At 41.8% G+C, this 72089-nt stretch overlaps 1 protein-coding gene across 1 annotated transcript; it reads left to right on the top strand.

The window, feature by feature from the left end:
• The first annotated feature begins 16160 nt into the window (after positions 1–16160).
• On the top strand, positions 16161–71216 carry IFT27 (intraflagellar transport 27). The gene is given in 8 exon segments (XM_053689038.1): positions 16161–17432; positions 41558–41637; positions 41718–41777; positions 44333–44392; positions 44988–45105; positions 53665–53738; positions 53740–53775; positions 70878–71216. Coding segments are annotated over 8 exon segments (561 nt in total). The 5' UTR covers positions 16161–17398; the 3' UTR covers positions 70977–71216.
• Positions 71217–72089: the final 873 nt, after the last annotated feature.

Genomic DNA, 72089 nt, shown 5'->3' with positions numbered 1-72089 from the left:
ACAGCCATTGGCTGCACACTCTAGTGACCTATTTATAACTGTCCCTAATTGGTCACAGCAGAGAAGGTAACCTAAGTTACAACATGGCAGTTCCCATTGTTTTATAGACACTAGCAGGCCCATTTATCAAAGGGCTTGCGGACCTGATCCGACACTGCGGATCAGGTCCGCAAGACCTCGCTAAATGCGGAGAGCAATACGCTCTCCGCATTTAACATTGCACCAGCAGCTCACAAGAGCTGCTGGTGCAACGCCGCCCCCTGCTGACTCGCGGCCAATCGTCCGCCAGCAGGGAGCTGTCAATCAACCCGATCGTATTCGATCGGGTTGATGTCCGGCGATTCCTGTCCGCCTGTTCAGAGCAGGCGGACAGGGTTATGGAGCAGCGGTCTTTAGACCGCTGCTTCATAACTTGTGTTTCTGGCGAGTCTGAAGACTCGCCAGAAACACGGCCCTTCAAGCTCCGTACGGAGCTTGATAAATGGGCCTGTAAAACTTTACACTTATTTTGTCACTATTTAAACAACTAATGAAACTTTAAAAAAATGCATCTACATGCTATTCTCAGACTAATCTTTTCTTTGAATGCATCATTCTATCTATCATTTATTTAGTGGTTAATGTCCCTTTAAAAACTCCACTGTTCATGGATGCATGTGATCTACCCTATGAGGCCTATTTATCAAGCCGTCAACCGCAAATACGCTGAAATTCTGCAGCATAATTGTGGAGAGCTTGATTCTTCTTAGTTATCAAAGCCTACAGACCGGCAAAAGTAGAAATTTGTGACGTAACATACGATCCGCCGGTCTCAGTCCGACACAGATCGATGCTTACGTCACTACAGATGTTTCGAATGCAAATTTGGCACTATCTGAATACTTTTGCTACTTAACAAATATCTAACAGGTACGCTCGCCACTATTACGGCCCAGCGTACCTGGTTTTCAATCCGCCGCCCTGGAGGTGGCGGATGCCATAGGAATCAATGGGAGTCTCAAAGCAGCGAAAGCTTATGTTCGATGCTGCCAGATATCCCATTGATTTCTATGGGAGAATAAAAGTTATGTTTACACCTAACACCCTAACATGTACCCCGAGTCTAAACACCCCTAATCTGCCTCCCCCTACACCGCCGCCACCTACATTATACTTATTAACCCCTAATCTGCAGCCAGACACCGCCGCCACCTACATAAAGTTATTAACCCCTATCCCGCCGCTCCTGGAGTCCACTGCAACTAAATAAATGTATTAACCCCTAAACCGCCAGCCCCCCACATCGCCATAAACTAAATTAAACTATTAACCTCTAAACCTAACAACCCGCTAACTTTATATTAAATATGAACTCATCCCTATCTTATAATAAATTTAAACTTACCTTTAGAATTAAATTAAACTATATTAAACTACTAATTAACCTACCCTAACTGTTATACTAAAATTGCATTAAGATACATTAAACTAATAATTAAATCTACCCTAACTGTTATACTAAAATTACAATAAGCTACAAATTAAATTAAATATATTATATATTTCAAAACCTAACCCTACTCAAATAATTTAATTCTACAATTAAAAATTACAAAGTTACAAAAAACTAACAACTAAGTTACAAAAAATAACAAACACTAAGTTACAAAAAAAAACTAAATTACACAAAATAAAAAAGAAATTATCAAATATTATAAACTAATACACCTAATCAAAGAGCCCTATGAAAATAAAAAAGCCCCCCAAAATAAAAAAAAAACCCTAACCTACAATAAACTACAACTAGCCCTTAAAAGGGCCTTTTGCGGGGCATTGCCCCAAAGAAATCAGCTCTTTTACCTGTAAATAAAAAATACAAACACTCCCCCAACAGTAAAACCCACCACCCACACAACCAACCCCCCAAATAAAAACCTAACTAAAAATACCTAAGCTCCCCATTGCCCTGAAAAGGACATTTGGATGGCATTGCCCTTAAAAGAGCATTTAGCTCCTTTGCATCCCAAACCCTAATCTAAAACTAAAACCCACCCAATAAACCCTTAAAAAATCCTAACACTAACCCCTGAAGATCGACTTACAGTTTTGAATATGCAATATCCATCCTCCAAGAAGCCGGCAGAAGTCTTCATCCAAGCGGCCAAAGTCTTCATCCAAGCCCTCAGAAGTATTCACCCAGACGGCATCTTCTATCTTCATCCATCCGGCGCGGAGCGGCTCCATCTTCCAGACAACCGACACGGAGCATCCTCTTCTTACGACATCTTCTTCCCGAATGAAGGTTCCTTTAAATGACATCATCCAAGATGGCGTTCCTTAGATTCCGATTGGCTGATAGAATTCTATCAGCCAATCGGAATTAAGGTTGAAAAAATCCTATTGGCTGTTGCAATCAGCCAATAGGATTGAGCTTTCATCCTATTGGCTGATCCAATCAGCCAATAGGATTGAGCTCGCATTCTATTGGCTGATTGGAATAGCCAATAGAATGTGAGCTCAATCCTATTGGCTGATTGCAACAGCCAATAGGATTTTTTCAACCTTAATTCCGATTGGCTGATAGAATTCTATCAGCCAATCGGAATCTAAGGGACGCCATCTTGGATGACGTCATTTAAAGCAACCTTCATTCAGGAAGAAGACGTCGTAAGAAGAGGATGCTCCGCGTCGGATGTCTGGAAGATGGAGCCGCACCGCGCCGGATGGATGAAGATAGAAGATGCCGTCTGGGTGAAAACTTCTGCGCGCTTGGATGAAGACTTCGGCCGCTTGGATGAAGACTTCTGCCGGCTTCTTGGAGGATGGATGTCGCATCTTCAAAACTGTAAGTCGATCTTCAGGGGTTAGTGTTAGGACTTTTTAAGGGTTTATTGGGTGGGTTTTAGTTTTAGATTAGGGGTTTGGGCAGTTGAAAAAGAGCTAAATGCCCTTTTAAGGGTAATGCCCATCCAAATGCCCTTTTCAGGGCAATGGGGAGCTTAGGTTTTTTTAGTTAGGTTTTTATTTGGGGAAGTTGGTTGTGTGGGTGGTGGGTTTTACTGTTGGGGGAGTGTTTGTATTTTTTATTTACAGGTAAAAGAGCTGATTTCTTTGGGGCAATGCCCCGCAAAAGGCCCTTTTAAGGGCTAGTTGTAGTTTATTGTAGGTTGCAATCAGCCAATAGGATTGAGCTTTCATCCTATTGGCTGATCCAATCAGCCAATAGGATTGAGCTCGCATTCTATTGGCTGATTGGAATAGCCAATAGAATGTGAGCTCAATCCTATTGGCTGATTGCAACAGCCAATAGGATTTTTTCAACCTTAATTCCGATTGGCTGATAGAATTCTATCAGCCAATCGGAATCTAAGGGACGCCATCTTGGATGACGTCATTTAAAGCAACCTTCATTCAGGAAGAAGACGTCGTAAGAAGAGGATGCTCCGCGTCGGATGTCTGGAAGATGGAGCCGCACGGCGCCAGATGGATGAAGATAGAAGATGCCGTCTGGGTGAAAACTTCTGCGCGCTTGGATGAAGACTTCGGCCGCTTGGATGAAGACTTCTGCCGGCTTCTTGGAGGATGGATGTCGCATCTTCAAAACTGTAAGTCGATCTTCAGGGGTTAGTGTTAGGACTTTTTAAAGGTTTATTGGGTGGGTTTTAGTTTTAGATTAGGGGTTTGGGCAGTTGAAAAAGAGCTAAATGCCCTTTTAAGGGCAATGCCCATCCAAATGCCCTTTTCAGGGCAATGGGGAGCTTAGGTTTTTTTAGTTAGGTTTTTATTTGGGGAAGTTGGTTGTGTGGGTGGTGGGTTTTACTGTTGGGGGAGTGTTTGTATTTTTTATTTACAGGTAAAAGAGCTGATTTCTTTGGGGCAATGCCCCGCAAAAGGCCCTTTTAAGGGCTAGTTGTAGTTTATTGTAGGTTGCAATCAGCCAATAGGATTGAGCTTTCATCCTATTGGCTGATCCAATCAGCCAATAGGATTGAGCTCGCATTCTATTGGCTGATTGGAATAGCCAATAGAATGTGAGCTCAATCCTATTGGCTGATTGCAACAGCCAATAGGATTTTTTCAACCTTAATTCTGATTGGCTGATAGAATTCTATCAGCCAATCGGAATCTAAGGGATGCCATCTTGGATGACGTCATTTAAAGGAACCTTCATTCAGGAAGAAGACGTCGTAAGAAGAGGATGCTCCACATCGGATGTCTGGAAGATGGAGCCGCTCCGCGCCGGATGGATGAAGATAGAAGATGCCGTCTGGGGGAAGGCTTCTTGGAGGATGGATGTTGCATCTTCAAAACTGTAAGTTGATCTTCAGGGGTTAGTGTTAGGATTTTTTAAGGGTTTATTGGGTGGGTTTTAGTTTTAGATTAGGGGTTTGGGCAGTTGAAAAAGAGCTAAATGCCCTTTTAAGGGCAATGCCCGTCCAAATGCCCTTTTCAGGGTAATGGGGAGCTTAGGTTTTTTTTAGTTAGGTTTTTATTTGGGGAGGTTGGTTGTGTGGGTGGTGGGTTTTACTGTTGGGGGGTATTTGTATTTTTTATTTTCAGGTAAAAGAGCTGATTTCTTTGGGGCAATGCCCCGCAAAAGGCCCTTTTAAGGGCTATTTGTAGTTTATTGTAGGTTAGGGTTTTTTTTATTTTGGGGGGGCTTTTTTATTTTCATAGGGCTCTTAGATTAGGTGTAATTAGTTTAAATCTTTGATAATTTCTTTTTTATTTTGTGTAACTTAGTGTTTGTTATTTTTTGTAACTTAGTTGTTAGTTTTTTGTAACTTTGTAATTTTTAATTGTAGAAATAAATTATTTGAGTAGGGTTAGGTTTTGAAATATATAATATAGTTAATTTAATTGTTAGTTTAATGTAATTTTAGTATAATAGAGTAGATAAATTATTAGTTTATTATAGTTTAATTTAATTTTAAAGGTAAGTTTACATTTATTATAAGATAGGGATGAGTTAATATTTAATATAAAGTTAGTGGGTTGTTAGGTTTAGGGGTTGATAGGTTAATTTAGTTTATGGCAATGTGGGGGGCTGGCGGTTTAGGGGTTAATAACTTTATTTAGTTGCGGTGGGCTCCGGGAGCGGCGGGATAGGGGTTAATAACTTTATTAGAGTGACGGTGGGCTCCGGGAGCAGCGGAATAGGGGTTAATAACTTTATTTAGTTGCGGCAGGGTCGGGGAGCGGCGGGATAGGGGTTAAACAGTTTAGTATAGTGGCGGTGTTTAGTGACAGTATACAAATAAAGCTGGGAAAAAGCCGAATAGCAGCAAGATCGATGACTGTTAGTTAACAACAGTCCGCTGCTCATCGCCCTGTACTTGGTACGCAGCTTTTTGACAGCTTTTTTGTTAAATATGGAAAGTGTATTCAGGTCTGCGGCCATGATGTTAGGCGATGTCAGGCAAGCGTATTGGTGCCGTGCAATGCAGCACAGTTGACGGCTTGATAAATAGGCCTCTATGTCTTATCGTGTCAACAGCTATCCTGTAGCTCACCTTCATTGCAGGTGATTTACAACAGCTAGCAACTCACAGGCAAATATTGCACATATGTTTATAGTGTTTTCGATTCAACAGAACAGTAAAAGTAATGTAACCTATGTCAAGCATTACAGTACATAAATGCAATACAAGAAAATGAGTCAAAAATAAAAAATATTTACACCTCAGTGATAATTATCTAAAATACACATACTGAGTAAAAAACTTGCTAAATATTTCACTTAACAAATAAAACCAATTTATGTGAGTTTGTAGAAACATCCAGAGATGATATTCTAAATCTTCTTTAAAAGTGGGACAACCTCAAATATGAAAGAGAGAAGAAATCCCATAGCATGCTACTGTATATAAATGTGTTGTAATAGTTGTTAAAAGGACATGAAACCCAAACAAATTTCTTTCATGATTTAGGTAGAACATACAATTTTTAACAATATTCCAGTTTACTTCTATTATCAAATTTGTTTAATTCTCTTGGTATCATTTGTTGAAGAAACAGCAATGCGCTACTGGTTTCTAATTGAACACATGGGTGAGCCAATAACAATCGGTATATATATGCAGCCACCAATCAGCAGCTAGAACCTAGGTTCTTTGCTGCTCCTGAGCTTACCTAGATAAACCTTTCAGCAAAGGATAACAAGAGAAGGAAGCAAATTAAATAATAGAAGTAAATTGGAAAGTTGTTTAAAATTGTATTCTCTATCTGAATCATGAATGTATAATTATGACTTTACTGTCTATTTAAAAGCTGCTTGTCCCCTGTACATTAGCTCAGTTTGACCTCTCCTCCTTTTTTATATAATAGCGAGATCTCTTTGACGTACATTTTACCTTCCGGCTTTGTCAAGGAGTGCAATCCATTACTATCCTCTTCTTTTTATAAACCATGCAATTAAATGCACAAATACAATATATACATTTACAAAATTTACATCACGAAACACGGAGAAGATAGGACTATAAAAAGATCGTAATGGATTACATTCCTTGACAAAGGTAGAAGGTGAAATGTATGTCACCACATACATACACACTGTGCAGAATCTGTAGAATAAAAGATGGGGGTGCGTGCACCCGAGGGCTACCTGTAAAGACCTCCATGTTTGGCTTTGTATAATAAGCCACACAAAGGGAGTGTAAAGAATAGAATCTATCATTCAAAATATCTACATATTAATGGTAAGATTGAAAATAAATCCATATGAGGCATACTAATGTTTTCATTAATTCTTTCCATACTTGCAATATTTTTTATGGGTTTTATGTCCCTTCATTTTCAGTTGTTCTCCATAAGTATTGTGCTTTGGTATATAGACAGATATAATATAAAGAAGCGTGTGTGTACAGAAAGCTTTAAAATACATAAAAATATCTGGCTTCCCTGCAAGCTCAACCCATTTTAGTGGGTTGTGGTTTCAAAGAACAAACAATCTTTTAAATAATCAAAAATAAACCTAAATAAATAATCTCATACATTTTATATTCTGCAGCTGCTAAAATAAGTAATTGAAAACACATTAAGGGAAAAACTATTTTACAGTACAGGTAAACCTCGCTCATACAGCGGGTTAGGGACCGGAGCCCTGCTGTAAAGTGAAAACTGCTTTAAAGGGAAACAAGGCGGTTTTATCTTCCTTTTCACTTGCCAGTGTGTTTAAAAACTTGAAAACTTGTTTGAACGAACATATATCAGGTGTGCAATAGCCCTAAGTTTAGCTTAATACTAGCACAGCACAGTATTCAATACAAACTGAACAGTACCTGTAAAATAGTGACAATTACTGTAGTAAAATTTGCCAGGCTACAACAATGAGACACAGGGGCATATTTATTAAGCTCGGTATGGAGCTTGATGCCCCTGTTTCTGCACAAGCCTTCAGGCTCGCCGGAAACAGAAGTTATGAAGCAGCGGTCTAAATATATCTACGTGCACCAACACTTTTCTCACCTGCACAGAGTTGTGGTGGCTTAAGCTGGTGCGGTGTTTGAATGTTGCTCTGCAGGGTATACAGAACATATATGCATATGCTGCTGACACAGTGATAGTTTTCACCAAAAGCATTTATTGAAAACATACTTCTATTCAAAAATGTAAATATACTCAAGCAAATTTCAATTTTGCCCATTATGTCCCTTTAAAGGGACATGAAAGCTCTTTTTTTTTTTTTCATTTTCATTATTCATGAAATTCTACTGAAGTTCTATTGGCTGATTTGAATAGCCAATAGAATTTCAGTAGCTCTCATCCTATTAGCTGATTTGAACAGTCAATAGGATTTCAGTAGCTCTCATCCTATTGGCTGATTTGAATTTCAAAAATCAAATCAGTCAATAGGAATGCAAGGGACGCCATTTTGAAAAGGCTCCCTTGCATTAAAGATTCAGTGTACAGCGGCGACCGTATGAAGAGGATGCTCCGCGCCAGATCTCTTGAAGGATGGACCCGCTCTGCGCTACCGGGATAAAGATAGAAGACGCCGCCGGATCATCGGGGGTTAATGTTAGCTTTTTTTTTTAGTTTTTTTGGGTGGGTTTTTTTTTTTGATTAGGGCACTGCAAAAGAACTAAATGCAATTTTAAGGGCAATGCCCATAAAAATGACCTTTTCATGGCAATGGGTAGCTTAGGTTTTTGTTAGAGTTAGGTTTTTTATTTTGGGGAGTTGGTTGGGTGGTGGGTTTTACTGTTGGGGGGTCTTTGTATTTTTTTACAGTGAAAATAGCAGATTTCTTTAGGGCAATGCCCTACAAAAGTCCCTTTTGTTATTTTTCGTAATTTAGTGTTTATTTTTTTGTAATTTAGTTTGTTTTTTTTTGTAATTTTAGAATTAATTTTTTTAGTAGTGTTAAGTTTTTTTTTACTGTGTAATTTAGTTTATTTAATTGATAGCTATTTTAATTTTAGTATAATAGTTGTTAGGTTGTTAGTTTAAACTTAAAGGGACAGTAAACCTTAAAAATAATGTTATATAATTCTGCACATAGTGCAGAATTATATAACATTATTTAGGTGCTATAGCCATAAACGCATTTTTTACCTTTTAATTTGCTAAAAATATGGCGCTTTTACAGACCCGCTCTCTGCTCTCTGCTGAGCGGGTCTGTTATTTTTAGTCAGCGCATCGGGCCAGCTGTATAGCCACAGCCCGGCCCGACCGCGCCATAAGACTAAGTGCAGCTCGCTCCTGTGACAGGAGCGAGCTGCACTTAGTGCTATGGCACGGTCGGGCCGGGCTGTGACTATATATCTGGCCCGATGCGCTGACTAAAAATAACAGACCCGCTCAGCAGAGAGCAGAGAGCGGGTCTGTAAAAGCGCCATATTTTTAGCAAATTAAAAGGTAAAAAATGCGTTTATGGCTATAGCACCTAAATAATGTTATATAATTCTGCACTATGTGCAGAATTATATAACATTATTTTTAAGGTTTACTGTCCCTTTAATTTTTTTTTAATTTCACTGGTAAGTTGTTATTTATTTTAAGACAGGGATATTGTAATTTTAATTTAAAGTTAAGGGGTTGTTAGGTTTAGGGGTTAATAGTTTAATTTAGTTTTTTGCGATGTGGGAGGCTTGCGGTTTAGGGGTTAATAACTTTATTTAGAGGCGGCAATGTCGGGGAGTGGCGGAATAGGGGTTAATAGCTTTATTATAGTGTGGGCGATGTTGGGGTGCGGGGGAATAGGGGTTAATAACTTTAGTATAGTGACGACGATGTCGGGGAGCGGCAGATTAGGGGTTAATAAGTTTAATTTAGTGTTTGCAATGCGAGAGTGCCTCGGTTTAAGAATTAATAGGAAGTTTATAAGTGTTAGTGTACTTTGTAACATTTTAGTTATGAGTTTTGTGTAACAGTTTTTGTGCAAAACTCATAACTACTGGTCTCAGATTGCGGAACGGATTGTGACGGTATAGGCTGGAACGCAAGCATTTTAGCCTCACCGCACAACCCGTAATACCGACGCTATGGAAATCCCACGCAAAAACACGATTTTTTTGAGTGCGGGATTAATGTTGCGTTACAGGCTAAAATGCTTGTGGTATAGCTATACCGACATAGACTCGTAATGGCTGCATTCCGTTTTTTACTCTGAAACTGCCATATTTTCAGAGTTGAAACCGGAACGCAAAACTTGTAATCTAGGTGATTGAGAATACAATTTTTAAAAAGTTTCCAATTTACTTCTATTATCAAATCATTGTTTTGTTATTCTATGTTGAAGGGATATCTAGAAAGGAAGCGTGCACATGTTTTGGGCCCTACATGACAGGAAATAGTGCTGCCATCTAGTGCTCTTGCTAATGTATAACATTCTTGCAAACCTGCTTCTATATAGTACTGCAGACGTGTGCACAGACACCTTTCTGCTTTTCAAAAAAGGATAACAAGAAAACAAAGAAAATTTGATAATAAAAGTACATTGAATCATGAAAGAAATATTCTGGGCTTTATGTCCCTTTAACTATCTCATGTTCTTCAAATCTTATTGCCAGTTTAAAGGGACATACAACAACTTGTAAATGACATTTGCGTAGTATTGCAATAAATTAACATATCTGACCAATGTGAAAACTTTCTGCATGCATTAACACCTACTTTGCTGCAGTAATCTCTACACTGCTGTGGTGTATTTGTTTTTAAAGGGACACTAGATACCTTATAATTACAGGCATTTCTCTCGCATTTATATAGAGCAGAGGTTTTCAAACTGTGGGGTGCGTGAGCAGACCAGGGCAGGCGTGGGTGCTAAAGCAGCAATTCGTTTTTAAACAGACAGAAGTAGCGCAGGGCTGTGTTAGGCGAGTGCGCTGAACCCAGGCGCAGTAAGTGACCAGGGGAGCAGCAGGTTCTAAGTACAATCTTTACTCATCTTGCAAGTTTCGCCAAAGGGGGGGCCCACTGTCTGAAACTTAAAACCGCTGGTATAGAGTAACAAATTGGCCAAATCTAAACATTTTTAAAATAAACATTATTTGCTGCAATCATTTATCAGTAGCCCAAATCCACCGAACACTTGGCTTATTTGGGGAGTCGAACTGGGACTTGAGTCTATTAACAAAGCTAGCCACGGTTATTATGTTAGAATAATGTGCATTGTTAAAAACGAAAGAAGTGGCTGCACTCCGATGGCACAAACGTAAAAAATACAAGTTTATTTGAAAAATACATTAAAAAAAAAAACATCTGGAGGAAAGGAGATTAACCCTTATACGTTTCGTGTCCTGCGGCAGTTAATCATAGAATGTTACGTATGTTGTCTTCTGACTAATTTAAACGCAGATCAACCAATCAGCAAACACACAGTTGCCGAGGGAACCTTGGTTAAAATATTCTTACATAGTAAAAATAGGTTGTAACAAAAGTAAAAACATTCCATGTAAAACCAAGGGGTCGATTTAACAAAGCGTTAATCTCGGTGCATTCGCTGGAGTCAACACGCTCGCCAGACATCGCTGCTGCAAATCCACATACAATGCCCTTATTGATTAAAAAGTCTATCAAAAACACGCGCATCAAGTACAGAGCGATGAGCAATGGACTGTTGATAAATAAGAGTCATAGATGTCGCGGAGATCCTTTTTTTTTCAACTTTATTTATACCATATCATTACTGTCCATGAACAAGCACATTTCTCTAAAGCTAATCTTTTATTTTTCATCTGTTAATGTCCAAGAAATAGCTAGATTTATACCTGAACAAACAATAATATCTCATTGTTTTATTTGTTATACAAAAAATATGATACCTGATATTTTCACATAAATGAATGTGTATTTGTATTTCTAGAAATCATGATATGACTATCTCATGTTTTTTTCTTTTTTTAAAATGATTATTAATGCTAGAATTTGTACATATATCTTTGCACATACTTGTATATATATGTGTGTTATGTTAGAAATCTTTTCCAAACATATTTACATGTCCCTAAATTTTATTTTGTTCTAAACAATGTTGTCTTTCATATCTATATGTTTATTTATACCACTATATGTATATAGTGTAAATATATTATTATTCTGAGCAAGAATAATTGTGAATATAACATATAATCAGGGTATTATATGTATTTATTTGCAATCAATTGATATTTTAAGAGCTGGGACAGTTTTCTCTCTGCACCTGTGTAACCCCTTCTGATTGCAGTGTAGTTTGAAACACCACCCCTACACAGGTGTTAAAAAATGGGCTGGAATATAAGATGACATTTCTTAATGAAAATGAAATTCAAGAGAAGGAAGAAAAACACTGAAAATAGCATGACAGTAAAGAGGTGATTTTAATTTCTGATATCTGATTCATTACAGTTTATTGTTAGGTGGCCTATCCCTTTGAGCTATCATCTTAAGACCATATTGAATCAAACATCAATCGATTTTTAAAATCATTGTCAAAAATATTACACTGTGTGTCCTAATGTCATGATCAATGTTTAAAGTGATGGTAAAGTTACATTGTTATCAATCACATATTATATTCATCTATGAAAATCAATATAACTTTAATTCATCGTTTTTTAAATTTCATTCTCTAAAAAATGTTACATGCTTTTAAATGGGGTTTTTTACCCGTAATTTATTCAACAAGTTTTTTGTTTTTATTCTACACGCCGGTCACGTTTTGTCGTCATCCAGTTGAAAATTAGGCCGTTAGGCGGCCGTGACTTCCCACTGAGTCAATAGTGCATGCGCAATTTTATTTTTCAGCACCTTCAACACCATGCGCGCTCCCGTTTAACGCATGCGTGTTACTCTGAATAGGGAAATCCCTTAATATGTAATATAGAGTTATTTATTCTGTTCTTTATTTATATATCTATACCAATATAGAGTGATGCGCTTGTCCGTAGCAGATGCATATTGAATACAGCAATGGTGAAGTAAGTACCAATGTGATATGTATGTTTTATAAATCTGTTTGCCAATCCGATTTTTTGCGCATGCGCAAAAGTGAACTCACGGGAGAGAGATTTTATTTGTGACGTAGGGAGCGGGTGGGACCGCTCTAGTCTAAAGCGATATCGGACCAGGAAGTGGGAGATGGGAAGAGCGAGGGATGGGAAGAGATTTTTAAAAACATTGATATCTTTTACTAATACGAATGTTGGGGATAAAAAACGTAGCGAGTAAGCTGTAATACAGATAGGCTTGCTATAAAGTGTAAGTAAAGTACTTAACTTTACCTTCAATTTAACTTAAATACTAATTTCACATATACAGTACATACTTTCAAAGTATAATACACAATGTAACAAATGGCACTTACAAGTTCTGATGAGAGATCAATGACAAAGTATCGAGCAATTTGATTCGTTAGTGATAGTATATAATGTATATTTAAATCAGATTGGCTGTCATAAATAATGTGATTATGCATTTCCAAATCAAAAGTGGTAGAAAATTTCACTAGTTTGTGGGTTGTTTAGGAGTTCGAGTATTGGGTCCAATTTGGTGCGAAGTATTGCATCAAATTTGGTGCGAAATGCAGTGGGACTTGTATTACATGCGTTAAACATGGTGAAATTAGATTGATCAAAAAAAGGAAGTTAGCTATATTATGTAATGTATTTATTTCATTTTTATCCCTATATCTACTAGTCCTGCTGCCAGACAGACATTACCTGTCATTAAAACTACTTTTGAAATTAATCTGTCCATTGAAATTACATGTGATTATAATATTATTATTTAACATATTATTTAGATACTGAACATGTGTCTTTGTTGTCTGTGTGATTTAGAAAGAGTATACAATTGTTATCAACTTTCTAATTTACATAAATATGTACTAAGCTTCATTCTCTTGCAGCATCAAACATAACCATTCTGGGTTTTCAGACTCCCATTGATATCTATGGCATTAGCAGCCTCAAGGGTGTCGGTTTGAACGATAGGTACGCTGCGGCGGAAAAGACGCAAGCGTACCTGTTGAATGTTTGATAAATTGGGAAGAGGGTCAAATAGAGTTGAATGTGAATTCAAAACATCTGGAATGACGCAAGCATCGACCTGTGTTGGATTGAGATTGCAGGAGCGTACATTACGTCACACATTTCAACATTTACGATGTTGATGCTTTGTTAATTACGGCGGATTCAATTTGCGTTGAATATGATGCAAGATTCAAGCGGATTCCATTGTATTATTAGTTAAAGCTTTGATAAATCAGTCCCCAAGTATCATATTTTAGCCCAAACGAATCACTAGGAAATTACCATTCTCATATTACAATGAGTTCACTACAAATATTATATATTTATAAGGGATGGTAAATGTAACTCTAATTCCAATTCAAATTTCAGGAGTTATTAGTCAGACATATATATGTGTGGCTAGCTATTTGCTTGACTCAAATATTGCCAACAATTATTATTTGAAAATTGAAATCTGAAACTCATAGATGCATAGATGCTCCAAATGGTGTGTCATAGTTTCAAACTATATATTTTTGCTTTTAAAACACACACATATACACACATATATATATATATATATATATATATATATATATATATATATATATATATATATATATATAATTAATTGCTGGCAATATTTGAGTCAATCCTAAGCGATGAGCTAGCCACACATATATTTCTGACTAATAACTCCTGAAGTTTGTGAGTGTTTCTTGGTGGTCTGTGGGTGTGTCAGATCAGTTTGTGGGTGTTTCTGGGTGGTATGTGGGTGTGTCAGATCAGTTTGTGGGTGTTTCTCTGTGGTCTGTGGGTGTGTCAGGTCAGTTTGTGGGTGTTTCTGGGTGGTCTGTGGGTGTGTCAGGACAGTTTGTGTGGGTGTGCCAGGACAGTTTGTGGGTGTTTCTGGGTGGTTTGTGGGTGCACCAGGACAGTTTTTGGGTGTGTCAGGACAGTTTGTGGGTGTTTCTGGGTGGTCTGTGGGTGTGTCAGGACAGTTTTTGGGTGTGTCAGGACAGTTTGTAGGTGTTTCTGGGTGGTCTGTGGGTGTGTCAGGACAGTTTTTGGGTGGGTCAGGACAGTTTGTGGGTGTTTCTGGGTGGTCTGTGGGTGTGTCAGGACAGTTTGTGGGTGTGTCAGGACAGTTTTTGGGTTTGCCAGGACAGTTTGTTGGTGTTTCTGGGTGGTCTGTGGGTGTGTCAGGACAGTTTTTCGGTGTGTCAGGACAGTTTGAGTGTGTTTCTGAGTGGTCTGGGTGTGTCAGGACAGTTTCTGGGTGTTCTGTGGGTGTATAAGGAGGTTTGTGGGTGTTCTGTGGGTGTGTCAGGACAGTTTGTGTGTTTGTGAATGGTCTGTGGGTGTGTCAGAACAGTTTGTGGGTGATCTGTAGGTGTGTCAGGACAGTTTATGGGTGTTCTGTGGGTTTGTCAGGACAGTTTGTGGTTGTTTGTGGGTGGTAGGTGGGTGTGTCAGGACAGTTTGTGGGTTTTTGTGTGTATTCTGTGGGTGTGTCAGGACAGTTTGTGGGTGTTTGAGGACAGTTTGTGGGTGGTCTGTGGGTGTGTCAGGACAGTTTTTGGGTGTGTCAGGACAGTTTGTGGGTGTTTCTGGGTAGTCTGTGGGTGTGTCAGGACAGTTTTTGGGTGTGTCAGGACAGTTTTTGGGTGGGTCAGGACAGTTTTTGGGTGTTTCTGGGTGGTCTGTGGGTGTGTCAGGACAGTTTGTGGGTGTGTCAGGACAGTTTTTGGGTGTGCCAGGACAGTTTGTTGGTGTTTCTGGGTGGTCTGTGGGTGTGTCAGGACAGTTTTTCGGTGTGTCAGGACAGTTTGAGTGTGTTTCTGAGTGGTCTGGGTGTGTCAGGACAGTTTCTGGGTGTTCTGTGGGTGTATAAGGAGGTTTTGTGGGTGTTCTGTGGGTGTGTCAGAACAGTTTGTGGGTGGTCTGTGGGTGTGTCAGGACTGTTTGTGGGTGGTCTGTGGGTGTGTCAGGACAGTTTGTGTGTTTGTGAATGGTCTGTGGGTGTGTCAGAACAGTTTGTGGGTGATCTGTAGGTGTGTCAGGACAGTTTATGGGTGTTCTGTGGGTTTGTCAGGACAGTTTGTGGGTGGTATGTGGGTGTGTCAGGACAGTTTGTGGGTGTTTGTGCGTGTTCTGTGGGTGTGTCAGGACAGTTTGTGGGTGTTTGAGGACAGTTTGTGGGTGTGTCAGGACAGTTTGTGGGTGTTTGTGGGTGGTCTGTGGGTGTGTCAGGACAGTTTGTGGGTGTTTGTGGGTGGTCTGTGGGTGTGTCAGGACAGTTTGTGGGTGTTTATGGGTGGGGCTAAGGGAAATTCTGCAAAGATAAATACCTCAGTCATTAGTTATGAGTTTTGAAATGTTCTTGTTTCCTCCTACACAAATGCTGCCTATAGAAAGTTAAGTAATACGTTTCATTAATCGTATCTTTGTCTTTTCTTCCTATTACTAATTTTCAGTACCTACCTACAGCATTTACTTCTATAAAAAAAATAAATGCTGCTTTTCTACGCTGCTACCACACTCAGATATTCCTGTTTCTACTACACATTCTAGAGAGATTTTACAGCTTTTTTTTTCTATAAATTACAAAAGAAACATTCCTGAATCCTGAGCTTCTGACACACACTTCACCGCACCTATTGGTTTGAGTTTCCCGCTATTCTCCTTCAGTAGTGCTCTGAAGGTGATCATCCCCTGTCACGTGACTGCGGTGATGTCACAGGCCTATAAGCAGGAAGTAGAACCGTTATCTTGGAGTTTTTGATATAACAGTCTGAGCAAACGGAAGTGCAAGTCACGTGATCCGGAAAAGCTAGTTACCATGGTGCTATGAAGCGCTGTGGTTGTGACAGAGACACATACAGGGGTGTGCAGGGCACGCTGCGCCTCCGGGATAGAGAAGTGCAAACTGCAGCATCACTCCGGCCAGACATCTAGTATCACCTATGTAATCATCTGTGGTGAGCGCCCAGCACCTTAAAAACAGCATCACTTGAAGATCCAACACCTATACCAACATCACTTCAAGACCCAGTATTCCAAACTAGCTTATCTTTAGGACCCAGAAGCCAAACCAGCGTTACTTGAGAACACAACACCCCAAAACTAGTACCCCAAACTCAGCTTCATCAAATCAGTATTGCGACAGGACCCAACATCAACGCATGAACTTCCAGAAACAGCATCATTGAGCGACCCATAAACTATAAATCAGCATAAACCGGTGGGACCGTGGAAGCAAAGAACCCTGCAAATCTGCAACAAGCAGTGGATAGCACCTAGAAACTACTATTGCCTATAGATTCAGTACCCCCAAAATAGGATTGTCTGGGGATTACCTGGGAATCTGGCTTTCCAGAATACAGTATTGTTTAGGGGACATAGCAACCCTGTAGACATTTCCTGGGAAACCCAGAAGCTAGCATCACCTAGCGACCCATCACCCCAGAAGCTAGCATCACATAGCGACCCATCACCCCAGAAGCTAGCATCACCTAGCGACCCATCACCCCAGAAGCTAGCATTACTTAGGTACCCATCACCCCAGAAGCTAGCATTACCTAGGAACCCAGCACCCTAAAAGCTAGCATTACCTAGGAACCCAGCACCCCAAAACCTAGCATCACTTGGGAATCCAGCACCCCAGAAGCTAGAATCATTTGGAAATCCAGCACCCCAGAAGCTAGTATTACTTGGTAACCCAGAAGTTTGAATCATCTAGGAGCTCAGCACCCCAGAAGCTAGAATTACTTGGGAACCCAGCTCCCCAGAAGCTAGAATCATCTGGGAACCCAGCACTCCAGAAGCTAGCATCACCTGGGAAACCAGCATTCCCAAAGCCATCAAGACATTTTTCTTTAGGATCCTGGTGTTTTCAGTTCTGACATAGACTTTCCATCTTTTGACTGTGTGAAGTTCCAGAGAATTTGGTACAAATATACCCACTTGTCAGTGACCTCATCATGGTGAAACTGTCAGCAAAGTGCATAGTAGCTGGTAAGTGATAGACATGTGAAGGACAAAATAGAAACCCTTAACCCCTTGGCTACCACACACTGCAGTGTAGATCTGACATTCAAGCAGTTTCATGTGTAGGACATAGATCTCTAGAGCAGTATTAAAACATCATTATTATTATCAGGTATTTGTAGAGCGCCAACAGGTTCCGCAGCGCTATGAACATGGGTGGTATATAAAAAACGATTACTGGGATCAAACAGGGAGAGAGGGTCCTGCCGAGAGTTGCACTGTTGTAGTCGGCTCTTATGAAGGTGAACTACAAACAGCTGGGCTCATAGGCTTACATGCTATTGGGTTTTAGGGGATAGCAGTGGAGATAGGAAGGTTAGTGTAGGTTGTAAGCATCCCTGAATAGTAGAGTCTTCAAGGAGCACTTGAAGCTTTTAAAATTAGGGGAGATTCTTGTGGAGCAAGGCAGATAGTTCCATAAGATGGGAGCCAGTCTTGAGAAATCTTGTAGACGGGAATGTGAGGAGGTAACAAGAGAGGAGGAGAGTAGGAGATCATGAGCGGAGTGAAGGGGACGGGATTGAAAGTATCTGGAGACAAGGTCTGAGATGTAGTGGGGAGCAGTGCAATTGAGGGCTCTGTGTGTCAGAGTGAGAATTTTGTGTTTAATCCTGGAGGCAAGAGGAAGCCAGTGAAGGATTGGCAGAGAGGTGCGGCAGATGAAGTGCGACGTGCAAGGAAGATGAGCCTAGCAAAGGCATTCATTATGGATTGTAAAGGAGCTAGGAGGCAGCTAGGGAGACCAGAGAGGATAGAGTTGCAGTAGTTGAGGCGGCAAAGGATGAGAGAGTGAATTAAAATCTTTGTTGTGTCTTGTGTAAGGAAATGTCTAATTTTAGAGATGGTTTTTTTAAGATGGAAGCGGCAGGCTTTAGCCAAGGACTGAATGTGAGGAGTGAAAGAAAGATCTGAGTCAAGTGTGACCCCAAGACATCGGGCATGTGAGGTTGGAGTAATGATGGAGTTGTCAACAGTTATAGAGACATGGGGGGTGGAGATTTTGGAAGAAGGGGGGAAAATAAGGAGCTCAGTTTTGGAGAGATTTAGCTTGAGGTAGTGAGAGGACATCCAAGATGAGATATGAGAGAGACAGTTAGTGACACCGGTTAGCAAGGAAGGAGATAGTTCTGGTGCAGAGAGGTAGATTTGGGTATCGTCGGCATACAAATGATAATGAAACCCGTGGGACTTTATTAAGGAACCTAGTGAGAAAGTGTAGATTGAGAAGAGAAGGGTACCGAGGACAGAGCCTTGCGGTACCCCAACAGAAAGAGGTAATGGGGCAGAGGATACCCCAGAGAAGGCTACACTAAAGGTACGGTTAGACAGATAGGGGTAATGGTAGAAGAGAGGGAGGGGAGTAGTTGTTAGGGGATGAGGTCAAGGGGACAGGTAGTGAGGTGAGAGGATAGTATAAGGGCAGAAACGTCATCCTCTGTAACAGGGGCAAAAGATCTAAATTTATGGCTTTGTGGGTTTTGGATGATTGTGAGCTTTTGAGGGGGTGGGAGACCAGTAGTATGTTGAGAGCTGATTTCATTTCTGATGGAGTCGATTTTGTTGTTGAAGTGGCTGGCAAATCTTGGGCTGACAGAAAAGTTGAGGTGGGGGTGGGCGGAGAAGAGTATTGAATGTGGAGAGCAGATGTTTTGGGTTTCAAGAAAGAGTAGAGATAAGAGTAGAGAAGTAATGATGCTTATATAGATTAAGGGCAGAATAGTAGGAGTTCAAGATTAACTTATAGTGAAGAAAGTCAGCAGAACATTAATGCAATCTCCACTCCAAAAACTATTTCCATATGTAAATAAATTCCTTTTTAAATGTAATTGTTGCCCACCTTACATCCCTTCACATTTGGGTCTTTTTCCCTGACTACAGCCTCAGAATAAAGACAAAAACTGAACTCCAGATTTAATTCCGCATAAAATGTTGACTTACTTTAATTATTTTTATTACCGCTGTTAATCCTGCATGATTTGTATCATTAAAGGGATATGAAACCCCTTTTTTTTCTTTTGTGATTCAGACATAACATACAATACAAAAAAAGTTTCTAATTTACTTCTATTATCAAATTTGCTTCCTTCCCATGATATTCTGTGTTGAAGAGATACCTAGGTAGGCATCTGGTGCACTACATGCAGGAAATAGTGCTGCCCTCTAGTGCTCTTACAAATGGATAACATTCTTACAAAACTGCTGCCATATAGTGCTCCAGACACGTGCACACTCCTAAGCTTCTTTTCAACAAACGATACCAAGAAAATGTGTTAATAGAAATGAGAAAGTTGTTCAAAACTGCATGCTCTGACTTAATCATGAAAAGAACAAAATTGGGTTTCCTGACCTTTTAAATGGACATGAAATGCTACGTTTTTCTTTCATGCTTCAGATAGATCATACAATTAAAAAAAAAAAAACGTTTTAATCTACTTCTATTACCACATTAACTTGTATTATCTAAGTTGATTCCTTCTCTCAGTATCCTTTGTTTAAAAGCACACTCAGGCAGCCTCAGGAGCAGCAATAGACTACTGGGAGCTAGCTGAGCTCATTGGTCAAGCCAATGACAAGGGGCAATATGTGCAGCCACTAATCAGCAGCAATCATTAAATGCCCAGTAAATACAGTGTATTTGCATAATTAACTCATGCATGATAACAAGACAATGCAATAGCACATAGTATGAACTTCAAATGAGTAGTAGATTTTTTTTTCCGGACACATTTCAAAGTCGTTTATTGCCACTCCCCCTGTATCATGTGACAGTCATCAGCCAATCACAAATACATATAGGTATATTCTGTGAATTCTTGCACATGCTCACTAGGAGCTGGTGACTGAAAATGTATCAACCTAAAAAGACTGTGCACATTCTGTTAATGGAAGTATATTGGAAAGTTTTCTAAAATTGCTGCTCTATCTGAATTATGAAAGTTAAATTTTTACTTGAGTGTTTTTTTAAGTATTGCATTGCTGCTTCTGAACCTACCTAGATATGCTTTTCAACAAAGGATACTAAAATAATGTAACACATTTGATAACAGAAGTAATTCGGAAGGTTGTTTTAAATTGCATGCTCTATCTGAATCGTGAATACTTCATGTTCACTGTACTGTCCCTTTTTAATCTTGCAATACAAAGATTGATCAGTGCAACCAATTATAATACCCCTCACCGTGTGTCAGTCAAAAAAACAATCACATAGTCTGTTATTTCTGTACGTCAATATTTTAAGACGGTATCCTCTATTAATCGATTTATTTAAGGTGAACTATGTGTAAATAAATTCCATGTCTACAAAGCATGGGCTGTTTTTCAGGCCTGCAAACAATGCAAATTCGCCTAACAAACTTACAGCTTAAAGGATTACTTTCGTTTACTATTTACATACAAAATAATACAATATTCTAATTAATATGCGCATAAAATAGTCTAGATCGCGCATGCGCATTTCTGATCACTGAAGCCAAAATTACCAACATGTAGAGACTTCTCACGCTTCTATCTGCAGATGGTGACGTTTGATGTAACGCTGCGCTAACTCGCGCATGCACAATACTTACTGAAGACGCCATGTTTCAACTGCAGTTGTCAGCACGGATTGGGAATCCGTAACGGCTGACTTAGAAGTAGGTTTGGAAATAAGCAATATTTCCAATATAAATATTTTCTAAATGCTACATATTTTGTAAAGAAGATACTTTAGGAAAAGATAGATATATATGTATATTACGATCTTAATGTGATTTCATTTCTGACTACAGTGTCCCTTTAAAGGTCCCTTTAAGTGCAAAAAAAGAAATACTCTTATGTATTCAAGCATTTTGTTATTGCACTGTTACTTGTATTTAACTGTGTGTTTAAAGGGACAGTAAAGACCTTGAGATTTTTATATAGAATGTTTTAGTTATGGATAGTTAAAACAACTTTGCAATATATTTCATTATTTATTTTGGCCAATTTTTTCATGTAGGTTTGCTCTGAAAATTAAACAATTTCTAATATGCAACTTAAAATGCACCTGCTGACTTCTCAAGGCCAACCCTGCTACACATTCGTTCCTAATTTGGATTTGTCAGATAACAATAAAGGGTTTATACTAACATTATGCCAGTGGCTAGCTTTGTTCTCTGCTGACTTAAGCTCAGATCTCCTGCAATAAGGCAAATGGTGTGTGAAGTTTGGCTATTGACAAATAATTGACAAATAATTGACAATTGACAAATAATTGACAAAAAAAGGGTGTTAATTTGTTTTAACCCATTCCCGGCATTAGGACGTTCCATGCCATCATAACCGTGCTGGGCTTTAGCGCTGTTAGGATGGCATGGAATGCCCTAGCCGTCCTGAAGCCTCTGTAGCTTCCTAACTGGGATTGCATGCTGGAGGGCTCCCTATAACTCCTCCTATTGCACCATATAACCCTCCCTATAACTCCTCCTATTGCACCATATAACCATCCCTATAACTCCTCCTATTGCACCATATAACCCTCCCTATAACTCCTCCTATTGCACCATATAACCCTCCCTATAACTCCTCCTATTGCACCATATAACCCACCCTATAACCCTCCCTATAACTCCTCATATTGCACCATATAACCATCCCTATAACTCCTCCTATTGCACCATATAACCCTCCCTATAACTCCTCCTATTGCACCATATAACCCTCCCTATAACTCCTCCTATTGCACCATATAACCCTCCCTATAACTCCTCCTATTGCACCATATAACCCTCCCTATAACTCCTCCTATTGCACCATATAACCCTCCCTATAACTCCTCCTATTGCACCATATAACCCTCCCTATAACTCCTCCTATTGCACCATATAACCCTCCCTATAACTCCTCCTATTGCACCATATAACCCTCCCTATAACTCCTCCTATTGCACCATATAACCCTCCCTATAACTCCTCCTATTGCACCATATAACCCTCCCTATAACTCCTCCTATTGCACCATATAACCCTCCCTATAACTCCTCCTATTGCACCATATAACCCTCCCTATAACTCCTCCTATTGCACCATATAACCCTCCCTATAACTCCTCCTATTGCACATATAACCCTCTCTATAACTCCTCTATTGTACCATATAACCCTCCCTATAACTCCTCCTATTGCACCATATAACCCTCCCTATAACTCCTCCTATTACACCATATAACCCTCCTTATAACTCCTCCTATTACACCATATAACCCTCCCTATAACTCCTCCTATTGCACCATATAACCCTCCCTATAACTCCTCCTATTGCACCATATAACCCTCCCTATAACTCCTCCTATTGCACCATATAACCCTCCCTATAACTCCTCCTATTGCACCATATAACCCTCCTTATAACTCCTCCTATTGCACCATATAACCCTCCCTATAACTCCTCCTATTGCACCATTTAACCCTCTATATAACTCCTCCTATTGCACCATATAACCCTCCCTATAACTCCTCCTATTGCACCATATAACCCTCCCTATAACTCTTCCTATTGCAACATATAACCCTCCATATAACTCCTCCTATTGCACCATATAACCCTCCCTATAACTCCTCCTATTACACCATATAACCCTCCCTATAACTCCTCCTATTACTTCATATAACCCTCCCTATAACTCCTCCTATTACTTCATATAACCTTCCCTATAACTCCTCCTATTACACCATATAACCCTCCCTATAACTCCTCCTATTGCACCATATAACCCTCCCTATAACTCCTCCTATTGCACCATATAACCCTCACTATAACTCCTCCTATTGCACCATATAACCCTCCCTATAACTCCTCCTATTGCACCATATAACCCTCCCTATAACTCCTCCTATTGCACCATATAACCCTCCCTATAACTCCTATTGCACCATATAACCCTCCCTATAACTCCTCCTATTACACCATATAACCCTCCCTATAACTCCTATTGCACCATATAACCCTCCCTATAACTCATCCTATTACACCATATAACCCTCCCTATAACTCCTCCTATTGCACCATATAACCCTCCCTATAACTCCTCCTATTGCACCATATAACCCTCCCTATAACTCCTCCTATTACACCATATAACCCTCCCTATAACTCCTCCTATTGCACCATATAACCCTCCCTATAACTCCTCCTATTGCACCATATAACCCTCCCTATAACTCCTATTGCACCATATAACCCTCCCTATAACTCCTATTACACCATATAACCCTCCCTATAACTCCTCCTATTGCACCATATAACCCTCCCTATAACTCCTATTACACCATATAACCCTCCCTATAACTCCTCCTATTACACCATATACACCTCCCTATAACTCCTCCTATTACACCATATAACCCTCCCTATAACTCCTCCTATTACACCATATAACCCTCCCTATAACTCCTCCTATTACACCATATAACCCTCCCTATAACTCCTCCTATTACTTCATATAACCCTCCCTATAACTCCTCCTATTACTTCATATAACCCTCCCTATAACTCCTCCTATTACACCATATAACCCTCCCTATAACTCCTCCTATTGCACCATATAACCCTCCCTATAACTCCTCCTATTGCACCATATAACCCTCACTATAACTCCTCCTATTGCACCATATAACCCTCCCTATAACTCCTCCTATTGCACCATATAACCCTCCCTATAACTCCTCCTATTGCACCATATAACCCTCCCTATAACTCCTATTGCACCATATAACCCTCCCTATAACTCCTCCTATTACACCATATAACCCTCCCTATAACTCCTATTGCACCATATAACCCTCCCTATAACTCCTCCTATTACACCATATAACCCTCCCTATAACTCCTCCTATTGCACCATATAACCCTCCCTATAACTCCTCCTATTGCACCATATAACCCTCCCTATAACTCCTCCTATTACACCATATAACCCTCCCTATAACTCCTCCTATTGCACCATATAACCCTCCCTATAACTCCTCCTATTGCACCATATAACCCTCCCTATAACTCCTATTGCACCATATAACCCTCCCTATAACTCCTATTGCACCATATAACCCTCCCTATAACTCCTCATATTGCACCATATAACCCTCCCTATAACTCCTCCTATTGCACCATATAACCCTCCCTATAACTCCTATTACACCATATAACCCTCCCTATAACTCCTCCTATTACACCATATACACCTCCCTATAACTCCTCCTATTACACCATATAACCCTCCCTATAACTCCTCCTATTACACCATATAACCCTCCCTATAACTCCTCCTATTACACCATATAACCCTCCCTATAACTCCTCCTATTGCAACATATAACCCTCCCTATAACTCCTCCTATTGCACCATATAACCCTCCCTATAACTCCTCCTATTGCACCATATAACCCTCCCTATAACTCCTCCTATTGCACCATATAACCATCCCTATAACTCCTCCTATTGCACCATATAACCCTCCCTTTAACTTCTATTGTATGTAGAAGCCTCCCTATAACTCTTATTGCATCACATAAACCGCCCTTTTAACAATTACCCCATAAAACCCTCCCTATAAGTTCCTCTACGACTCTATATAACCCTTCCTGATCATTCTGTGTTGTGGAGACGGCGCATACACACGTGCGCAGGTCTCTTGCACCTGTGGAATATGAAATGATTGCTGACGGATCTCCTGCAGCTCGGGGCTCTCTGTTTATGTGACACACAATCACAACTACTTATTGGTCTAAAGTGGCCATAAAATGGCAGTGTTTCTGTAGCAGCCCCTTGATTATACACATTATCATATTGTGTATAGAGTGCAAAATGCAACACCGCAGGGTACGTGATTACTTGCCTAAAGAAATTGTACGTGTTGAGAGTGTTAGTGCTGAGAGCCTTTAAACAGACAAGAGAGCAGGGAATTACTCTCATGTAATTACAGACCCCTAAAGAGTCTTATTGCCGCTGTATTAAGGAAAGAAAAACACCGTCATTGGAAAGAGATTTTCCAAATATCGCCTGTCTCCGGAAGGTTGTGTTTGCTCCAGGCAGGCGTGCAGGGCTGCGCTGACAACGTGCCAAAAACCTACTTGAGTTTTGCTTCAGTTACACATTTTGATTTAAGTTTATTGGTTATGTTGAGAGCTTTTCAGTGAGTGAAACCTCTCCAGGCCCTCTTCTAATCTGTACAGCTTGTTCATTAAATGGACGTTGTACTTTAAAGTGTTCTCCCTTTTTAATGTGTTTTTAAAGGTCCATTTTATCTGCTTTAGTGTATTCAATTATTCATAAATAAATCCATTTTATCTGCTTTAGTGTATTCAATTATTCATAAATAGCTCATTTACTTTTATTTTGTCATGTGAAATAGCTACTTTTGCCTGTTGAAACTAAACGTGTGCATTTGGATCCTTCGTTAGGATCCAAAGGAGGAAGAATGCGGTGGCTCGTGACCTTTAGCTCTTTTCGGAGCCAGATTTATTCTTGTGACAGTTCAAGAATAAATCTGGCATATAACCCTCCATATAACTCCTATTGCAGCATATAATCCTCCCTATAACTCCTCCTATTGCTCCATATAACCCTTCCTATAACTCCTCCTATTGCACCATATAACCCTCCCTATAACTCCTCCTATTGCACCATATAACCCTTCCTATAACTCCTCCTATTGCTCCATATAACCCTCCCTATAACTCCTCCTATTGCTACATATAACCCTCCCTATAACTCCTCCTATTGCTCCATATAACCCTCCCTATAACTCCTCCTATTGCTACATATAACCCTCCCTATAACTCCTCCTATTGCTACATATAACCCTCCCTATAACTCCTCCTATTGCACCATATAACCCTCCCTATAACTCCTCCTATTGCTCCATATAACCCTTCCTATAACTCCTCCTATTGCACCATATAACCCTCCCTATAACTTTTCCTATTGCACCATATAACCCTCCCTATAACTTTTCCTATTGCACCATATAACCCTCCCTATAACTTTTCCTATTGCACCATATAACCCTCCCTATAGCTCCTCTATTGCACCATATAACTCTCCCTATAACTCCTCCTATTGCACCATATAACTCTGCCTATAACTCCTATTGCTTCATATAATCCTCCCTATAACTCCTCCTATTGCTTCATATAACTCTCCCTATAACTCCTCCTATTGCACCATATAACCCTCAGTATAACTCCTCCTATTGCACCATATAACCATCAGTATAACTCCTCCTATTGCACCATATAACCCTCCCTATAACTCCTCCTATTGCACCATATAACCATCAGTATAACTCCTATTGCACCATATAACCCTCCCTATAACTCCTCCTATTGCACCATATAACCTTCCCTATAACTCCTCCTATTGCACCATATAACCATCAGTATAACTCCTCCTATTGCACCATATAACCCTCCCTATAACTCCTCATATTGCTCCATATAACCCTCCCTATAACTCCTCATATTGCTCCATATAACCCTCCCTATATCTCCTCCTATCGCTCCATATAACCCTCCCTATATCTCCTCCTATTGCTCCATATAACCCTCCCTATAACTCCTCCTATTGCACCATATAACCCTCCCTATAACTCCTCCTATTGCACCATATAACCCTCCCTATAACTCCTATTGCTCCATATAACCCTCCCTATAACTCCTCCTATTACACCATATAACCCTCCCTATAACCCCTCCTATTGCTCCATATAACCCTCCCTATAACTCCTATTGCACCATATAACCCTCCCTATAACTCCTCCTATTGCACCATATAACCCTCAGTATAACTCCTCCTATTGCACCATATGACCCTCAGTATAACTCCTCCTATTGCACCATATAACCCTTCCTATAACTCTTCCTATTGAAGCATATAACCCTCCCTATAACTCCTCCTATTGCACCATATAACCCTCCCTATAACTCCTCCTATTGCATCATATAACCCTCCCTATAATGCCTTCTATTGCACCATATAACCCTCCCTATAACTCCTCCTATTGCACCATATAACCCTCCCTATAACTCCTCTTATTGCACCATATAACCCTCCCTATAATGCCTTCTATTGCACCATATAACCCTCCCTATAACTCCTCCTATTGCACCATATGACCCTCAGTATAACTCCTCCTATTGCACCATATAACCCTCCCTATAAATCCTCCTATTGCACCATATAACCCTCCCTATAACCCCTCCTATTGCACCATATAACCCTCCCTATAACTCCTCCTATTGAAGCATATAACCCTCCCTATAACTCCTCCTATTGCACCATATAACCCTCCCTATAACTCCTCCTATTGAAGCATATAACCCTCCCTATAACTCCTCCTATTGCACCATATAACCCTCTCTATAACTCCTCCTATTGCAGCATATAATCCTCCCTATAACTCCTCCTATTGCTCCATATAACCCTTCCTATAACTCCTCCTATTGCACCATATAACCCTCCCTATAACTCCTCCTATTGCACCATATAACCCTCCCTATAACTCCTCCTATTGCTCCATATAACCCTCCCTATAACTCCTCCTATTGCTACATATAACCCTCCCTATAACTCCTCCTATTGCTCCATATAACCCTCCCTATAACTCCTCCTATTGCTACATATAACCCTCCCTATAACTCCTCCTATTGCTACATATAACCCTCCCTATAACTCCTCCTATTGCACCATATAACCCTCCCTATAACTCCTCCTATTGCTCCATATAACCCTTCCTATAACTCCTCCTATTGCACTATATAACCCTCCCTATAACTTTTCCTATTGCACCATATAACCCTCCCTATAACTTTTCCTATTGCACCATATAACCCTCCCTATAACTTTTCCTATTGCACCATATAACCCTCCCTATAGCTCCTCTATTGCACCATATAACTCTCCCTATAACTCCTCCTATTGCACCATATAACTCTGCCTATAACTCCTCCTATTGCTTCATATAATCCTCCCTATAACTCCTCCTATTGCTTCATATAACTCTCCCTATAACTCCTCCTATTGCACCATATAACCCTCAGTATAACTCCTCCTATTGCACCATATAACCATCAGTATAACTCCTCCTATTGCACCATATAACCCTCCCTATAACTCCTCCTATTGCACCATATAACCATCAGTATAACTCCTATTGCACCATATAACCCTCCCTATAACTCCTCCTATTGCACCATATAACCTTCCCTATAACTCCTCCTATTGCACCATATAACCATCAGTATAACTCCTCCTATTGCACCATATAACCCTCCCTATAACTCCTCATATTGCTCCATATAACCCTCCCTATAACTCCTCATATTGCTCCATATAACCCTCCCTATATCTCCTCCTATCGCTCCATATAACCCTCCCTATATCTCCTCCTATTGCTCCATATAACCCTCCCTATAACTCCTCCTATTGCACCATATAACCCTCCCTATAACTCCTCCTATTGCACCATATAACCCTCCCTATAACTCCTATTGCTCCATATAACCCTCCCTATAACTCCTCCTATTACACCATATAACCCTCCCTATAACCCCTCCTATTGCTCCATATAACCCTCCCTATAACTCCTATTGCACCATATAACCCTCCCTATAACTCCTCCTATTGCACCATATAACCCTCAGTATAACTCCTCCTATTGCACCATATGACCCTCAGTATAACTCCTCCTATTGCACCATATAACCCTTCCTATAACTCTTCCTATTGAAGCATATAACCCTCCCTATAACTCCTCCTATTGCACCATATAACCCTCCCTATAACTCCTCCTATTGCATCATATAACCCTCCCTATAATGCCTTCTATTGCACCATATAACCCTCCCTATAACTCCTCCTATTGCACCATATAACCCTCCCTATAACTCCTCTTATTGCACCATATAACCCTCCCTATAATGCCTTCTATTGCACCATATAACCCTCCCTATAACTCCTCCTATTGCACCATATGACCCTCAGTATAACTCCTCCTATTGCACCATATAACCCTCCCTATAAATCCTCCTATTGCACCATATAACCCTCCCTATAACCCCTCCTATTGCACCATATAACCCTCCCTATAACTCCTCCTATTGAAGCATATAACCCTCCCTATAACTCCTCCTATTGCACCATATAACCCTCCCTATAACTCCTCCTATTGAAGCATATAACCCTCCCTATAACTCCTCCTATTGCACCATATAACCCTCTCTATAACTCCTCCTATTGCACCATATAACCCTCTCTATAACTCCTCCTATTGCACCATATAACCCTCCCTATAACTCCTCCTATTGAAGCATATAACCCTCCCTATAACTCCTCCTATTGCACCATATAACCCTCTCTATAACTCCTCCTATTGCACCATATAACCCTCCCTATAACTCCTCCTATTGAACCATATAACCCTCCCTATAACTCCTCCTATTGCACCATATAACCCTCCCTATAACTCCTCCTATTGCACCATCTAACCCTCCCTATAACTCCTCCTATTGCACTATATAACCCTCCCTATAACTCCTCCTATTGCACCATATGACCCTCAGTATAACTCCTCCTATTGCACCATATAACCCTCCCTATAAATCCTCCTATTGCACCATATAACCCTCCCTATAACCCCTCCTATTGCACCATATAACCCTCCCTATAACTCCTCCTATTGAAGCATATAACCCTCCCTATAACTCCTCCTATTGCACCATATAACCCTGCCTATAACTCCTCCTATTGAAGCATATAACCCTCCCTATAACTCCTCCTATTGCACCATATAACCCTCTCTATAACTCCTCCTATTGCACCATATAACCCTCTCTATAACTCCTCCTATTGCACCATATAACCCTCCCTATAACTCCTCCTATTGAAGCATATAACCCTCCCTATAACTCCTCCTATTGCACCATATAACCCTCTCTATAACTCCTCCTATTGCACCATATAACCCTCTCTATAACTCCTCCTATTGCACCATATAACCCTCTCTATAACTCCTCCTATTGCACCATATAACCCTCCCTATAACTCCTCCTATTGAAGCATATAACCCTCCCTATAACTCCTCTATTGCACCATATAACCCTCCCTATAACTCCTCCTATTGCACCATATAACCCTCCCTATAACTCTTCCTATTACACCATATAACCCTCCCTATAACTCCTCCTATTGCACCATATAACCCTCCCTATAACTCCTCCTATTGCACCATATATCCCTCCCTATAACTCCTCCTATTACACCATATAACCCTCCCTATAACTCCTCCTATTACACCATATATCCCTCCCTATAACTCCTCCTATTACACCATATAACCCTCCCTATAACTCCTCCTATTGCACCATATAACCCTCCCTATAACCCCTCCTATTGCACCATATAACCCTCCCTATAACTCCTCTATTGCACCATATAACCCTCCCTATAATTCCTCCTATTGCACAATATAACCCTCCCTATAACTCCTCCTATTGCTCCATATAATCCTCCCTATAACCCCTCCTATTGCACCATATAACCCTCCCTATAACTCCTCCTATTGCTCCATATAAACCTCCCTATAACTCCTCCTATTGCACCATATAACCCTCCCTATAACTCCTCCTATTGCTCCATATAATCCTCCCTATAACCCCTCCTATTGCACCATATAACCCTCCCTATAACTCCTCCTATTGCTCCATATAAACCTCCCTATAACTCCTCCTATTGCACCATATAACCCTCCCTATAACTCCTCCTATTGCACCATATAACCCTCCCTATAACTCCTCCTATTGCACCATATAACCCTCCCTATAACTCCTCCTATTGCTCCATATAAACCTCTGTGAAATTCCATATATTAGTATGTTGAACTTTCTTAAAGGGACACTAAACCTTTTTTTTTTCTTTCATGATTCAGATAGAGCAGCAATTTTAAGCAACTTTCTAATTTAATTCTAATATCAATTTTTCTTCGTTCTCTTGCTATCTTTATTTTAAAAGCAGGAATGTAAAGCTTAGGAGCTGGCCCATTTTTGGTTCCGACCTCGGTTATGCTTGCTTATTGGTTTGTTTAATATAGCCACCAATAAGGAAGCGTTATCCAGGGTGCTGAACCTACAATGGGCAGACTCCTAAGCTTTACATTTCTGCTTTTTAAATAAAGATACCAAGAAAACAAATAAAAATTGATAAAAGAAGTAAATTAGAAAGTTGCTTAAATTTACTGCTCATCTGAATCATGAAAGAAAACATTTGGGTTTAGTATCCCTTTTAAATCTGTTTCCGAAAAGAGTCGAAGACCACGAGCAACCGCCTTCTTCCTTCGTTAGGACCCGAATGCGCACATCTAGTTGAAATTGCCAACTTAATTGAGAATCTCAACACTGCTGTATTGGCTATAGGGTGGCTATGTAAAGAAGAGACAGCAGCAGAAATCAGAAAGAGACAAGCTCAAGGGTGTTCTGCAGCTGATTTAAATACAGCTAAAGGAACATGAATTTGTTATTTGCATAATTCAGATAGAGAATCCACTTCTAAACAACTTTCCAATTTACTTTACATCAGGAGAGCCAATAATGAAGTATATATGTGCAGCCACCAGCTAGCTCCCAGCAGTTCATTGTTGGTCCCGTTCCCACCTAGATATGCTTTTTAACAAAGGATATCAAAAGAACAAAGCAAATTAGATAATACAATTAAATTGTAAAATTGTTTAAAACGACATGTTAAAAATGATCACATATCAATAAATTAACTAACACGTATGTCCACTATACCAATAATGCCCATGTTCATTTCACATATAGAAACATACACGTTAACAGCCAGCTATTAGCAACTACACACTATTAAAGGGACATAAAACCCAATTTTTTCTTTCATGATTCAGATAGAACATACAATTTTAAACAAATTTTCAAATTACTTCTATTATCATTCTTTTTTTTAGTTTTCTTGTATCTTTTGTTGAAAATCAGGGATGTAAGCTCAGGAGTGTGCACGTGTCTGCAGCAGTATATGGCATCAGTTTTGCAACAATGTTCTACATTAGCAAGAACACTAGATGGCAGCACTATTTCCTGTCATGTAGTGCTCCAGACATCTACCTAGGTATCTCTTCAACAAAGAATACCATGGGAAGGACAAAATAAATATTGGATACTGCAAAGTGTTTTTTTGTTTTTTTTTCTGTTTACTACAAATAATAAAATATTTAATACTACAATCTCATAGTGATTCATGCCCCTTTAAGTGTGGGAAAAACATAATTTATGTAAGAACTTACCTGATAAATTAATTTCTTTCATATTAGCAAGAGTCCATGAGCTAGTGACGTATGGGATATACATTCCTACCAGGAGGGGCAAAGTTTCCCAAACCTTAAAATGCCTATAAATACACCCCTCACCACACCCACAATTCAGTTTAACGAATAGCCAAGAAGTGGGGTGATAAGAAAAAAGTGCGAAAGCATATAAAATAAGGAATTGGAATAATTGTGCTTTATACAAAAAAATCAAAACCACCACAAAAAAGGGCGGGCCTCATGGACTCTTGCTAATATGAAAGAAATGAATTTATCAGGTAAGTTCTTACATAAATTATGTTTTCTTTCATGTAATTAGCAAGAGTCCATGAGCTAGTGACGTATGGGATAATGATTACCCAAGATGTGGATCTTTCCACACAAGAGTCACTAGAGAGGGAGGGATAAAATAAAGACAGCCAATTCCTGCTGAAAATAATCCACACCCAGAATAAAATTTTAATGAAAAAACATAAGCAGAAGATTCAAACTGAAACCACTGCCTGAAGTACGTTTCTACCAAAAACTGCTTCAGAAGAAGAAAACACATCAAAATGGTAGAATTTAGTAAAAGTATGCAAAGAGGACCAAGTTGCTGTTTTGCAAATCTGATCAACCGAAGCTTCATTCTTAAACGCCCAGGAAGTAGAAACTAACCTAGTAGAATGAGCTGTAATCCTTTGAGGCGGAGTGTTACCCGACTCAACATAGGCATGATGAAATAAAGATTTCAACCAAGATGCCAAAGAAATGGCAGAAGCTTTCTAGTCTTTTCTAGAACCGGAAAAGATGACAAATAGACTAGAAGTCTTTCGGAAAGACTTAATAGCTTCAACATAATATTACAAAGCTCTAACAGCATCCAAAGAATGCAATGATTTCTCCTTAGAATTCATAGGATTAGGACATAATGAAGGAACCACAATTTCTCTACTAATGTTGTTAGAATTCACAACCTTAGGTAAAAAATTCAAAAGAAGTTCGCAGCACCGCCTTATCCTGATGCAAAAATCAGAAAAGGAGACTCTCAAAAAAGAGTAGATAATTCAGAGACTCTTCTGGCAGAAGAGATGGCCAAAAGAAACAAAACTTTCCAAGAAAGTAATATAACGACCAAAGAATGCATGGGTTCAAAAGGAGGAGCTTGAAGAGCCCCCAGAACCAAATTCAAACTCCGAGGAGAAAATTGACTTAATGACAGGTTTTATACGAACCAAAGCTTGTACAAAACAATGAATATCAGGAAGATTAGCAATCCTTCTGTGAAAAAGAACAGAAAGAGCAGAGATTTGTCTTTCAAGAAACTTGCGGACAAACCTTAATCTAAACCATCCTGAAGAAATATAAGTCTTCCAGACTCTATAATATATCTCTCTAGATACAGATTTACGAGCCTGTCACATAGTATCAATCACAGAGTCAGAGAAACCTCTTTGACCAAGAATCAAGCGTTCAAACTCCACACCTTAAAATTAAGGTTTTGAGATCCTGATGGAAAAAAGAACCTTGAGACAGAAAGACTGGTCTTGACGGAAGAGTCCACAGCTGGCAAGAGGCCATCCGGACAAGATCCGCATACCAAAACCTGTGAGGCCATGCTGGAGCTACCAGCAGGACAAACGAGCATTCCTTTAGAATATTGGAGAATACCCTTGGAAGAAGAACTAGAGGCGGAAAGATATAGGCAGGATGACACTTGTAAGGAAGAGATAATGCATCCACTGCCTCCGCCCGAGGATCCCTGGATCCGGACAGATACCAGGGAAGTTTCTTGTTTAGATGAGAAGCCATCAGATCTATTTCTGGGAGTTCCCACATTTGAACAATCTGAGGAAATACCTCTGGGTGAAGACCATTCGCCCAGGTGCAACGTTTGGCGACTGAGATAATCCGCTTTCCAATTGTCCAAACCTGGGATATGAACCGCAGAGATTAGACAGGAGCTGGATTCCGCCCAAACCAAAATTCGAGATACTTCTTTCATAGCCAGAGGACTGTGAGTCCCTCCTTGATGATTGATGTATGCCACAGTTGTGACATTGTCTATCTGAAAACAAATGAACAACTCTCTCTTCAGAAGAGGCCAAGACTGAAGAGCTCTGAAATTGCACGGAGTTCCAAAATATTGATCGGAAATCTCACCTCCTGAGATTCCCAAACCCCTTGTGCCGTCAGATACCCCCACACAGCTCCCCAACCTGTAAGACTTGCATCTGTTGAGATTATAGTCCAGGTCGGAAGAACAAAGAAGCCCCCTGAACTAAACGATGGTGATCTGTCCACCATGTCAGAGAGTGTCGTATAATCGGTTTAAAGATATTAATTGAGATATCTTTGAGTAATCCCTGCACCATTGGTTCAGCATACAGAGCTGAAGAGGTCGCATGTGAAAACGAGCAAAGGAGATCGCATCTGATGCGGCAGTCCTAAGACCTAAAATTTCCATGCATAAGGCTACCAAAGGGAATGATTGTGACTGAAGGTTTTGACAAGCTGAAATCAATGTTAAACTTCTCTTGTCTGACAAGGACAGAGTCATAGACACTGAATCTATTCTAGAAACCTAAAAAGGTTACCCTTGTCTGAGGAATCAATGAACTGATTGGTAAATTGATCCTCCAACCATGAACTTGAAGAAACAACACAAGTCGATTCGTATGAGATTCTTCGAAAATGAGAAGACTGAGCAAGTACCCAGATATCGTCCAATAAGGAAATACCAAAACCCTGTTCTCTGATTACAGAAAGAAGGGCACCGAGAACCTTAGAAAAAAATTCTTGGAACTGAGGCTAGACCAAACGGTAGAGCCACAAAACTGGTAATGCTTGTCTAAAAAGAGATTCTCAGACACTAAAAATGATCTGGATGAATCGGAATATGCAGATACACATCTTGTAAATCTATTGTAGACATATAATGCCCTTGCTAAACAAAAGGCAGGACAGTCCTACAGTAACCATCTTGAATGTTGGTATCCTTACATAACGATTCAATATAGATAGATCCGGAACTGGTCTGAAGGAATTGACCTTCTTTGGTACAATGAAGAGATAAAATAAAACCCCAGCCCCTGTTCCAGAACTGGAACTGGCATAATTACTCCAGCCAACTCTAGATCTGAAACACATTTCAGAAATGCTGAGCCTTTGCTGTGTTAACTGGGACACGGGAAAGAAAAAAATCTCTTAGCAGGAGGCCTTAACTGAAGCCAAATCTGTACCTTTCTGAAACAATGTTCTGAAACCAGAAATTGAGAACGGAATTGATCAAAATTTCTTTGAAGAAAACGTAATCTGCCCCATACCAGCTGAGCTGGAATAAGGTCCGCACCTTCATGGGTACTTAGGAGCTGGCTATAGGTTTTCTATAAGGCTTGGATATATTCCAAACTGGAAATAGTTTCCAAACTGATACCGCTCCTGAGGATGAAGGATCAGGCTTTTGTTCCTTATTGTGAGGAAAGGAACGAAAATGATTATTAGACCTAAATTTACCTTAGATTTTTTATCCTTTGGTAAAAAAGTTCCCTTCCTTCCAGAAACAGTTGAAATAATAATTTATTACCCTGGAAAGAAAAGGAAAGCAAAGTTGACTTAGAAGACATATCAGCATTCCAAGTTTAATCCATAAAGCTTTAGTAGCTAAAGACATATACCTGACATCAACTCTAATGATATCAAAAGATGGTATCACCAATAAAATTATTAGCATGTTATAGAATAATAATAATGCTATAAAATTATGATCTGTTACTTGTTGCGCTAAAGCTTCTAACCAAAAAGTTGAAGCTGCAGCAACATCCGCTAAAAAATATAGCAGGTCTAAGAAGATTACCTGAACATAAGTAAGCTTCTCTTAGAAAGGATTCAATTTTCCTATCTAAAGGATCCTTAAATGAATTACTATCTGCCGTAGGAATAGTAGCACATTTAGCAGGAGTAGAGACAGCCCCATAACCTTAGGGATTTTGTCCCAAAAAAACTCTAATCTGTCAGATGGCACAGGATATAATTGCTTAAACGTTTAGAAGGAGTAAAAGAATTACCCAAATTATTCCATTCCCTGGAAATTACTTCAGAAATAGCATCAGGGAGATTAAACACTTCTGGAATAACTACAGGAGATTTAAAAACCTTATTTAAACGTTTAGATTTAGTATCAAGAGGACCAGAATCCTCTATTTCTAATGCAATTAATACTTCTTTAAATAAAGAACGAATAAATTCCATCTTGAACAAATACAAAGATTTATCAGCATCAACCTCTGAGACAGAAACCTCTGAACCAGAAGAACCATTATCAGTATCAGAATGATGATGTTCATTTAAAAATTCATCTGAAAAAAGAGAAGTTTTAAAAGACTTTTATGTAAACTAGAAGGAGAAATAACAGACAACGCGTTTCAGCTGATGTAGCCTTTTTCAAGATCTTGAAAAAGGCTACATCAGCTTTTTCAAGATCTTGAAAAAGGCTACATCAGCTGAAACGCGTTGATCCGCAACATTGAGATTGTTTTACTACCAAGTTTTATATAACACACAGAGCGCTCTGTTGTTTTCCACTTTGGAACTCTTCGTAAACAATCCTAACTGCTATGTAACATTGTTCTCCATCTCATCAACAAGTTTGGCTAGCTGTGACGATCAGAATCTGCAGACATCACTTACACGCTGAACCACAGACCACCCGGTAATCCGTGCATCTAATTGGAACAAAATATCACGTGACCCCGCACACGCTGCACAATCCGGCAAACCACAGTACACGCTGGAGCGATACTGCTCACCTGAAAGGTAATTTCTTAACCACCAAGGGTCTAACGTGTTTACTTCGGACCTACTACTCTAACACACGGAGAAGCAAACAGAAAATAGCTTCGTATTCTGGGTGAGTCCAACTTGTAAGATGAATCATTTATGTCACTGACTTTTCCATTTGAATGCAGATCGTCTTTGTAGCCATCGACGGAACTTTCTACCCGAATGTTACATTGATGCAAAATCACATTGATACAGCCACACAGACTGACTTAGCTGCTTTCCGTGCTCTCATTTGACTTCCACTACATATATATTTTTTCATTTGCAATTTTAACCTATGAACTGTGTTTATTTGGATACATTTTTAAGCCCCTAACGGACTTCCATTTTTTCTTCCTGATTTTTTCCACCGGTGGTTTTATTTAATTTTATTTAATTTTATTTTTGTTTTATTAATATATTTTTATACCTTTTGTTATTTTTCATTTAGAGTTCACTCATAATTATTTTCATTGTTAGTTTATTTGTATTAGGGTTCATTTTAATGTATTAAAATATATTTTATGATATTATCTTATCCACTTGTTTTCTACATATTCTGCAATTATTAGTTCAACTCAATCCTCTTGATTAGCAGCTTTCATTAGCGCACCCTGTATTTGGTTTTTATATTTATTGTTTAGAGGTCTTCTGGAACTTACCTCTTTTTTCAGGGTAGCCATTCTTGTGCTAATTCACAGACCTCCTTTTTTCCTTATAAGCAACAGGTAATGTAACAGTACTAAAGGAAATTTTATCTGCATTAATAAGTTTGTCATGACATGCAATACAAACAACAGGTGGAGAAACAGATACCAAAAATTATAGCAGATACACTTAGCTTGGTAGCTCCAGCACTAGACAGCGATTTTCCTGTAGTATCTTCTGACTCAGATGCAACGTGAGACATCTTGCAATATGTAAGAGAAAAAACAACATATAAAGCAAAATTGATCAAATTCCTTGAATGACAGTTTCAGGAATGGGAAAAAAATGCCAAAGAACAAGCTTCTAGCAACCAGAAGCAATGAAAAAAATAAGACTTAAATAATGTGGAGACAAAAGCGACGCCCTTATTTTTTAGCGCCAATAAGACGCCCACATTATTTGGCGCCTAAATGTTTTTGGCGCCAAAAATGACGCCACATCCGGAACGCCGACATTTTTGGCGAAAAATAACGTCAAAAAATGACGCAACTTCCGGCGACACGTATGACGCCGGAAACGGAAAATAATTTTTGCGCCAAAAAAGTCCGCGCCAAGAATGACGCAATAAAATGAAGCATTTTCAGCCCCCGCGAGCCTAACAGCCCACAGGAAAAAAAGAGTCAAATTTTTGAAGGTAAGAAAAAATGATTAATTCAAATGCATTATCCCAAATATGAAACTGACTGTCTGAAAAATAAGGAAAGTTGAACATTCTGAGTCAAGGCAAATAAATGTTTGAATACATATATTTAGAACTTTATAAACAAAGTGCCCAACCATAGCTTAGAGTGTCACAGAAAATAAGATTTACTTACCCCAGGACACTCATCTACATGTTTGTAGAAAGCCAAACCAGTACTGAAACGAGAATCAGCAGAGGTAATGGTATATATAAGAGTATATCGTCGATCTGAAAAGGGAGGTAAGAGATGAATCTCTACGACCGATAACAGAGAACCTATGAAATAGACCCCGTAGAAGGAGATCACTGCATTCAAATAGGCAATACTCTCCTCACATCCCTCTGACATTCACTGCACGCTGAGAGGAAAACCGGGCTCCAACTTGCTGCGGAGCGCATATCAACGTAGAATCTAGCACAAACTTACTTCACCACCTCCATCGGAGGCAAAGTTTGTAAAACTGAATTGTGGGTGTGGTGAGGGGTGTATTTATAGGCATTTTAAGGTTTGGGAAACTTTGCCCCTCCTGGTAGGAATGTATATCCCATACGTCACTAGCTCATGGACTCTTGCTAATTACATGAAAGAAAGGCTATTTTCACCGCTGTGTACAAGTCAGTGGCAGACGTTTATACTGATTGTAGTTTGTAGCGCCACACACGTGCAAGCAGCCTGCGGGTAGTGCGCACATAAGTGCGAGCGGCCTGAAGATAGTGCTACATAAGTGCGAGCGGCCTGCAGGTTGTGCCACATAAGTGCGAGAGGCCTGCAGATAGTGCTACATAAGTGTGAGCGGCCTGCGGGTTGTGCCACATAAGTGCGAGCGGCCTGCAGATAGTGCTACATAAGTGCGAGCGCCCTGCGGGTTGTGCCACATAAGTGTGAGCGGCCTGCGGGTTGTGCTACATAAGTGCAATCGGCCTGCGGGTTGTGCCACATAAGTGCAAGCGGCCTGCAGATAGTGCTACATAAGTGCGAGCGGCCTGCGGGTAGTGCTACATAAGTGCGAGCGGCCTGTGGGTTGTGCCACATAAGTGCAAGCGGCCTGCAGATAGAGCTACATAAGTGCGAGCGGCCTGCAGGTAGTGCTACATAAGTGCGATCGGCCTGCGGGTAGTGCTACATAAGTGCGAGCAGCCTGCGGGTAGTGTCACATAAGTGCGAGCGGCCTGTGGGTTGTGCCACATAAGTGCAAGCGGCCTGCAGATAGAGCTACATAAGTGCGAGCGGCCTGCGGGTAGTGCTACATAAGTGCGATCGGCCTGCGGGTAGTGCTACATAAGTGCGAGCGGCCTGCGGGTTGTGCCACATAAGTGTGAGCGGCCTGCGGGTTGTGCCACATAAGTGTGAGCGGCCTGCGGGTTGTGCCACATAAGTGTGAGCGGCCTGCGGGTTGTGCCACATAAGTGCGAGCGGCCTACGGGTTGTGCCCCATTAGTGTGAGCGGCCTGCGGGTTGTGCCACATAAGTGCGAGCGGCCTGCAGATAGTGCCACATAAGTGCGAGCGGCCTGCAGATAGTGTTACATAAGTGCGAGCGGCCTGTGGGTAGTGTCACATAAGTGCGAGTGGCCTGCAGATAGTGCTACATAAGTGCGAGCGGCCTGCGGGTAGTGTCACATAAGTGCAAGTGGCCTGCAGGTAGTGTCACATAAGTGCAAGCGGCCTGCAGATAGTGCTACATAAGTGCAAGCGGCCTGCAGATAGTGCTACATAAGTGCGAGCGGCCTGCGGGTAGTGTCACATAAGTGCGAGCGGCCTGCAGATAGTGCTACATAAGTGCGAGCGGCCTGTGGGTAGTGTCACATAAGTGCGAGCGGCCTGTGGGTAGTGTCACATAAGTGCGAGCGGCCTGCGGGTAGTGTCACATAAGTGCGAGCGGCCTGCAGATAGTGCTACATAAGTGCGAGCGGCCTGCGGGTAGTGTCACATAAGTGCAAGTGGCCTGCAGGTAGTGTCACATAAGTGCAAGCGGCCTGCAGATAGTGCTACATAAGTGCAAGCGGCCTGCAGATAGTGCTACATAAGTGCGAGCGGCCTGCGGGTAGTGTCACATAAGTGCGAGCGGCCTGCAGATAGTGCTACATAAGTGCGAGCGGCCTGCAGATAGTGCCACATAAGTGCAAGCGGCCTGCGGGTAGTGTCACATAAGTGCGAGCGGCCTGCGGGTAGTGCTACATAAGTACGAGCGGCCTGTGGGTAGTGTCACATAAGTGCGAGCGGCCTGCGGGTAGTGCTACATAAGCACGAGCGGCCTGCGGGTAGTGTCACATTAGTGCGAGCGGCCTGCGGGTAGTGTCACATCAGTGCGAGCGGCCTGCGGGTTGTCACATTAGTGCGAGCGGCCTGCGGGTAGTGTCACATAAGTGCGAGCGGCCTGCGGGTAGTGTCACATAAGTGCGAGCGGCCTGCGGGTAGTGTCACAAGTGCGAGCGGCCTGCAGGTGGGTGTATTGTCTCTTAGTGCAAGTTAGTGGCAGGCGTTTTTAATTACGGTAGTCTGTAACGCTGCACACATTATATTTACAAGCGGCCTGCGGGTGGTTGTAATTTCTCTGTGCTTTGTTCTTATTTCCAGGTGATGCCACCGTGGGGAAGAGCACTCTAGTGCAGCTTTTCAAGACTGATGGTAGCTTCTTCCAGAAAAATTACAACATGGTATGTTATAACAGAGCTGTGCCAGTATATAGTAGTTTTATACCTCAGGAACACATAACTTTCTGACATCTCTTCTGCAGACGACCGTGGTGGAGGTTTCAATGAAAACTGTGGTGATTCCAGATACTGGAGACAGTGTGGTGAGTGCCCAAATGTCTGCGCCTCATACCTGCCTGCATCAGAGCACTCATCTTACTGCCTGCGCCTCACACCTGCCTGCATCAGAGCACTCAACTTACTGCCTGCGCCTCATACCTGCCTGCATCAGGGCACTCATCTTACTGCCTGCGCCTCATACCTGCCTGCATCAAAGCACTCATCTTACTGCCTGCGCCTCATACCTGCCTGCATCAGGGCACTCATCTTACTGCCTGCGCCTCATACCTGCCTGCATCAGAGCACTCATCTTACTGCCTGCGCCTCATACCTGCCTGCATCAGAGCACTCATCTTACTGCCTGCGCTTCATACCTGCCTGCATCGGGGCACTCATCTTACTGCCTGCGCCTCATACCTGTCTGCATCAGAGCACTCATCTTACTGCCTGCGGCTCACGCCTGCCTGCATCAGAGCACTCATCTTACTGCCTGCACCTCATACCTGCCTGCATCAGAGCACTCATCTTACTGCCTGCGCCTCATACCTGTCTGCATCAGGGCACTCATCTTACTGCCTGCGCCTCACACATGCCTGCATCAGAGCACTCATCTTACTGCCTGCGCTTCATACCTGCCTGCATCGGGGCACTCATCTTACTGCCTGCGCCTCATACCTGTCTGCATCAGAGCACTCATCTTACTGCCTGCGGCTCACGCCTGCCTGCATCAGAGCACTCATCTTACTGCCTGCGCCTCATACCTGCCTGCATCAGAGCACTCATCTTACTGCCTGCGCCTCATACCTGTCTGCATCAGGGCACTCATCTTACTGCCTGCGCCTCACACCTGCCTGCATCAGAGCACTCATCTTACTGCCTGCGCCTCATACCTGTCTGCATCAGGGCACTCATCTTACTGCCTGCACCTCATACCTGTCTGCATCAGGGCACTCATCTTACTGCCTGCGCCTCATACCTGTCTGCATCAGGGCACTCATCTTACTGCCAGCGCCTCACACCTGTCTGCATCAGGGCACTCATCTTACTGCCTGCGCCTCACATATGCCTGCCTCAGAGCACGCATCACACCTGCCTGCATCAGAGCACTCTTCTTACTGCCTGCGTCTCACACCTGCTTGCATCAGAGCACTCCTGTTACTGCCTACGCCTCACACCTGCCTGCATCAGAGCACTCCTCTTACTGCCTGCATCTCACACCTGCCTGCATCAGAGCACTCCTCTTACTTCCTGCGTCTCACACCTTCCTGCATCAGAGCACTCATATTGCTGCCTGCGCCTCACACCTGCCTGCATCAGAGCACTCCTCTTACTGCCTGTGTCTCGCACCTGCCTGCATTAGAGCACTCATCTTACTGCCATCGCCTCACACTTTCCTGCATCAGAGCACTCCTCTTACTGCCTGCGCCTCACACCCGCTTGCATCAGAGCACTCCTGTTACTGCCTATGCCTCACACCTGCCTGTATCAGAGCACTCCTGTTACTGCCTACGCCTCACACCTGCCTGCATCAGAGCACTCCTCTTCCTGCCTGCGCCTCACACCTGCCTGCTTCAGAGCACTCCTGTTACTGCCTGCACCTCACACCCGCCTGCATCAGAGCACTCCTGTTACTTCCTATGCCTCACACCTGCCTGTATCAGAGCACTCCTGTTACTGCCTGCATCAGAGCACTCCTCTTACTGCCTGCGTCTCGCACCTGCCTGCATTAGAGCACTCATCTTACTGCCATCACCTCACACTTTCCTGCATCAGAGCACTCCTCTTACTGCCTGCCCCTCACACCTGCCTGCATCAGAGCACTCCTGTTACTGCCTGCCCCTCACACCCGCCTGCATCAGAGCACTCCTGTTACTGCCTATGCCTCACACCTGCCTGCATCAGAGCACTCCTCTTACTGACTGCGCCTCACACCTGCCTGCATCAGAGCACTCATCTTACTGCCTGCGCCTCATACCTGCCTGCATCAGAGCACTCATCTTACTGCCTGCGCCTCACACCTGCCTGCATCAGAGCACTCATCTTACTGCCTGCGCCTCATACCTGCCTGCATCAGAGCACTCATCTTACTGCCTGCGCCTCACACCTGCCTGCATCAGAGCACTCCTGTTACTGCCTGCCCCTCACACCCGCCTGCATCAGAGCACTCCTGTTACTGCCTATGCCTCACACCTGCCTGCATCAGAGCACTCCTCTTACTGACTGCGCCTCACACCTGCCTGCATCAGAGCACTCATCTTACTGCCTGCGCCTCATACCTGCCTGCATCAGAGCACTCATCTTACTGCCTGCGCTTCACACCTGCCTGCATCAGAGCACTCATCTTACTGCCTGCGCCTCATACCTGCCTGCATCAGAGCACTCCTGTTACTGCCTATGCCTCACACCTGCCTGCATCAGAGCACTCCTCTTACTGCCTGCGCCTCACACCTGCCTGCATCAGAGCACTCCTCTTCCTGCCTGCACCTGAAACCATCTTCTTGCCTGCACTTATTTTCATAATGTGCATCTTACAGCTCCCCACATCACGGGGTCTGCACCTTTACAGTCCTTTTGACCTTTTCACTACCTTTCCTCACAGGAGCTCTTTCTCTGTGACTCCCCCGGCAAAGACATATTTTATGAGGCAACAGTGAAGATGGTGAGTTTTGTTCACTTTCTTGTTTATTTCCTTAAAGGGACAGTATACACTCATTTTCATATAACTGCATGTAATAGACACTACTATAAAGAATAAGACACACAGATACTGATATAAAAATCCAGTATAAAACTGTTTAAAAACTTACTTAGCAGCTCTCAGTTTAGCTCTGTTGAAAAGGTAGCTGGAAAGCCCACTGCAAGTGGGAAATAAGACCCTCCCCCTTCTTTTGCATATGAAAAGACCCTTTACACAAACAGGAGCAAGCTGGAGTAGGTAACTGACGGTATTCTCATAAAACTTTGGGGCTTGATTAGGAGACTGAAAATCAGAGCAATGTTATTTAAAAATAAGCAAAACTATACATTTAAAAAAAAAAAAACTTTATGGGCTATATAAATAGATCATCTACAAAACATTTATGCAAAGAAAAAAATTAGTGTATAACGTCCCTTTAAGTGAAACAGAGAAAAATAACAGTTTATCTCTTTCATTTAACCATTTCTTTGTCTATTCTCTCATTGCATTCTGTATTTTGTATTCAGACTTTATGGGTTTTGTAAAAACGACTTATGCTTGTTGTCGGCTCTTGCAGTGGGACCAACCCAACACTCTGTGTTTAGTGTTTGATGTCACCAGTGAGACGTCCTTCAGTAACTGTGCTAAGTGGCTTCAGAGGGTGAAATCCAAATGTCCGAGCCCTCAGCTGCCAGGTTAGTGGTCTCTGCTCCCTCACTGACTTTTTGCCAATCCTTCTTTCTTCTGGGTTTCTTTTTAATCTATATATTTCCACTGCTTGTCCCCTCCCCTCTTTCCATCATCATCTCTCTCTCTCCTCCCTCTTTCTCATTCTCCATCTCACTATGTCCTTTTTCTATATTTCTCTCATCTTTCCCCCCTCTCTCTCTGTCCTTTCACTTTTCTCCTGTTGTTACCCTATTTATCACTCATTTCACCTTTCTTTACCTTGTTTTCTCCTTTTTTGCTCTCTCGTTCTCTCTCTTGCTCTCTCGTTTTCACTTTCATGCTCTCTAGGGTTTATGGAATATGGTTGAAAGCAGAACAGTTTTCTCTTACTTGGTGTATTCAGTCCACAAATTCATCCTTACTTGTGGGATATTCTCAATCCCTACAGGAAGTGGCAAAGAGAGCACACAGCAAAGCTGTCCATATAGCTCCCCTCAGGCTCCGCCCCCCCAGTCATTCTCTTTGCCGCTCTAACAAGTAGCATCTCCACGGGAGGGTAAAGAGTATGTGGTGTTAGATTTGTAGTTTTCTTCAATCAAGAGTTTATTTTAAAATAGTGCCGGTTTGTACTATTTACTCTGAGGCAGAAAGTGATGAAGATTTCTGCTGAGAGGAAAAAGATTTTAGCATGTTGTAACTAAAATCCATTGCTGTTCCCACACAGGACTGTTGAGTACAGGAGAACTTCAGTTGGGGGGAACAGTTTGCAGGCTTATACTGCTTAAGGTATGTTCAGTCATTTTTTCTAACAAGACCTGGTAGTGCTAGAAGACTGACAGAAACCCCATGAGGGAAGGTAAGCCATTTTCTGTGACACTGTATAGAATGATGGCTTCAGTTAAGGGCTTTAATACTGACAGACACTGTGATGGGCTAAATTGATTACTTTATTAGAGTAATCTTATGTTTATTATGCGTTTTTAGACGTTGGAAACACTTTTTGGGGACTTTTTTATGCCTGGCATTTTGTAAGACAGCTAATCTGACTCAGAAAGGCCCCATAACTCTGGAGTGATGAGGGAGGGGGCCTCATTTTCGCGCCTCAATTGCGCAGTTAATTTGCAACACAGCTCCATGCAGCTTCATGTGCAGAGCCTTTAGAGTACAGGAGGACTTCAGGGAGGCTTAATTTACACCTGCAATTAACCCTAAAGGAAGGTAAAGCCACAGCAAAGACTGTGGCATCGTACTGTAGTGCGTTAAACCGGGTGTTTACTTCATTTTGCTCCGGTTTGGGCATTAAGGGGTTAAACGATTTGAAAATGTGTGTGCAATCATTTCAAGGCATTAGGATCATGTGGTGAAAAATTCATTAAGATCTGATGTTTTTTGATGATTTGGTAAAAAAGTGTGTGCCTTTTTATTATTTAAAGAGACAGTAACGTTTTTTCAAAAAGTATTTTTTTCAACATTTTAGTGTTGTCTGAGTCTGTCAAACATGTCTGAGCCTTCAGATAGACCTTGTTCTTTATGTTCAAAAGCCATGGCAGTACCCCCATTGCATTTATGTTTAAAGTGAGCAAAAACATCTAAGCATTTTAAAGATCATCCAGTGACAATTAAAAATGCTGCCCAAGATGATTCCTTAATGGAGGGTAATGAGGATAGTCCTTCTTCCTCCCCCGACGTGTCTACACTAGTTACGCCCGCGCAAGTGATGCCTAGTACCTCTAGCGCATTGGCCCCTATCACTTTACAACAATTAGCAGCAGTAATGGATAATTCCCTTGCAGCATTTTTATCCAAACTGCCAGTTTTTCCAAGAAAGCGCTCAGTTTTAAATACAGAGGATGAGCAATCTGAAGCTTTGGATAATTTATCTGTAGTACCCTCACAAAACTCAGAGGTAGCAGTGAGGGAAGGGCTGTCTGAGGGAGAAATTTCTGACACAGGAAAAGTTTCTCAGCAGGCAGAGTCAGATTCCTTAGCGTTTAAATTTAAGCTGGAACACCTCCGCGTCCTGCTTAAGGAGGTTTTAGCTACGCTGGATGATTGTGACCCCATGGTGGTCCCTGAAAAATTGTGTAAGATGGACAGATTTCTAGAGGTCCCTGTATACACTGAGGCATTTCCGATCCCAAAGAGGGTGGCAGATATTGTGACTAAGGAGTGGGAGAGACCAGGTGTACCCTTTGTTCCCCCACCTATCTTTAAGAAAATGTTCCCCATAAACGACCCTAGGCGGGACGCGTGGCAGACGGTCCCTAAGGTAGAGGGGGCTGTTTCAACACTGGCTAAGCGTACAACTATACCAATAGAGGACAGTTGTGCTTTCAAAGATCCTATGGATAAAAAATTGGAAGGATTGCTAAAGAAAATTTTTGTTCAGCAAGGTTTTCTGCTTCAACCAATTGCCTGCATTATTCCGGTAACTACTGCAGCGGCTTTTTGTTTCGAGGCTCTGGAGGAGTCGCACCAGAGGGAGACTTCATACGATGAGGTCATGGATAGAATTCACGCTTTGATGCTGGCTAATTCTTTTATCACTGATGCCGCTCTCCAATTAGCTAAACTAGCAGCGAAAAACTCAGGTTTTGCCATTATGGCGCGAAGAGTGCTTTGGCTCAAATCATGGTCGGCGGATGTGTCGTCCAAAACAAAACTGTTAAATATTCCCTTCAAGGGGAAAACCCTATTCGGCCCAGAGCTGAAAGAAATTATTTCAGATATCACTGGGGGCAAGGGCCATGCCCTTCCACAAGATAGGCCGTTTAAGGCCAAAAATAAGGCTAATTTTCGCTCCTTTCGCAACTTCAGGAGCGGACCTGCTGCAACCTCTGCTGCCGCAAAGCAAGATAACGCTTCCCAGCCCAAAGCAACCTGGAAACCCTTGCAGGGCTGGAATAAGGGTAAACAGGCCAAGAAGCCTGCTCCTGCTACCAAGACAGCATGAAGGGTTAGCCCCCGATCCGGGATCGGATCTAGTAGGGGGCAGACTTTCTCTCTTTGCTCAGGCTTGGGCAAGAGACGTTCCGGATCCCTGGGCATTAGAAATAGTTGCTCAGGGGTACCTTCTAGAATTCAAGGATTCTCCCCCAAGGGGAAGGTTCCACATTTCTCGTTTGTCTTCAGACCAAACAAAGAAACAGGCGTTCTTACGCTGTGTAGAAGATCTACTAAAGATGGGAGTGACACACCCAGTTCCAATTGCAGAACAAGGACTGGGCTTTTACTCAAACCTGTTCGTAGTTCCCAAAAAGGAAGGAACTTTCAGGCCAATCCTGGATCTAAAAATTCTAAACAAATTCCTCAGAGTTCCGTCTTTCAAGATGGAAACCATTCGGACAATCTTGCCGATGATCCAGGAAGGTCAATATATGACTACCGTGGATCTAAAGGAATGCGTACCTACATATTCCTATCCACAAAGATCACCATCAGTTCCTAAGGTTCGCCTTTCTGGACAAACATTACCAGTTCGTGGTCCTTCCTTTCGGGTTGGCCACCGCTCGCAGAATTTTCACAAAGGTGCTAGGGTCCCTTCTAGCGGTACTAAGACTGCGGGGCATTGCAGTAGCACCTTACCTAGACGACATATTAATACAGGCTTCGTCCTTTCACAGAGCCAAGGCTCATACGGACATCGTTCTGGCCTTTCTAAGGTCTCACGGGTGGAAAGTGAACGTAGAAAAGAGTGCTCTGTCCCCGCTCACAAGGGTTCCCTTTCCCCGCTCACAAGGGTTCCCTTTCTGGGAGCTCTAATAGACTCGGTAGAAATGAAAATCTTTCTGACAGAGGTCAGGAACTCAAAACTGTTGAATACTTGCCGAGTTCTTCATTCCATTCCTCTGCCTTCCGTGGCTCAGTGCATGGAAGTAATTGGTTTAATGGTTGCGGCAATGGACGTAGTCCCTTTCGCCCAAATCCATCTCAGACCACTGCAGCTGTGCATGCTCAAACAGTGGAATGGAGATTACGCAGATTTGTCTCCTCAAATTCAAATGGATCAAAAAAACAGAGACTCTCTTCTCTGGTGGTTGTCTCAAGATCACCTGTCTCAGGGAATGAGTTTCCGCAGACCGGAGTGGATCATTGTCACGACCGATGCCAGTCTGGTAGGCTGGGGTGCGGTCTTGAACTCCCTGAAGGCTCAGGGACTATGGTCTCGGGAAGAATGTCTTCTCCCGATAAACATTTTGGAGCTGAGAGCGATATTCAATACGCTCCAGGCTAGGCCTCAACTAGCAGAGGCCAAATTCATCAGGTTTCAGTCGGACAACATCACGACTGTGGCGTACATCAATCATCAGGGAGGAACAAAGAGTTCCCTAGCGATGAAGGAAGTAACCAAGATCATCAAATGGGCGGAGGATCACTCCTGCCATCTATCTGCAATTCACATCCCAGGGGTAGACAACTGGGAGGCGGATTTTCTAAGTCGCCAGACTTTCCATCCGGGGGAGTGGGAACTCCACCCGGAAGTTTTTGCTCAGCTGACCCAGCTATGGGGCATTCCAGAGTTGGATCTGATGGCGTCCCGTCAGAACACCAAACTTCCCCTTTACGGATCCAGGTCCAGGGATCCCAAGGCGGCATTGATAGATGCATTAATAGCGCCTTGGTCATTCAGTCTAGCTTATGTCTTTCCACCGTTTCCTCTTCTCCCTCGGCTAATAGCCAGAATAAAACAGGAGAAGGCTTCGGTAATTCTGATAGCGTCTGCGTGGCCACGCAGGACTTGGTATGCAGACCTAGTGGACATGTCATCGGTCCCATCATGGAAACTTCCATCGAGGCAGGATCTTCTAATCCAAGGTCCTTTCAAGCATCCAAATCTAGTTTCTCTGCAACTGACTGCTTGGAGATTGAACGCTTAATCCTAGCTAAGCGGGGTTTCTCTGATTCAGTTATAGATACTCTGATACAGGCCAGAAAGCCTGTCACCAGGAAAATTTACCATAAGATATGGCGGAAATATCTTTGGTGATGTGAATCTAAGGGTTACTCGTGGAGTAAAGTTAGGATTCCAAGGATATTGTCTTTTCTCCAAGAAGGTTTGGAGAAAGGCCTGTCAGCTAGTTCCTTAAAAGGACAGATATCTGCTCTGTCTATTCTGTTACACAAGCGTCTGGCAGCTGTACCAGACGTTCAGGCGTTTGCACAGGCCCTAGTTAGAATCAAGCCTGTCTACAGACCTGTGGCTCCTCCATGGAGTCTAAATTTAGTTCTTTCAGTTCTTCAAGGGGTTCCGTTTGAACCTTTGCATTCCATAGATATCAAGTTATTATCTTGGAAAGTTTTGTTTTTAGTAGCTATTTCTTCTGCTCGAAGAGTTTCAGAATTGTCTGCTTTGCAGTGTGATTCACCCTATCTGGTGTTCCATGCAGATAAGGTGGTTTTACGCACTAAACCTGGTTTTCTTCCAAAGGTGGTTTCTAATAGGAATATTAACCAGGAAATCATTGTTCCTTCTCTGTGCCCTAATCCAGTTTCTAAGACGGAACGACTGTTGCACAATCTCGATGTGGTTCGTGCTTTAAAGTTCTATCTAGGGGGGCGTGTCCGGACGGCTGACATGAATGGCAGCATAAACTGAAGCTCCTGAAAACATTTCACTTATCTGGTGTTTATTCATGCTTAGAAACTAAACTTATAAATAATTTCTGCAGATTCTGTGGAGGATAACATCGCTTTGCCATTGGAGCTCTTTTGTTCTGTGAAAATATTGATATACAGCAAGCCGCTCTGGACAATCATTTTGATAAGGCTACGGCCTACGATATTGATTTACATTCCCCCCTTGCCCTGGCAAGTAATCCAGGTTCAATTTACTAAAGGCTTTATTTGACAGGATGGAGGATTACCAGTTATACATATGCGCTGTTCTGAAAGACCTTGCACATAAAGTGGATGATGGGTTCAATGATCTGAAGACTCTCATTAAGCAAGATTGCGGGAAAGATGAAGCACGTCAAACTTTTCAACCTGACCAGGGCTCTACACCACGAGGTGGGGATCATCTACTTTCCCAACAGATGCCAATTTGCCAAATATTAGAGGACCATACGGTCTCCAGATCAAACATGGAGGAGAAAGCGAATCTTTACCAGGAGGCACCTATTACACTTGCTTTACTTGGTGTCTCTGCGTCAGCCCAGATACTCAGGAGGAAAGCCACCAAGTATATATCAGGAGGTAGACGGATCTCCGCCATTGAACTTAAATGTTTACCCTCACTCAAAATAGGAGCGATCGGGGAGCCGAGACAAGACCTCTTTTCTATGACACCTCTGCCGGGAGCTGTGGCCGACTCCCGTGTTCGAGGCCCACAATTTCCTCAGAAGCTCGTCATATTAGAGTTGAAAGGCAAGCGGGGGAAAGCTATACCGTGTGCCTCAAGGAACGAACAAGTAAGATATTACCGAGACTTACTGCTGGATCCTCACAGAACAGGCAAAAGACTATGGGACATTTGTCGTAGCATGCTAGCATTGATCCGGGTGGGGATAGGCTAGACTGGATGTAAAATGCAGGTTATGTCATAGTACTGTATAAATGTGACTTAACTAAAGATCTTCTAATTTCCTATTATGCCAAGTTTTTATTTTTATGTTTCTCTCTTTCAGCATAACAGCTTACATGTAATATGGGACAGCTAGCTTCTGTGACATACTTTGACTCATATTGGTATAACTCCTGTATATAATATTTAGCTGATAGTTTTAGCATATAGCTTTATCATTTTACAGTTATTAACATAAGTAGCTGGTTCATATGCCCATATATGATTCTACCCCAGTGGCCATTTGCAGCATCAAGGCTCATTAGTATATAATTAAATTTCTCAAAATATTGGATCCTATTTTAGAGGTATGATATATATGCCTTTATTAACACATTTCAATTGTTTTAGGGTTTAGTCTCAATTCTACGAATTCATACTTGACTGCACATATAGACTGTGGTTTAAGCGCAGTCGCATTTACAGCCACGTGCATGTTTTGCAGACTTCTCCATTCTATCTATAGTATAAGATAATGCGTAGCTACTCTTTTTCTTGCTCTTCAGGTAACGCGTTATTTTTATTTATCATAAGCCTATAATGTGCCATTCTAAATATGCATACAATTCACCATTAGATTTAGTTTTGCTTTTTGAGAGGTATGTGTCCGCTGCCTCATATTTATTCATTCACCCAATATGGTGAATTCTACTGCGGTACTAATCCGCTACCTTCCATATATTTAAGCCAATTTTCCTCTTATGTAACATAAACGAGAATAGGTTCCAGAGTAACCTTATATGTTAAGTGAAGAAACATGGTTTATGATGTCAGCTATATTGTATATTTTATCTCTTTATTATTACTACTATACTTCAATTAGTATTTGGCACCCTGCAGGGTAAAAATGTATCTCTCATTTATGATCTTTATTCTACATATGACAGATGAAAATATCATACTAATGGACAGAACACTTTGCTAATGAGGTACTATAGTAATATTCTGTAAAAAAAATATATATATATATATATATAAGGTATCAATGTAAATCTTACAATATATATATCTGAGGTATACTGGTAATATAGTAGGATATACATGTTCTCAATATGTCTATCATGATTTACTGTTGTTATTAGCCATGTTCATTTTGCAATAACTTGTTCTCTTGTTTATATGTGGCTCTTGTTTTGTTTTGCTAATTACCTTAATAAAAATATTTGATTTAAAAAAAAAAAAAAAAAAGTTCTATCTAAAAGCAACCAAAGATTTCAGACAAACATCATCCTTGTTTGTTGTGTATTCTGGAAAGAGGAGAGGTCATAAAGCAACTGCTACCTCTCTGTCATTTTGGGTGAAAAGCATCATCCAATTGGCTTATGAGACTGCTGGTAAGCAGCCTCCTGAACGAATTACATCTCATTCCACCAGAGCTGTGGCTTCCACATGGGCTTTCAAGAATGAGGCTTCTGTTGAACAGATTTGTAAGGCAGCAACTTGGTCTTCACTGCATACATTCGCCAAATTTTATAAATTCGATACTTTTGCTTCTGCAGAGGCTATTTTCGGGAGAAAGGTTTTGCAAGCAGTGGTGCCTTCCGTTTAGGTTACCTGACTTGTTCCCTCCCTTCATCCGTGTCCTATTGCTTTGGTATTGGTATCCCACAAGTAAGGATGAATCCGTGGACTGAATACACCAAGTAAGAGAAAACAGAATTTATGCTTACCTGATAAATTACTTTCACTTACAGGTGTATTCAGTCCACGGCCCGCCCTGATATTATGTCAGGTTCAAATTTAATTTATAATAACTACAGTCACCACTGCACCCTATAGTTTCTCCTTTTTCTCCTAACCGTCAGTCGAATGACTGGGGGGGGTGGAGCCTGAGGGGAGCTATATGGACAGCTTTGCTGTGTGCTCTCTTTGCCACTTCCTGTAGGGATTGAGAATATCCCACAAGTAAGGATGAATCCGAGGACTGAATACACCTGTAAGAGAAAGTAATTTATCAGGTAAGCATAAATTCTGTTTTTTCAGGCTATCTGTAATGCCTTTTTCTTTCCTTGTCCTCTTTCAGGTATATTGGTGGGGAATAAAACAGATCTGGTCGGCCTGAGAGCAGTGGAGGAGACACAAGCTCAGGACTGGGCAGGCAAGCCACGGGCTGGAGTATTTTGAGACCTCAGCGGTAATGAGTGTAGGAGCTCTGATATGTATTACACAGTTCAGCTTCCTACCCCTCTTCTCTATTCGTCATATGCATTAACCTAACATACAACCTATACACTTACAAAGAGGAACAGCTCTTTAACCTCTTGTCTGCCAGTCAGAGCTGTAACTCATTTGCATCCCTCTTATCAGTCTAAGGGTTGAAGTGATGGTAAACTTAGTAATATTACAGATGGTAGTGCACTTATATTGCAGATTTAATAGACAATTTGGTTAGTAGCCATTTTGGCAGGGGGTTTGAAGGTATGAATACATTTCCAGGTCTGTTGTTTTACTTGTAATATATACACTCATCGGCCACTTTATTAGGTACACCTTGCTAGTTGGACTCACCTTTGCCTTCAGAACTGTCTTAATTCTTTGTGGTATAGATTCAACGAGGTGTTGGAAACATTCCTCTGAGATTTTGGTCCATGTTGACATGATAGCATCACGCAGATTTGTCGGCTGCACATCCATGATGCGAATCTCCCGTTCCATCACATCCAAAGGTGCTCTATTGGATTGAGATCTGGTGACTGTGGAGGCCATTGGAGTACAGTGAATGCATTGTCATGTTCAAGAAACCAGTTTGAGATGATTTGAGCTTTGTGACATGGTGCATTATCCTGCTGGAAGTAGTCATCAGAAGATGAGTACACTGTAGTCGTAAAGGGATGGACATGGTCAGCAACAATACTCAGGTAGGCCATGACAATTTAACGATGCTCAATTGGTACTAAGGGGCCAAAAGTCTGCCAAGAAAATATCCCCCACACAATTTTTACACCACCACCACCAGCCTGAACCGTTGATACAAGGCAGGATGGATCCATGCTTTCATGTTTTGTACGCCAAATTCCGACCCTACCATCTGAATGTTGCAGCTGAAATCGAGACTCATCAGACCAGGCAATGCTTTTTCAATCTTCTGTTGTCCAATTTTGATGAGCCTGTGCGAATTGTAGCCTCAGTTTCTGTTACGGTACCAACAGGATACCAAGGGTTAATACCAGATGGAAGATGCCCTGAATGTGAGATCAGCAACTCACAACACAGCTAATTCCCCCCTCAAACATGAGACCAGGCTCCACATTGAAGGTTAAAACAGAATGCCATTTATTGAAGGCTGTATGCCCAGTATTTATGCAGGTCTGACCCCTGATGGGGGGTTGAAAGAATATTGTACATTAGATAGAGGGAAAACGCCCTTTGACAGGCCACAATAGAATTACATTACTTAAGCAGATAAACAATTTAAACACAAGAAAACAATCCTTATCACCAACAGTCTGACTCTGGAGGTGATTAAACAATGGGAATGTTTATCACTAAACTTAATTACAACACACAATAGCTGATGCCAGCAACCTTGTATTTAGAAAATAGCTTCTTAAAGCTGAACAAAGTTTTACACCTCTTTCAGTTCTGACAGAAGGGTCTGTCACATAGCTCCCCTCTTGTGGAACACTCCGGCAGACCCGGCTTGACCCTTTGGCGGGTCAACCTGGGGATGACCGGACTAGGAGGTGGTAGGCATGTCAGTTTGCCAGGACAATCCATCTGTATTCCCGTTATGAGAGAGAATTCCTGCCCGTATAAATAAGGGTTCAACTTCTTCAGTGCCCAGACCAGGGCTAAATAGTCCTTCAAAATCTCATCAGCTTCTTTACGAGTTTTTTGTACCTTCTCTTTATAGGTATCCACAATCCCTTCATACTGGCATAGGGTGCCCTTGAGTTGCTGCACCTCACTATGAGCCAGCGTCAGCTTCTCCTCCAGTGTTGCTAAGTTTGTCTTTAATGTTTCATGTCCCACTCTCAAGCTGGTGTTTTCTGCAGTCTGTCGGTGCAGCTTGTCTAGCAGAGATTCCCGTTCTAAACGTGCTTTTTCCTCTGCGCTCCTCTTATCCTACATCAGCGCATTGTAACAGGACTTCCACGTATCAATAGCGGATAGAGATTTACTGAGCTCAGCGTCCTGGGGCTTAGCAGCAGGTGGGTCAGTCTCTGCTGCACTGATCTGGGCACGGGTAGTCACAGGGTTAACATCAGTGGGACCCATGGGAGCATAGGCAGAAACAAGGGGGGCCATGTTATTTCCAAGGAGAACATCAGCAGGTAAGTCCTTCTTGACCCCCACATTCACAGGTCTAGCGCCCCCTCCCCAATCCAAATGTACCTGGGCAACAGGTAGTGTTCCCTCACAGCCACAGTGTCTCCAGTGTGCTGTTTCTCAGACACCAAGTTCTTTTGAAGCAAGGTCATGGTAGCACCAGTATCCCGTAGACCACTGACCTCCTTCCCATTCACTTTAACCAGTTGCCGGTTATTCCGGTGGGCAGCTTGCACAAGGTCTGCCTCATGTAGGATGCCCCAGCATTCTTGCGCCTTTACGTAGCGGGCCGCAGGCTGAGGATTACGTGGGATTCCGCCGGCGGGTCTTCTCCAGGACTGCGCTTGGTTCGCTGCGTTTAGGGGACACTCTGGTCTTTTGTGCCCTAGTTGCTTACATCCAAAGCACCGAATAGGTTGTGAATAGCCCCGCGAATTGAACCGGGCTCTCTGAGGGTAGTTCGTGGCCGGAGGCCGTGTGGTATAGCGGTGCGCCAGGGTTTGGTAACTGGCAGCTGCTGGGGTGACTGGGGGTCTGTACTCCACTCTAGCAGGGGGCTTAGTGGTAGCAGTGTCCAGTTTGCGGGCATCCGTATACTCATCTGCCAAGCGAGCCGCTTCATGCAGGGTGGAGGGTTTACGGTCCCGAACCCACTCTCAAACTCCTGCGGGTAACTTGTCGAAGCAATGTTCCAACAGGAATAGCTGCAGCACCTCTTCCCCAGATACGGCTTGGCACCCCGCTATCCAGTGAGCTGCTGTGCTGTGCACCTTACATGCCCACTCAAGGTAGGAATCTCCAGCTAATTTAACAGTGTCTCTGAACCGCCTCCAGTATGCCTCCGGTGTAACCGCATACCTGGAGAGCAGAGCCTCTTTTACAGTATTATAATCCCCGACTTCCTCATCTGGAATGGCCCGAAAAGCCTCACTGGCCCGGCGGATAATTTTCCGGATAATATCGTGACCCAGTCCTCTGCGGGTACCTTGTGTAGTGCACATTGCCTCTCAAAATCCGCAAGGTACCCATCAATCTCTCCTTCTGTTTCCAGGAAGTTTTTAAAAGCTGCAAAATTTACTTTTCCCTTTTCCACTGGGGTTGCTGTGACTTGGGCTGCTGCAGCGCCGCTTTGGCAAAGTAGGTTGGCCTCCACAGCTGCTATGACCCGGTCGATAATTTCCGCAGATGGGTTGGGGCCATAATGTGCCAGTCTTATTTTAACCGTCCGATCAAAGCTTGCTTCTTCGGGGGTTCTGTCTGATATGCTGGGCCCATTGGTTCCTTCGGTCCCTGGTACTCCTTCCATCTTAGTCAGTATTGTAATAATCCCCCTCTTCCTGAGGTTACTGGCTTGTGTAGTTGCTCTTCTGGGCGATAAGGTTCATTCCGTCGCTTGCCACCAATTGTTACGGTACCAACAGGATACCAAGGGTTAATACCAGATGGAAGATGCCCTGAATGTGAGATCAGCAACTCACAACACAGCTAATTCCCCCCTCAAACATGAGACCAGGCTCCACATTGAAGGTTAAAACAGAATGCCATTTATTGAAGGCTGTATGCCCAGTATTTATGCAGGTCTGACCCCTGATGGGGGGTTGAAAGAATATTGTACATTAGATAGAGGGAAAACGCCCTTTGACAGGCCACAATAGAATTACATTACTTAAGCAGATAAACAATTTAAACACAAGAAAACAATCCTTATCACCAACAGTCTGACTCTGGAGGTGATTAAACAATGGGAATGTTTATCACTAAACTTAATTACAACACACAATAGCTGATGCCAGCAACCTTGTATTTAGAAAATAGCTTCTTAAAGCTGAACAAAGTTAACTCTTTCAGTTCTGACAGAAGGGTCTGTCACAGTTTCCTGTTCTTAGCTGACAGAAGTGGCACCCGATGTGGTCTTCTGCTACTGTAGCCCATCTGCTTCAAGGTTCGACGTGTTGTGCGTTCAGAGATGGTATTCTGCATACCTTGGTTGTAACGAGTGGTTATTTGAGTTACTGTTGCCTTTCTATTATCTCAAACCAGTCCGCCCATTCTCCTCTGTATCCCAATAGATCACCAGTTTTTGAAATACTCAGACCTGCCCGGCTGGCAGCAACAACCATGCCACGTTCAAAGTCACTTAAATACCCTTTCTTCCCGATTCTGATGCTCGGTTTGAACTTCAGCAAGTTGTCTTTACCACATCTATCTAGATGCCTAAATGCATTGAGTTGCTGCCATGTGATTGGCTGATTATCAATTTGTGTTACCAAGCAATTGAACAATAAAGTGGCCGGTGAGTATATATAACAAGTGCTACGTTTTACCTTTTCAATGCCTTGAGTGAAAATATGTATATAGCTTGAACTCTACGAAGACACATTTTTGCATAGATTAATGGTTTTCACTTACTTGCAAGTACGGCACTTTTAAAGTTTACATGAAATCACCATTCTGTGTTTTGGCTCTTTGGTGTCGAGCACAGCTATACCTTACACTCACTATATTGGGTTTATCAAAAGGGATTCCATAGCCACTATAGGCCTCTGTAACAGATACTGTAGGGTTTGCAACAGGGGGGATTTGATTTTAATCAAATTGATTTAAATCGCTAGTCCGTAAGACTGATTCAAATTGATTTAAATCATGGTTTTAATTTCTAGAATAACAGCTTTTCAGATAATGTTTTCAGTTATATCAGACAATTACTGATTTCGATTTGGTTATATATCATTAGATATACATAGATAGATCATTGAAATGAATGACATTTTTTAAAGGGTTAACTATCTCCAGTTAAATAGATGAATCATTCATATTTGATTAACTTTTCAACAGTTTTTTTTCCTTTGGAAGGAAAAACATAATGAATACTTTAAAGGGATACTAACCCAAATTTTTATTTTCGTGATTTAGAAAGAGTATGCCATTTTAAACATCTTTCCAATTTACTTCTATTATCTATTTTGCTTCATTCTCTTGATATTCTTTGCTGAAAAGCATATCTAGATAGGCTCAGTAGCTGCTGATTGGTGGCTGCACATAGATGCTTTGTGTGATTGGCTCACCCATGTGCATTGCTATTTCTTCAAAAAAGATATCTAAAAAATTAGATAATAGAAGTAAATTGTAATGTTTAAAATTGTATTCTCTACCTGAATCCTGAAAGAAAATTTTTGGGTTTAGTGTCCCTTTAATGATTCAGATAAAGCAGCAATTTTAAGCAACTTTTTAATTTACTCATATTATAATTTTTTTCTTCGTTCTTTTGGTATCTTTATTTGAAAAAGCAGGAATCTAAGCTTATGAGCCGGCTCATCTTTAGGTTCAGCACCTGGGTAGCGCTAGCTGATTGGTGGCTAAAATATAGCCACCAATAAGCAAGCGCTATCCTTAGTGTTGAACCAAAAATAGGCCAGCTCTTAAACTTATATTTCTGCTTTTTTTTCAAATAAAGATACCACGAGAACAAAGAAACATTGATAATAGGAGTAAATTAAAAAGTTGCTTAAAATTGCTGCTTTATCTGAATCATGAAAGAAAACAATGTCTTCAATATCCCTATAACAATAAGAATTGAAATAGCTTTATTTACCGAAAAAAATTAAACATTACATCCATGAATATACAGCATCTTGCTATATAATTAAATACTACTCTATATTTCAGTACTAATGACCTTTTAGATTATAATGTATCTTAATTAGAAACTATATTTTATATTCTTAAAAAATCAGTTTTATCCGGCCTTTGCAAACACGTGATAAAAACAACACAGGTAGTTGATGGATTCAACAAAGTACATAAATATTATAATTATACCAATTGTTAACATTAAGAATGTTATATAATTTGTATCCTGCACCTGTCTATAACTTTATATACACCTGTCAACTAGATCAGTAGCCACCAGAATGTGTATCCTGCACCTGTCTATAACTTTATATACACCTGTCTACTAGATCAGTAGCCACCAGAATGTGTATCCTGCACCTGTCTATAACTTTATATACACCTGTCTACTAGATCAGTAGCCACCAGAATGTGTATCCTGCACCTGTCTATAACTTTATATACACCTGTCTACTAGATCAGTAGCCACCAGAATGTGTATCCTGCACCTGTCTATAACTTTATATACACCTGTCTACTAGATCAGTAGCCACCAGAATGTCTATATTGCACCTGTCTATAACTTTATATACACCTGTCTACTAGATCAGTAGCCACCAGAATGTGTATCCTGCACCTGTCTATAACTTTATATACACCTGTCTACTAGATCAGTAGCCACCAGAATGTGTATCCTGCACCTGTCTATAACTTTATATACACCTGTCTACTAGATCAGTAGCCACCAGAATGTGTATCCTGCACCTGTCTATAACTTTATATACACCTGTCTACTAGATCAGTAGCCACCAGAATGTCTATATTGCACCTGTCTATAACTTTATATACACCTGTCTACTAGATCAGTAGCCACCAGAATGTGTATCCTGCACCTGTCTATAACTTTATATACACCTGTCTACTAGATCAGTAGCCACCAGAATGTGTATCCTGCACCTGTCTATAACTTTACATACACTTGTCTACTAGATCAGTAGCCACCAGAATGTGTATCCTGCACCTGTCTATAACTTTATATACACCTGTCTACTAGATCAGTAGCCACCAGAATGTCTATATTGCACCTGTCTATAACTTTATATACACCTGTCTACTAGATCAGTAGCCACCAGAATGTGTATCCTGCACCTGTCTATAACTTTATATACACCTGTCTACTAGATCAGTAGCCACCAGAATGTGTATCCTGCACCTGTCTATAACTTTATATACACCTGTCTACTAGATCAGTAGCCACCAGAATGTCTATATTGCACCTGTCTATAACTTTATATACACCTGTCTACTAGATCAGTAGCCACCAGAATGTGTATCCTGCATCTGTCTATAACTTTATATACACCTGTCTACTAGATCAGTAGCCACCAGAATGTGTATCCTGCACCTGTCTATAACTTTATATACACCTGTCTACTAGATCAGTAGCCACCAGAATGTCTATATTGCACCTGTCTATAACTTTATATACACCTGTCTACTAGATCAGTAGCCACCAGAATGTCTATATTGCACCTGTCTATAACTTTATATACACCTGTCTACTAGATCAGTAGCCACCAGAATGTCTATATTGCACCTGTCTATAACTTTATATACACCTGTCTACTAGATCAGTAGCCACCAGAATGTCTATATTGCACCTGTCTATAACTTTATATACACCTGTCTACTACATCAGTAGCCACCAGAATGTCTAGATTGCACCTGTCTATAACTTTATATACACCTGTCTACTAGATCACTAGCCACCAGAATGTGTATCCTTCACCTGTCTATAACTTTATATACACCTGTCTACTAGATCAGTAGCCACCAGAATGTGTATATTGCACCTGTCTATAACTTTATATACGCCTGTCTACTAGATCAGTAGCCACCAGAATGTGTATCCTGCACCTGTCTATAACTTTATATACACCTGTCTACTAGATCAGTAGCCACCAGAATGTGTATCCTGCACCTGTCTATAACTTTATATACACCTGTCTACTAGATCAGTAGCCACCAGAATGTGTATCCTGCACCTGTCTATAACTTTATATACACCTGTCTACTAGATCAGTAGCCACCAGAATGTGTATCCTGCACCTGTCTATAACTTTATATACGCCTGTCTACTAGATCACTAGCCACCAGAATGTGTATCCTGCACCTGTCTATAACTTTATATACACCTGTCTACTAGATCAGTAGCCACCAGAATGTGTATCCTGCACCTGTCTATAACTTTAGATACACCTGTCTACTAGATCAATAGCCACCAGAATGTGTATCCTGCACCTGTCTATAACTTTATATACACCTGTCTACTAGATCACTAGCCACCAGAATGGGGGAAACCAGGCGTGGACTCCTTGCCCAGTGTGCTTAGAGGAATGTGGCTGCATCTCACTGACGAGGCCCATAGGAGGCCGAAACGATCGTCTGGGGTTGTCATGTTCCTTGTTCAGAGGACAATTGCCTGGTATTTCGGGGCTGGACTGACCTTACTTGGCGGGATCAGACTGATATACTTCAGGAAAGTTTTCTTCTGTGAAAAGCACACTGGTCTAAAAGAGGCTGCTTCCGGGTGGTAAATCGCCATAGAACAAGCCACTGAGCTGTTGTTCGTTCCTGGTAGAGCGCTTCTCTCTTTGTATGCAAATTATTATGACCCTGGGGAAGTCCCCCTATGGGTGATGGGGGAAACCAGAGGTGGACTCCTTGCCCAGTGTGCTTAGAGGAATGTGGCTGCACCTCACTGACGAGGCCCATAGGAGGCCGAAACGATCGTCTGGGGTTGTCATGTTCCTTGTTCAGAGGAGAATTGCCTGGTATTTCGGGGCTGGACTGACCTTACTTGGCGGGATCAGACTGATATACTTCAGGAAAGTTTTCTTCTGTGAAAAGCACACTGGTCTAAAAGAGGCTGCTTCTGGGTGGTAAATCGCCATAGAACAAGCCACTGAGCTGTTGTTCGTTCCTGGTAGAGCGCTTCTCTCTTTGTATGCAAATTATTATGACCCTGGGGAAGTCTCCCTATGGGTGATGGGGGAAACCAGACGTGGACTCCTTGCCCAGTGTGCTTAGAGGAATGTGGCTGCACCTCACTGACGAGGCCCATAGGAGGCCGAAACGATCGTCTGGGGTTGTCATGTTCCTTGTTCAGAGGAGAATTGCCTGGTATTTCGGGGCTGTACTGACCTTACTTGGCGGGATCAGACTGATATACTTCAGGAAAGTTTTCTTCTGTGAAAAGCACACTGGTCTAAAAGAGGCTGCTTCCGGGTGGTAAATCGCCATAGAACAAGCCACTGAGCTGTTGTTCGTTCCTGGTAGAGCGCTTCTCTCTTTGTATGCAAATTATTATGACCCTGGGGAAGTCCCCCTATGGGTGATGGGGGAAACCAGACGTGGACTCCTTGCCCAGTGTGCTTAGAGGAATGTGGCTGCACCTCACTGACGAGGCCCATAGGAGGCCGAAACGATCGTCTGGGGTTGTCATGTTCCTTGTTCAGAGGAGAATTGCCTGGTATTTCGGGGCTGTACTGACCTTACTTGGCGGGATCAGACTGATATACTTCAGGAAAGTTTTCTTCTGTGAAAAGCACACTGGTCTAAAAGAGGCTGCTTCCGGGTGGTAAATCGCCATAGAACAAGCCACTGAGCTGTTGTTCGTTCCTGGTAGAGCGCTTCTCTCTTTGTATGCATATAACTTTATATACACCTGTCTACTAGATCAGTAGCCACCAGAATGTATATCCTGCACCTGTCTATAACTTTATATACACCTGTCTACTAGATCAGTAGCCACCAGAACGTGTACCCTGCACCTGTCTATAACTTTATATACACCGGTCTACTAGATCAGTAGCCACCAGAATTTGTATCCTGCACCTGTCTATAACTTTATATACACCTGTCTACTAGATCAGTAGCCACCAGAATGTGTATCCTGCACCTGTCTATAACTTTATATACACCTGTCTACTAGATCAGTAGTCACCAGAATGTGTATCCTGCACCTGTCTATAATTTTATATATGCCTGTCTACTAGATCAGTAGCCACCAGAATGTGTATATTGCACCTGTCTACTAGATCAGTAGCCACCAGAATGTGTATCCTGCACCTCTCTATAACTTTATATACACCTGTCTACTAGATCAGTAGCCACCAGAATGTGTATCCTGCACCTGTCTATAACTTTATATACGCCTGTCTACTAGATCAGTAGCCACCAGAATCTGTATATTGCACCTGTCTATAACTTTATATACACCTTTCTACTAGATCAGTAGCCGCCAGAATGTGTATCCTGCACCTGTCTATAACTTTATATACGCCTGTCTACTAGATCAGTAGCCACCAGAATGTGTATATTGTACCTGTCTATAACTTTATATACACCTGTCTACTAGATCAGTAGCCACCAGAATGTGTTTCCTGCACCTGTCTATAACTTTATATATGCCTGTCTACTAGATCAGTAGCCACCAGAATGTGTATATTGCACCTGTCTATAACTTTATATACACCTGTCTACTAGATCAGTAGCCACCAGAATGACTGAACTTCTGTGCAACACAAGAGATGCTGGGAAAGACTAGGGCGGGTGGGGGGAAGGAAATCACATCAGTGGATAAACGTACTTTGTTTTTTGGGGACTGTATTAAACCCAGAATAAGAAGGAACATACTTAATAATGACCTGCTAAAAAGACAAAATGGATATTTCTGCTCAGTACTGTTCAACCTTAAAGGGACAGTAAAGTCAAAACTAAACTTTCATGATTCAGATAGAGCATGCAATTTAAAACAACTTTCCAAGTTACTTCTGATATCAAATTTGTTTTGTTCTCTAGGTACCTTTTATTGAATAGTAAAACTAGGTAGGCTGATAAGAGCTCAGTAGTGTGCACGTGTCTTTAGTAGTCTGTGGCAGCAGTGTTTTGCAACATTGTATAACAATGCTACGAATAATGTTGCCATACTTGCAGTAGAATATCCCTTTTAGTATAGCTGTTCCTGAAAGTGCAATATTTGTTTATTTGACCCCCATAGCCTCTTATTTACTGACGTCACCAAACTCACATACTCTTTCATATGATGGTGAGAGACCTCAAGATCTTCACATGTGAGATAATGCAATAAAACTCCATGCATTCTAGTGCTTTGTTCCACCTAACTCCTGGTGATATCACTATTTTCAATTACCAGGAGTGTAGGTGGAGCAAAGATCTGGGTTGTAGGAGTTTTTTTGTTTCCTCTGGTTGACAAGTATCATTTCATATGGGATGATCGTGTGGACTCTCACCATCATGAAAGAAATGAATTTATCAGGTAAGCATATTTCTCTTGTAAGGTGTATCCAGTCCACGGATCATCCATTACTTGTGGGATATTCTCATTCCCAACAGTAAGTTGCAAGAGGACACCCACAGCAGAGCTGTCTATATAGCTCCTCCCCTCACTACCATACCCAGTCATTCTCTTGCAACTCTCAACAAGCATGGAGGTAGTAAGAGATAAGTGGTGAAATGTAGCTGTTATTTTGCTTCAATCAAGAGTTTATTATTTTTAAATAGTACCGGAGTTGTGCTATTTTGTTCCAGGCAGGAAAAAAGAAGAATCTGCCTGGGATTTCTATGATCTTAGCAGGTTGTAACTAAGATCCATTGCTGTTCTCACACATGTCTGAAGAGAGAGATAACTTCAGCGGGGGAATGGCGTGCAAGTTAGCCTGCTATGAGGTATGTGCAGTTAATATTTTTCTAGAAGATGTGAAGGCTAGAAAATGCTGCTGATACCAAATTTATGTAAGGTAAGCCTGAATACAGTGATTTAATAGCGACTGGTATCATGCTTACTTTCTGAGGTAAAACTCTTTTATATTTACAATATAAAACGTTTGCTGGCATGTTTAAACATTTTTATATATACTTTGGTGATAAAACTTTATTGGGGCCTAGTTTTTTCCACATGGCTGGCTTAAATTTGCCTAGAAACAGTTCCCTGAGGCTTTCCACTGTGTTACTATGAGTGGGAGGGGCCTAGTTTAGTGCTTTTTTGTGCATTAACTACTACAGACTGAGACATCCAGGGGTTCCCTGAATGCTACAGGACATCTCTAAAGGGCTTTTAGGCTTCCAAAATCGTTTGTTGGGGAAGGTAGGCCCACAGAAAAGCTGTGGCAGTTTGGTGTGACTGTTAAAAAAAACGTCTATATCGTTTTTTTGATCCGGTTTTTGAACTAAGGGGTTAATCATCCATTTGCAAGTGGGTGCAATGCTCTGTTAGCTTATTATACACACTGTAAAAATTTCGTTTGATTTACTGCCTTTTTTCACTGTTTTTCAAATTCTGACAAAATTTGTTTCTCTTAAAGGCACAGTACCGTTTTTTATATTTGCTTGTTAACTTGATTTAAAGTGTTTTCCAAGCTTGCTAGTCTGTATAAACATGTCTGACATAGAGGAAACTCCTTGTTCATTATGTTTAAAAGCCATGGTGGAACCCCCTCTTAGAATGTGTACCAAATGTACTGATTTCACTTTAAGCAATAAAGATCATATTCTGTCTTTCAAAAATGTATCACCAGAGGAATCTGACGAGGGGGAAGTTATGCCGACTAACTCTCCCCACGTGTCAGATCCTTTGACTCCCGCTCAAGGGACTCACGCTCAAATGGCGCCAAGTACATCCAGGGTGCCCATAGCGTTTACTTTACAAGACATGGCGGCAGTAATGGATAATACACTGTCAGTGGTATTAGCCAGACTACCTGTATTTAGAGGAAAGCGAGATAACTCTGGAGTTAGACGAAATACAGAGCATACTGACGCTTTAAGAACTATGTCTGATACTGCCTCACAATATGCAGAAGCTGAAGAAGGAGAGCTTCTTTCTGTGGGTGATATTTCTGACTCAGGGAAGATGATGCAACCTGATTCTGATATTTCTACATTTAAATTTTAAGCTTGAACACCTCCGCGTGTTACTCAGGGAGGTTTTAGCTGCTCTGAATGACTGTCATACAATTGCAGTGCCAGAGAAATTGTGTAGGCTGGATAAATACTATGCACTGCCGGTGTGTACTGATGTTTTTCCAATACCTAAAAGGTTTACAGAAATTATTACTAAGGAATGGGAGATAGAACAGGTGTGCCGTTCTCTCCCCCTCCTGTTTTTAGAAAAATGTTTCCAATAGACGCCACCACACGGGACTTATGGCAGACAGTTCCTAAGGTGGAGGGAGCAGTTTCTACTCTAGCAAAGCTTACTACTATCCCTGTCGAGGACAGTTGTGCTTTCTTAGATTCAATGGATAAAAAGTTAGAGGGTTACCTTAAGAAAATGTTTATTCAACAAGGTTTTATCCTACAGCCCCTTGCATGCATTGCGCCTGTCACTGCTGCTGCGGCGTTCTGGTTTGAGTCTCTGGAAGAGGCTTTACAGGTAGCGACTCCATTGGATGAAATACTTGACAAGCTTAGAGCACTTAAGCTAGCCAATTCTTTTGTTTCTGATGCCATTGTTCATTTGACTAAACTAACGGCTAAGAATTCTGGTTTTGCTATCCAGGCGCGCAGACCGCTATGGCTTAAATCATGGTCAGCTGACGTTACTTCAAAATCGAAGCTGATTAACTTCCCTTCAAGGGGCAGACCCTATTTGGGCCTGGTTTGAAGGAGATTATTGCTGATATCACTGGAGGAAAAGGTCATGCCCTTCCTCAGGATAGGTCAAAACCAAGGGCCAAACAGTCTAATTTTCGTGCCTTTCGAAATTTCAAGGCAAGTGCGGCATCAACTTCCTCTAATGCAAAACAAGAGGGAACTTTTGCTCAGTCCAAGACGGTCTGGAGACCTAACCAGACCTGGAATAAGGGTAAGCAGGCCAAAAAAACCTGCTGCTGCCTCTAAGACAGCATGAAGGAACGACCCCCTATCCGGTAACGGATCTAGTAGGGGGCAGACTTTCGCTCTTCGCCCAGGCGTGGGCAAGAGATGTCCAGGATCCCTGGGCGTTGGAAATTATATCCCAGGGATATCTTCTGGACTTCAAGGCTTCCCCCCCAAAAGGGAGATTTCACCTTTCACAATTATCTGCAAACCAGATAAAGAGAGAGGCATTCTTACACTACGTACAAGACCTCCTAGTTATGGGAGTGATCCATCCAGTCCCAAAGGAGGAACAGGGACAGGGATTTTACTCAAATCTGTTTGTGGTTCCCAAAAAAGAGGGAACCTTCAGACCAATTTTGGATCTAAAGATCTTAAACAAATTCCTCAGAGTTCCATCATTCAAGATGGAGACTATTCGTACCATCCTACCTATTATCCAGGAGGGTCAATACATGACTACAGTGGATTTAAAGGATGCTTATCTGCACATTCCGATACACAAAGATCATCATCGGTTTCTCAGGTTTGCCTTCCAAGACAGGCACTACCAGTTTGTAGCTCTTCCCTTTGGGTTAGCTACAGCCCCAAGAATTTTTACGAAGGTTCTGGGGTCGCAGTGGCCCCTTATTTAGACGACATCCTGATTCAGGCGTCAAACTTCCAAATTGCCAAGTCTCATACGGACATAGTGTTGGCATTTCTGAGGTCGCATGGGTGGAAGGTGAACGAGAAAAAGAGTTCTCTATCCCCCCTCACAAGAGTTTCCTTCCTAGGGACTCTGATAGATTCTGTAGAAATGAAGATTTACCTGACGGAGTCCAGGTTATCAAAACTTCTAAATTCCTGCCGTGTTCTTTATTCCATTCCTCGCCCGGTGGCTCTGTGCATGGAAGTAATCGGCTTAATGGTAGCGGCAATGGACATAGTGCCGTTTGCACGCCTACATCTCAGACCGCTGCAACTATGCATGCTCAGTCATTGGAATGGGGATTACACAGATTTGTCCCCTTTACTGAATCTGGACCAAGAGACCAGGGATTCTCTTCTCTGGTGGCTATCTCAGGCCCATCTGTCCAAAGGTATGACCTTTCGCAGGCCAGATTGGACAATTGTAACGACAGATGCCAGCCTTCTAGGTTGGGGTGCAGTCTGGAACTCCCTGAAGGCTCAGGGATCGTGGACTCAGGAGGAGTCACTCCTTCCAATAAACATTCTGGAACTAAGAGCGATATTCAATGCTCTTCAGGCTTGGCCTCATCTAGCGACAATGAGGTTCATCAGATTTCAGTCGGACAACATCACGACTGTGGCTTACATCAACCATCAAGGGGGAACAAGGAGTTCCCTAGCGATGTTAGAAGTCTCAAAGATAATTCGCTGGGCAGAGATTCACTCTTGCCACCTATCAGCTATCCATATCCCAGGTGTAGAGAACTGGGAGGCGGATTTTCTAAGTCGTCAGACTTTTCATCCAGGGGAGTGGGAACTCCATCCTGAGGTGTTTGCACAATTGGTTCTTTGTTGGAGCAAACCAGAACTGGATCTCATGGCGTCTCGCCAGAACGCCAAGCTTCCTTGTTACGGATCCAGGTCCAGGGACCCCAAGGCAACGCTGATAGATGCTCTAGCAGCGCCTTGGTCCTTTAACCTGGCTTATGTGTTTCCCCCGTTTCCTCTGCTCCCTCGTCTGATTGCCAAAGTCAAGCAGGAGAGAGCATCAGTGATCTTGATAGCGCCTGCGTGGCCATCCAGGACTTGGTATGCAGATCTGGTGGACATGTCATCCTTTCCACCATGGAAAAAGGTCCTTTCAACCATCCAAATCTAATTTCTCTGAGGCTGACTGCCTGGAGATTGAACGCTTGATTTTATCAAAGAGTGGTTTCTTCGAGTCAGTCATTGATACCTTGATTCAGGCACGGAAGCCTGTCACCAGGAAAATCTATCATAAAATATGGCGTAAATATCTTTATTGGTGTGAATCTAAGGGCTACTCATGGAGTAAGGTCAGGATTCCCAGGATATTATCTTTTCTCCAAGAAGGATTGGAGAAAGGATTGTCAGCTAGTTCCTTAAAGGGACAGATTTCTGCGCTATCCTTTTGCACAAGCGTCTGGCGGATGCCCCAGACATTCAGGCATTTTGTCAGGCTTTAGTTAGAATCAAGCCTGTGTTTAAACCTGTTGCTCCACCTTGGAGCTTAAATTTGGTTCTTAAAGGGTTCCGTTTGAACCTCTTCATTCCATAGATATCAAACTTTTATCTTGGAAAGTTCTTTTTTTGGTAGCTATTTCCTCGGCTCGTAGAGTTTCTGAGTTATCTGCCTTACAATGTGATTCTCCTTATCTGATCTTCCATGCAGATAAGGTAGTTCTGCGTACCAAACCTGGGTTTTTACCTAAGCTGGTATCTAATAAGAATATCAATCAAGAGATTGTTGTTTGTTGTCTACTCTGGACAGAGGAGAGGTCAAAAGGCTTCGGCAACCTCTCTTTCTTTTTGGCTAAGAAGCATAATCCGCTTAGCCTATGAGACTGCTGGCCAGCAGCCTCCAGAAAGGATTACAGCTCATTCTACTAGAGCTGTGGCTTCCACATGGGCCTTTAAAAATGAGGCTTCTGTTGAACAGATTTGCAAGGCGGCGACTTGGTCTTCGCTTCATACTTTTTCAAAATTCTACAAATTTGATACTTTTGCTTCTTCGGAGGCTATTTTTGGGAGAAAGGTTTTACAGGCAGTGGTACCTGCCTTGTCCCTCCCTTCATCCGTGTACTTTAGCTTTGGTATTGGTATCCCACAAGTAATGGATGATCCGTGGACTGGATACACCTTACAAGAGAAAACATAATTTATGCTTACCTAATAAATGTATTTATCTTGTGGTGTATCCAGTCCATGGCCCGCCCTGTCATTTTAAGGCAGGTATTTTTTAATTTTAAACTACAGTCACCACTGCACCCTATGCTTTCTCCTTTCTCTGCTTGTTTTCGGTCGAATGACTGGATATGGTAGTGAGGGGAGGAGCTATATAGACAGCTCTGCTGTGGGTGTCCTCTTGCAACTTCCTGTTGGGAATGAGAATATCCCACAAGTAATGGATGATCCGTGGACTGTATACACCACAAGAGAAATAAATTTATCAGGTAAGCATAAATTATGTTTGTTTTTTTTTAAATTTCTTAATGAAAGTGATACAGCCAATCAAAAGCCATCCCGCCTGCCCCATTGCCAATAGCAGAGCATACGATTGCTCATAGACACAGCATGCTTAGTGCTTTATGGCAACAGGACCCACCTTTCAGCCTATCCTGTAGCAATAAATAGGACTTTTATGTTACTTTAATCACAACCTTCTATGTTTTCCTTTTATAGTAACATGTTTAAAACAGACTATACAGATAATAAGGGTCGCAGTAAACGCGAGACACAAATGTCTTTTTCTTTCCTTTACAGAAAGAGCTGAAGAATATTGATCAACCGTTCCATGCGCTGGCAGAAAATCTTCATCACCTGTATCAAGAAAAAGTGGAGATTTTCAAGAGCCTCATGTAGCGTTCTAGTCTCTATGACCTTATGTATTTTTTATATTCTTGCACAACGCGCATTTCATTGGTGACCTATTAAACCTATTTTTTGTAAATGTCTTGATCCCTTGTAACTAAAACAGTAAAAACACACAATGGTCTATATGAATAAAGACTTATTGAGGGAAAATAATATGCCTTGCTAGATCTGTGAGGTCCCATACAAAATACATAAAGAATAAAGCTCCACTGAAGAATTAGAATATCACTTGGGGGCATTCACTTTGTTTCTAGAGCACTGAGTGAGAAAAATTAGTCTTTTTTCATAAAATAAATTTAGCAGTGCCGAGGAAGAGGCAAGACAAGGATTCCCTGTCTGTGTTTTGGATTTTTTGCTGGTCAGAGTGAAATGCAAAATAAACCCTCGCTGGCCTTCTGTGCAAGGAAAACACGTGATTTTACCTTGCGTTTCAAAGCTGGCTGCGCTGGCTCAAATAAATGTTTTTTTATTATATAATTTTCAAATCAGGCTACTGTATATACAAATATAGGCATTTTTATTTTTTAAATATTTCCTGACTAATTTTAAATCATTTTTAAAGTAATACCGGAGGCTCTCAGTATATAACGGGATATGGTGAGCCTATGTTTGAAAATGAATTGAGGCTCATTTCACCTATGTTTTCTAGTGATTGCCAGTGAATGCTTTTCCTATTAATATATGTAGATGTGTTAATATGTGATATCTCTCACAGAAAAGGAGAACCACAGAAAAACAGCACCACCTAGGAAACACGTGGGCGAAACAGGTTCTGTAATTAAGCATTTCTACAACTTGCTCTTGACTAGAAAGAGCATAACAGGAGCTAGGTATGTACATTTGGATACTTTGGGGTCGATCCGATATAAAGCGTCGCCCGCAAAAGCCGCCGACGCCAATAATTGCGCGGATTTGGTATCCTATATACGGCGTAAGCTAGAAGTTACGCCCGTATATTTCTGCCGTCGCCCGCAGTTTTTTGGGCCATAGGCAGGTATACCAAACCCGCGCAATTTGGTATCCAATATGCAGCGTAAGGACTTACGTGGCGAGAATGGAGAAAACTTACTCCATTTCTCCAACATAGGTGTGTCCGGTCCA

This window comes from Bombina bombina, chromosome 7 (assembly GCF_027579735.1).
Source record: "Bombina bombina isolate aBomBom1 chromosome 7, aBomBom1.pri, whole genome shotgun sequence".
NCBI lineage: Eukaryota > Metazoa > Chordata > Amphibia > Anura > Bombinatoridae > Bombina > Bombina bombina.
Note: the sequence above shows the minus strand (reverse complement) of the source record. Positions and strands in the feature narration are given on the sequence as shown.